This window comes from Rosa chinensis, chromosome 4 (assembly GCF_002994745.2).
Source record: "Rosa chinensis cultivar Old Blush chromosome 4, RchiOBHm-V2, whole genome shotgun sequence".
Taxonomy (NCBI): domain Eukaryota; kingdom Viridiplantae; phylum Streptophyta; class Magnoliopsida; order Rosales; family Rosaceae; genus Rosa; species Rosa chinensis.
Window position 1 is genome coordinate 17,736,515 of NC_037091.1, and position 71,475 is coordinate 17,807,989.

At 36.5% G+C, this 71,475-nt stretch overlaps 4 protein-coding genes, 2 long non-coding RNA genes and 1 pseudogene across 16 annotated transcripts; 3 read left to right on the forward strand and 4 right to left on the reverse strand.

The window, feature by feature from the left end:
- Positions 1-14,386: 14,386 nt before the first annotated feature.
- LOC112196013 lies at positions 14,387-15,383 on the forward strand. The gene is made up of 2 exons (XR_002934880.2): positions 14,387-14,538; positions 14,646-15,383. It is a non-coding gene; the product is annotated as an uncharacterized LOC112196013 (long non-coding RNA).
- Positions 15,384-15,654: 271 nt separating this feature from the next.
- Positions 15,655-18,079, reverse strand: LOC112198512. Of its 6 annotated transcripts, XR_005809036.1 has the most exons (6): positions 17,161-18,079; positions 16,997-17,052; positions 16,749-16,897; positions 16,531-16,625; positions 16,067-16,135; positions 15,655-15,944 (listed from the first exon to the last, which is right to left on the reverse strand). It is a non-coding gene; the product is annotated as an uncharacterized LOC112198512 (long non-coding RNA). The 6 variants fall into 6 exon arrangements; XR_005809037.1 differs by having other exon boundaries at positions 16,749-17,052; positions 17,867-18,079; XR_005809035.1 differs by having other exon boundaries at positions 16,749-17,052.
- Positions 18,080-19,198: 1,119 nt separating this feature from the next.
- Positions 19,199-27,566, forward strand: LOC112196235 (pumilio homolog 6, chloroplastic). 4 transcript variants are annotated; one of them, XM_024336549.2, is made up of 10 exons: positions 19,199-19,417; positions 20,444-21,114; positions 21,383-22,659; positions 22,744-22,885; positions 22,975-23,082; positions 24,085-24,297; positions 24,404-24,514; positions 25,795-25,989; positions 26,166-26,337; positions 26,776-27,566. In XM_024336549.2, the coding sequence occupies exons 2-10, from the start codon at positions 20,506-20,508 to the stop codon at positions 26,781-26,783; spliced, it is 2,835 nt and encodes a 944-aa protein (XP_024192317.1). In that variant the 5' UTR covers positions 19,199-19,417; positions 20,444-20,505; the 3' UTR covers positions 26,784-27,566. The 4 variants fall into 4 exon arrangements, with proteins under 4 accessions (XP_024192317.1, XP_024192318.1, XP_024192314.1 ...); XM_024336546.2 differs by having other exon boundaries at positions 19,200-19,473; positions 26,817-27,566; XM_024336545.2 differs by having other exon boundaries at positions 19,200-19,417; positions 26,817-27,566.
- Positions 27,567-28,174: 608 nt separating this feature from the next.
- Positions 28,175-31,132, reverse strand: LOC112196236 (18S rRNA (guanine-N(7))-methyltransferase RID2). Its single transcript, XM_024336551.2, has 8 exons — positions 30,906-31,132; positions 30,730-30,813; positions 30,589-30,644; positions 30,325-30,381; positions 30,081-30,130; positions 29,757-29,909; positions 28,789-28,924; positions 28,175-28,646 (listed from the first exon to the last, which is right to left on the reverse strand). The coding sequence occupies exons 1-8, from the start codon at positions 31,075-31,077 to the stop codon at positions 28,482-28,484; spliced, it is 873 nt and encodes a 290-aa protein (XP_024192319.1). The 5' UTR covers positions 31,078-31,132; the 3' UTR covers positions 28,175-28,481.
- A 2,531-nt stretch (positions 31,133-33,663) lies between these two features.
- LOC112195877 (60S acidic ribosomal protein P3) lies at positions 33,664-34,839 on the reverse strand. The gene is made up of 2 exons (XM_024336105.2): positions 34,556-34,839; positions 33,664-34,018 (listed from the first exon to the last, which is right to left on the reverse strand). Exons 1-2 carry the CDS (start codon positions 34,751-34,753, stop codon positions 33,854-33,856), a joined length of 363 nt encoding a protein of 120 aa, XP_024191873.1. The 5' UTR covers positions 34,754-34,839; the 3' UTR covers positions 33,664-33,853.
- A 9,470-nt stretch (positions 34,840-44,309) lies between these two features.
- LOC112197238 (U3 small nucleolar RNA-associated protein 25) lies at positions 44,310-59,998 on the reverse strand. 3 transcript variants are annotated; one of them, XM_024337857.2, is made up of 26 exons: positions 58,788-59,708; positions 58,412-58,676; positions 57,917-58,021; positions 57,529-57,664; positions 56,900-57,018; positions 55,537-55,738; positions 54,157-54,301; positions 53,424-53,547; positions 53,193-53,293; positions 52,960-53,091; positions 52,055-52,135; positions 51,334-51,536; positions 50,587-50,659; positions 50,240-50,299; positions 50,066-50,104; positions 49,677-49,765; positions 49,352-49,416; positions 48,627-48,673; positions 47,820-47,879; positions 46,537-46,608; positions 45,980-46,009; positions 45,794-45,888; positions 45,548-45,653; positions 45,374-45,436; positions 45,150-45,221; positions 44,310-44,808 (listed from the first exon to the last, which is right to left on the reverse strand). In XM_024337857.2, exons 2-26 carry the CDS (start codon positions 58,437-58,439, stop codon positions 44,734-44,736), a joined length of 2,322 nt encoding a protein of 773 aa, XP_024193625.1. In that variant the 5' UTR covers positions 58,440-58,676; positions 58,788-59,708; the 3' UTR covers positions 44,310-44,733. The 3 variants fall into 3 exon arrangements, with proteins under 3 accessions (XP_024193625.1, XP_040373923.1, XP_024193624.1); XM_040517989.1 differs by lacking the exons at positions 58,412-58,676; positions 58,788-59,708 and adding an exon at positions 59,739-59,998; XM_024337856.2 differs by having other exon boundaries at positions 58,412-59,708.
- Positions 59,999-68,113: 8,115 nt separating this feature from the next.
- On the forward strand, positions 68,114-70,885 carry LOC112198912 (annotated as a pseudogene).
- The last annotated feature ends 590 nt before the right edge of the window (positions 70,886-71,475 follow it).

Genomic DNA, 71,475 nt, shown 5'->3' on the forward strand with positions numbered 1-71,475 from the left:
TTAGGGGGACAGAAAAAGCAAAAGACAATAGATGCATATTTCGATAAATTGTGGAATTAAGAAAATAAGTTGTCAAATTTTTTCTTTTTTCAAGAATAAATTTTTTCTTTTAATCAAATGCTTCTTAAAAACTCTTTATTCAGGTGTAGGAATGGCAATGGGTCTGGTTGGGGATGGGGATCACAATATCATCCCCATCTCCGGATTCATTATCCACCTCCATCCTCAATAAAAATATATTGGAGATTCTCCGTCCCCATCCCCACTGGGAACTAAGCATCCAAACCCGTCTCAAATCCCCAATAAGAATTTAATAGATCAAATAAATTTTGTTCTCAAATTGTCTTTTTAAAATCAAAATCTACAACAAATAAAATTAAAACATGATTAAATTCATAAATTATAATTTAGTGAGTGCAACAGTCAAAACACCGCCAATGAGTTTTGGCTCAGTTGGTAAGGGCGGACTAGTGTTGTAACCTCCACCCGAGTTCTATCCCAGCTGCCAACAAGCCTCGTTGGTTCGCGATCTATAAGTCTACTGTGGAAATCCATACTTGTGGGCTGTGCGACACTCATACGTAAGTCCTTCAGGGTTGAGGTTGCAGGCTTGCCCTGGTGATGGTGGTGTAGCGTAATCAAGCTTTCACCTAAACTTTTTGTAACCAAGAAGAAAAGAAGTCAAAACACCATTAAAGTAAAAGTGTAGCCATTAAAGTAAGGGAAAATGATCATTTACCCAATTTTAGCTTAAAAATTGTCCACTTACCCAAACACTCTAAGAGTTCATTTCCCTAATACCCAATTATGTATTTATTTTTGGGACAATTTTGCCCTCTCCTTCTTTGTCACTTAGAGAGAGAAGTGATCTGAGACCTTGCCGAACTCCTGTGACCAATGGCCTACTCCGGCGACCGGTGACTGACTGATGGGACTCCGGTGTCAGATTTTATTACCCCCCAATAATACCCAGTAATCATATTATTGCCCCCCAACAAACATATTATTGCTCCCCAATAAACTTGTTATTGGGGATCAATAATTAGTGAAAAATGAAGATGTTTTGAATTTTGAAAACTTTCGGAGGTTTATCCAAATAAATAATCTTATTATTGCCCCTCAATAATCTTATTATTGCCCCAATAAACATTTTATTGCCCCTCAGTAATCTTATTATTGTCTTCTAATAATCTTATTATTGCCAACCAAATCATAATGCAATCACTACTAGCAAAATTTCATTCCTTTCTTAGAGTTCACAGTTTACCACAAAAAATAAAATCACTATTGGTAACCTTTACTATCTCCTCACTCAACTCTGTGAAAGCCTGATTGCATTGTCACCGACACCTCCATCCGGAAAAACAGACCTGCCACAGCCCGCAAGACCGTAATCTTTAATTCCCAAGAAAAATCCATCCATGGCCGGCGCCACCACAAGCTTAATCGACAGATTCTCCACCGAAACCATGATTTTATCCCTCTAGGCCCAGATGGCCACCCATGCCCAACTTCATCTCTACACCCGTTTCATGCACACCAATCCCATAACTTTCACCAAGCCCAATCTGGCTCTCAAGCCCACTCAGTCCCTCTTCCCCTATTCCCACATTCTCAAACTCAGAATCAAATCGAAACGACAAATCTAGAGCTGCCGCCGGAACTCGTACCCTATCACCGCTCCTCATCCTCCTATTAGCGTTCTTAAGAGCTGTCGCTGATGAAGATTCCCGGTTAGCCTACGACGTCATCTAAAAGCGTCACCGACTACGAGCTCGACCGGAGCAACGATAATTGGCCGCAGCTTCTCTCTCTAAGGCTCCTCAAGGTTGACGGCGACGGCCACTGAGGCAGCACACCGCCGATCAGAGAGAGAGAGAGAGATAGAGAGAGAGAGAGAGAGAGTCTGAGGAAGAATGCTCACCCCTACAACAGTGTGGTTGCAGGTTTTGTGCACTAGTAAGGGGATTGTAGCGAACGGAGCTGGGTGTGCGGAAGTTGATAACTCTTTGTAACGGAAATCAGGTTCCGGATGTTACTCTGAACCTTTATTCTTGACACTTGTTATTCCGGAAGTTGTTGTTGAATGTTCATTGTGTTGTTAAGTCTATTATTTCTCGACTATTTGAAAATGACAAGTCCTCGATGAACAAAGTGAATTTGTAATTTCAAGAAGTTTTCACCTTAAAAGTATTTCAAATCTCCGCTGTGCGTTTACGAAAATTTTTATCAAACAAAAACATCTTGCAGTTCTCAGAATGTAAATCGAGTATTCGGTTTATGTTTTAGAGACTCACGGCACTGTGACGTGCTCAAGTTGGTGAGGTTCAGTTTAGGGCGTTACATTAAATATATGTATATAGTATTGGGGCGATTTGGAGATGGTGATCACAATACCATCCCCGCCCCATCCCCTATCTTAGATAGCGGGGATTGGGGATTCCCATCCACATTCCCCATTTGTCCCCAAATTCTCCTCCTATTAGGAGCGGGTATCCAACGGAGCTCCTCCCCACTGGGGATTTTTGCCATCCCTATTTAGGTGGGTAGGTTTGGGGAAACTGGGTTTTGGGATCTGTGTGAAACAGTGAGATATAGAAGAGTGAGTGATGGCATGGGATGGTGTCGATGTTACTGGCTCCAAAGCCAATGCCAAGGAAGGAAAACTGAGGAGAGGAAAGATGGTCAGGCATTAGAAGATGCTTGAAGACGAGGAAGCAGCAGCGAAGCCTGTGGGTCTAGGAGCTCCCAACAGGAAGAAGAAGGCAGCTAAAAAGAAGAAGAAGGCCGGGCTGCAGCAAAAAAGAAGAAGAAAGAGAAAGATGAAACTGCTGACAAGGACAAGAAAGACAAGAAAAAGAACGAGAAATCTACCCCAAAGCCCAAGGTCAAAAGATATCGAGGGAGGCGCCTCCTCTCGAGAAACGGGGGTGCATGTGTTGGTAAGAAACTGACTTTCTATTTGAGATGTCAAGTGTTCGAGCCCCATCATAGGTAGAGAGGGGTGGGGTTGGTTTAAAAATAAAAAATAAAAAAATAAAAAAAAAAACCTCTTTGTGTAAGTTCTTGTGTATTGTCACTTTGTAATTATTTTCTCAATAAATTTGAAAGAAAAAAAAGGCAAGAGAACCTATCTATGGATGATGGGATGAAAACTTAAATTTTCTTTTGAGAACGTCAATGGAAGATTTTCATTGCATCTTTAGTGAAGTCAGCCCGTTCCTCCTCATTAAGCAAAAAATAATGGAAGTACAAACTCCCAAATTGTCTCCTCCTCATTAAGCAAAAAATAATAGACTTACAAACTCTCAAATTGTCTTATGTAAATAGTTAAACCAACCCGCAAGTCATCTTAATCATTAAACATATGTGGCGGGTCCCGACCCCGAAGTGATATGTACGTAAGGTGCAAAATTGAGTGAAAATGTGTATTTGTGATACACGTTTGATACAGTTTTGATACATGTTTCTCTACTTAGAAATACGAGGCGACCCTCGCTATTCTGAACGAATGGGTGGAAAGCGAGTTCATCAAACTCCACGCTGATTAGAAAAAATTATATTAGTAAATAACATGCTGCTTTTCACTAAAAAAATTTAATAGTAAAAACTTTGTAATAAAAAGAGAAAAGAGGTATGTTTGTTCAAGATTCAATTCATTCTCATCATTTATCATTCCTTAGTCTTTCTATTTAAATTTGAGGTTTTAATGTTTGTTCAAGATTCAATTCATTCTCATCATTTATCATCCCCTAATCTTTCTCTTCTCTATGGAGAATTGCTCGATGATCACGTACTTCAAGATTCGTTAGCAAGAGGAAACCGATCGGTTTTTCCTCTTGCCAATGCGTAATGGCGCCGTCAACCACATCTATGCAAAAAATAAATAAATAAAAACTTTTAGATCAATTGTAATCATTAATCAAACAACTTAAGATTTCAAAGAACCAATGATTACCTTGACAATCGCTAAATATCATTGAGAGGGATCTCAAACAGTTTGACATTTTTGGTGTCTTTCACCTCATAAAACAAGTTTCCATCATGGAAATCGATGTAGATGCTGACAAAAGTATTGTCATTCTCCGGTAAATTTTTTGGACATTGTTTTCTTTTGGTCAAGGTGAACGAGGAATTGCACTTCTGTATTTCGGATGGTATTTAGGATGAACCTTAGAATTTGGAAATCAAATACGCCACAATATTTGTTTTAAAACCCCTTTATGTTTTAACAGACCCGACCTTACCTAAGGGTAACCTTGGCAGTAGTCCAGAGCCTAACAAAGAGAGAGGCACAAATTTTTTAAGATAAGGTTTTTAATATATATATATATATATATATATATATATATATATTTAATATGTATAAATATCAGCAGAGTAGAAAATGTAAGAAATAAAATAGAAAATTTATTTGCAGATTTTCAAACGCAATTATCTACGTCTTTTCTTCATCTTCTTCGAACTGCAAAACCATTATTCTAGCGTCTCTTACTCTCTCCAAACCTTGAAATCAAAGCAAATTTTCTATTTAAATTTGAGGTTTCAATGGTTGTTCAAGATTTAATTCATTCTCATCATTTATCATCCCCTAATCTTTCTCTTTCTATGTTTTTGTTTTTCTACTGTGATATGACAAATTTTTTCATCGATGTAGGCTGAATCATAGATCATAAAAGGTATTGGGTGTTCTTCAATTTTGATATTGAATGAAAAATTTGGATATTAAAAGTCTTGTTGCTTGGGCACGGATTTTTTTTTTTGCTGTGGGCACCAAAAAGCTCAGGACCAAGGCCATTTTAAAACTCTCACATCTTTCTTGTTTCTTTTAAAACCCCTTTTCTTATTTCCTTAATGCATTTTTACTCTTTTAGCCTTTATGATCGGAGTTATTGATTTCTAAAATAGGGTTTGATACAGTTTTTTTGTTATACATGTTTGATATAGCAGCATGACGTGGCGGACCCGAGCCTGAAAGGTGATTTGGCACAAGGTGGAAATATGTTTTGCTGATATAGGTTTGATACATGTGTGATATAACTTTAATACAATATGACGTGGCGAGCCCGAGTTTTGAGGGTAATTTGCTGCAAAAGTGAGCAAAAATTCATTTTTGTGCTACAAGTTTATCACAACAGTGTGATACATGAGTTTTATACAACATGACGTGGCTTTGGTCACTTTAGGGGATAGCTTGTGGGATCCATTTTTGATCACTTAAAGGCATTTTCACCTTTCAGTTTTTAGGTCCCTATGAATAGATCAATTCTTTAAATTTTCAATCAAATTGATAATTGTTAAGGCATCGTAAGTGTGATTTACAAAGATAAACATGAACAATTCATGTTGGATACATTTGGTTCATCAATTGATTCAATCTAGTTTCATATATTAATGGTCATCAATTTGGTTGAAAATTTGCATAAATGATCTATTCATGGAGTTCTGTGAATTGAACGGCCGAAATGTTGATATGTGATTACAAAATGTAGGTCCGACAAAAGATTCCTTAAAATTACCAAATTACCACTACAACATTTGACTCAACAATTTTCATCAGCAATACTATTGTCTAACAGTAATATTTACGATCTTACTATATCGCATTAGCTTTTTCAATGTTCACTTGATTGACATCCCAAAAACACCTTCAACTTTAATACCAATGTAGGATGAATATTCCAAAATATCTTATTCATCTCTCTTCAAAGTAATATATACTAGTTTACAGATACACAATCTAAGTAAGTAATATAATCCTAATTACAATAAATAATATACTCGTTGACTCACACCAACAATATGTTATAAGACATACATCTACTCTTTCACATTTTAAAGCTTAATGATTATGGCAAGCAACCCTTTTTCAAGAGAATTTGAACCAAGAATGGATATCTGTTTTGTTTGTTCTGACCTTAGCCCTAGTTGATCACTAAAGTTATTTCGTATGTGTTTGCCTATAGATGTACCTATTAAAATCCAAATTTCAAATCCTGTAATTCTAATTCAAATAGAAGCTTCTCCAAATTACAACACAACCATGTGAGACACAAATTTTAAATGTTGTCTGGATTCTAATATCACTTATTATGCGAAAACAATGAACAAGTCTCACATACATATATAATGCGAAAGCGACGAACAAGTCCTTAAACCTTAAACCCTATATATATAATGCCAATATTATCACAATTTTAGCCACTTTGGGAGAAACATATATGGAGTTTAATACCAAAAAGGCTCAACATAAATATGTGTGGTCCATTCCTTATAACCGAAAGATGAATCTTCATTTTCTTGATGTGAGATTCCAAATTTTCTACTCTACACCATTAATTCTAACGTTCTACATCTAACTTGTTATTTGTGTTCATTCCTCATTCTTCTCATCTATTATAATTGTGACATTTTTTCTCTTTGTAGAACAATTGTTAAAATTTTTTTGAGTTTTGATAAAACCTATATAGTTAGACCTAAAGTAGATATCATTTTGTTTGATCACAAAATTGAAATAAGAATATACCCACAATGACATTGTCAATACTGTTCATTTTTTGAAAGGTAGTATATTGTTTTTTTGAATCGATGTTGTGGTCTATTGAACCTTCTTCTTTTTTATAATCAAAGTAAAATTCATTCAATAAACTAATATGAGCTAACAACAATCATCACAACACCCATTACTCCATTAGGGATTATAACAACATCAATTAGCATCAATAAACTAAAAGTAATTATTCTCACTTGAAAGAGAAGAGACTAACATGTCAAACGATCTAACGATTGGGCTAAAATTAATTAAGCAACTTACCAAGCCAAAATGACCACAAATAGCAATAGTTGAGATAAGTGGCCACAATAGTGAACTATTAGGTGAGCCATCTTAGAATCTCTGAATTACATCAGTACAGGTTGATACCAAACGTACAGCCTTAAACCAACACGAAACTGGATCTCATTGACAATGGACAGCTACCGACTCTAGACACGTATCGAAATCTATGACAACAACCTTGATAAAAAAAGTATGGGCTTATGTGAGATCTGAATACGTATCCATAGCCCAAAAACAACCAAAATTCTGCAAGCAAAAAAGTAACTATAAATTGAATGCAGACCTTCATAACCCGACAACTACCATCTACCAACTCAACTATCTCATCACCAGGTCTGAACACCTTGCTAAAGAGTTGCAGTTTCCAAACCCAATTTTTCACTCCACCGAACAACCAACTCGATTGTGAACAAAACTTGTTGATTTAATGATAAAAAAATAGTCACATAATTGCTTTAAACGGATCGCGACTTGCACTTGCAAGTCAGTGCATGTCTAACTATCGCACCTCCTCTCTCACCAATGGGAAAATTTTAAATTATAGGTGAAATGAAAATTGAACATGAGCAAGCCATGCCCACACTTATCTCATCATTCGAGTCATCACCAACTCACAACCATTGCTGCAATACCAATATCGATTGTCCGCTTATGTCTTCAACCTCCTTCAGTTGCACCATCCACGCAGATCACGATCCACCAACTCGGCTCCACCTAGACCTAGTATATAGATTTGGGAAGTCCCCGCCACCAACAGTCACACCTAATCTCAATACCAAAAGTTTAATCCTATCTGATTCAATCTTGACCTCTACTACCCAAGATAAATTCTGATTCCACTGCTCTATCTCCAGATTAGGTCGTTTACCACTAGTGATTACCTCTTTGATTAGTTTTGACATGAATCCACCATCATCCACCTTCGACACCAGACCCATTTGTCAATCCAAGCAACCGAAATCGATGTACCCTTTATTAATAATCGTGGAGATTTGGTCAAGATGTCGACAAATCTTACAACCTTCATAATTGACAAACTTGTTTGACAATTGTATCCGTAGGACGCGTCACCGAACAGAGGATGTGGAGCACATTTTGTGAAAAGAAAGGGTTTCAAAGGCTCAAGCCCCATAGTTCCTTTAGAGGGAGAATTTTATGAGGTTTTCTCTTGAATTAATAAAATTTGTCTTGATTAAATGTGCAATTTTAGTCTTTTGAGAACTTTTGATTATACATGTTTCTATTTGTCATATGTACATACACAAATGAGTTAATATCTCTTTTCTTCTTCAGTTCCTAAGGCAAGGAAGAAATTTTGTCATTTTTTATTTGGTTTTAAATGGGGTAAGAAAGTTATAGTTTTTTTATTAAATAAATGGGCAAATTACTGTTTAGTCCCTGAAGTATGGCTTCATCCTCGTTTCAGTCTCTGCCTTTCTGATTTAATCCCAAAAGTCCCTGAACTCACAATTTTTAGTCCAACCAGTCCATATCCTCCATTTCCTCTGGTTGCTCGATGATGTGTCAGTCATTCCTTGCCAGCTCAGCGCCGCGTAAGACACAGATTGTGTAAAGTGACGAGAATGTCCCTGCTTCAGTTTTTTTCCAAAATTTGACTACAAACCCTCAAAGCAAATCAAACCTGAGAGGGATTTCTTCAATTCAAACGAGACCAGCCAAATCAACACCAAAATTTCCATATTTTCTCCTCTTTATTCCCTCTATGTAGTTCTCAAACCAAAATTGTGAGATTTAGCCATCCAATCATCCAAAAACCCTAGAACTCGAAATCAATTTGGGGGTTTTTGTGATTTCTGCATTCTAAGTCCAAATCAAGGTAATCTCCCTACTAATGTAACCTCTATTCATCCGATCTATACTTATTTTTTATCAAATTCGAGTTTTTGATTTCCATTTGTGATTTTCCCTTAAACCATGAGGCTAGGCTACGGGTTTGGCAATGATTTGTGGTAAGGATCTATCCCATGCAACCTTATTTCGAGTTTTTGGTTATGACGTTAATTTTTGGATGGATTTGTAGATGAAGAAGGCTAAGGAGGAGGAGAGGCTGTGAGTTTTTGGAGAAGAAAGGGTAAGGATTGGGTTTTGGACAAACCCTTGAATTTTTGGAGTTGTTTTGTTGATTTTAAATTTTGTTGAGTTATTTTGGTGGTGGAAAATTGTGAAACGTGGGATCTTTGAGGAGGATTTAAGTAGTAGGATTTATTTGTTAAGTTTTCAAAGTGTTGAGAATTTGTGTTGAAGATTTTGGTGGTTTTTTTGTTGTGTAATTTTGACCAAAAGAAAAAGAAAGGGAAAAAGAAAAAAAATAGTCTTTATTTTGGAAGAAAAAAAATAAAGAAATGAGTAAAAGTTGAATTAAAGGGGTTTTACCGTGGTAAAGTAGTAAAAGTGAAAAGGGTAAAAGTAAAGGTGAAAACCACAGTAAAAGTAAAAAGGTGAAAAAGGAGGAGCAAAAGAGTAAAAGTAGAAGTAAAACTTTATTTATAATTATTTACTTATTTATTTTTAAAATAAATAAGAGATAATGGTAAATAAAGGGGTACTTGGTCAAAAGTCAGAAGTCAAAGTCAAAGGTCAAAAGTCAGCTCCAAGGGTTGACCAAGGTTGACCAACCTCGTAAAACGCGATGATCGACTCGACTTTCGTCGCTCGAATTGACGATAGTTTAATGGATCAGTAAGGATGTTTTCTTTTTTAAGAAAGAAGTTAGTTTTCCAAATTGGTAAAAGTTGAAAGAAATAATAAATAACCTCATTAAAATAAAAATGATTTAGTATGCGCAATTACTTAGAGTTAGTCACGATGTTTATCCGGATAATTACTTACAAACTAAGTAATGGTTTAGGAAACACGATCTTTAAGGAAGCTCAAGCAGAAAGCACTGTGGAATACGCCCGCATTTCCAGGTAGGGTGAGTTGTCATTTCCTTGTTAGAGGCTTTTCTATATACATGGAATGCTCTAGTATAATAGTATGTTACCTATAAGTACGTTTTTGGTTATTCATTAGTCGATACCTCGTGAAAACTGTGTTTTCATAACTGATAATTGTTGGTTGCGAAAATCGAGGCTAGACTTGCATGTTGAGATATTGTACCCCACTGTATGTTTGTACTTGTGACCTGAAAGTGAATGGCACCTAGACGCGTTGATTCCTAGTCATCCCACGGTGTCGATAACCGTGAACCTCTGGAGGGGGCTGTGCTCCTATGTGCGTCGAGAAAAGGTAAGTACAGACGGTGAACCAGTCATAAGACACTCAAGGCCAAGAAATGGACACTTTCGCTACTCGTAGTCACAAGGACTACAGAGTAGTTGGCCGGTTCTCAAAGAATGACGAATCGGTCCGTCACCGATTGTTTTAGATTAGCCGGCAGGTAAGTATCTCGGAGCTCTAAGTGGTGTGAAGCATGCTGCATATAATTTTCTAAAAAAGACAACGATAATTGTTTTTGTTTGCATTTGTTTTATTTGATTTTACAAATGCGCACAATCTATATTCTAGTAGCTATGTTTTACTTATTAGTTTTCAAACCTAACTAAGGTTGGGTCGGCCCCTATTGGGCTAGCGAGGATGAAATGCTCACCCCTACATTTCATGTTACAACGAGGTCACTCCGGACGATCTGGACTAGAAGTGGGTCATTGACCGAGTTCGTGTGTTGCTGTCCCTGTTGCTTGAAGTCCTCCCCTTTGGTATTCTATCAATTTACCCGCTATCCTTTTAATGTTGAACTCAGTTGAATTCTGCGAGGTCTACCTACCTGGGAGCGTGCCTCACTCTATGTTTTATTGTTGCTGTTGAACTCCTTTTATTTCTGTTATGATGTAAGCCCTAAGACGTCATAGTGCACTTGCCTACTTTATTTTGAAGTATTTCCAGACTTGTTAATTTGAATATTGGGTTGTTGATCAAAAGTCATTTCTGAAAAGTTTTAATTGTTTTCTTACTTTCTAAAAATCGTATTTCAAAAGGCCTTATAGTATTAAGTTGGTAGGTCTACGAAAATTATTCTACGCACCGACGGTGCAAGTGACCCGACAGTCAATATATAATCTCAGCCATTCATTTGATCCAGCCATTCATTTGACACTAACACTATACTAACGCCGTTAAGGAATTGAAACTCAAAAACAATCTGGTCAACATAGTAGAAACCCATGAGATGAGTAAAATATTTATCTAATTTAATCAGGGTAAAATCTGGGAGTCAGAAGCTGGAGAAGTCGGGCACATGGAGGTTGTCTGATTATGAGCCGCCGACGATGACAAAGAAGAGATTGAGGATGCTCCTAAAGTTCCTCGTGGCTAGGCCTTTGATTGTTCTGTCTCCGATTGCTTCATCTAAAGTTGCCCAAAAGTGTTTGATGAAAAGCCAGCGATCCAGACCACCAGCAACCGAAGAAGACGAGGTGATTATCAAGGCTGTGGTGGCCAACTGAATCAAATCTAGCTGTTGGGTATATAACCATTCTTGTTGGGATTGCTTGAACCTGATCATTGTACTTGACGGAAGAGATTTCTCAGTCCCTATGGCCACAACTGAAGGTTGATAGGTGCTCAGTACCAACGGTTGCTGCAAAGCTTCAAGATAAGGGGGTCGAAGATGAACGGGCGAATAAGGAAATCTGGATTCTGGATCTGGGTATGATAAATATCAAGATGGAAGAATGTTGCACACCACCAATTGTTGGAACAGTGGCTTCGAACCATGCTGTTGTTTGTTTTCTCCTTCTTTTTTTGTTTTTTTTCCCTCCCTCTGGTTGTCTTTTCCTTTCTTTAATTAGACTACAACATAAATAAATAAACAAAATATGTTAGTTACAGAAAGTTGAAATAAAAATATTTTCATGAACATTATATTTATATCATTTTCGCTGTGTGGATTCGACCCACCTCAATTTCGTCCTATAGTTATTTTTTTCTTTAATAAATTACATTAATATTTTACTTATTAAAAAAATATAAGCTGGACCACATTTTTTTTTCCTTAAAAAACCTACATATTATAAAACTTTGGTTACGAGCATTATAGAACACAATTTTATTTTTTTTTTTGTGAATTTTTTTTATAGTTAACGGTTGATCATGTGGATCGTGACCTAAACGAATACCAAATAGGATAATTTATATATTGTAGATTTATAACCATTTTACACCATAATGATCACATCCAACAGTCCGATTAGCAAATTTCTTTTTTCTTCCACATTGTTGGTCTTGGAAGATATATATTTGTTGGTTATCTATGAAAAAATTTGACCACACTAGAATATTCAACATTGGCTATATATAATTTGCATAGTAATATGAACCGTGTGAAAATAGTCCTATTTGTCATCATTTACGCCTTTATTAAGAAGGCCAACTGTTAATAACAGCCATCTATAAATATTTTTTTTTTAAATGATAATAACAAATCATTCAAACTCCGATTTTCAAAAAATGTGCAATCATGGGATTTAATAGCCGAGTTTCAACTATTATTGTACAAATTTTCAACCTAGAAGCTCCTCTAAATTAAATTGCTTTTGGATAAATTTAATGAGTAAATAGGAAGGTATAAATATATATTTGGTTGACTACATAAATCTGGTCAAATCAATAACGAATATGGCTAAATTTTCTAGCATATGCATATAATATCTCAATCATCACATCTAACTGTCAGTTTGAACAATTTCTTTTTTGTCGATCATGTTGATACTGAAAAATGGTATACATTTTTATATAACCAATGAAGAAGGAAGACAATCTTAGTAGGCATCTTAAAATTTGTTTCGATCAGAGAAACAAAAATGAAAAATAGTACGGAAATACTATAAAAACCAAACTAATTGGAAAGAGTACGGAATTAAACCACAATTCAACGACTGATTTATTATATCATCGCATCCAAAAGTCGGTTTTTCTAGTTTATTAAGAGTTGATGAGGAGTACTCTTGTTGAAGACTAATTGAAAATTATATGATCATAAATGTAACTTCGGTTGACCAAGCGGATCGAAATTGAAACAAAGATGAAATTCATTGTATTTTTTACTACAGGGAAGAAATATTCGAATCATCTTATCCAATGGTTGATTTCTCCAATTTCATTAATCTCGATGGGGTTGCCATTTGAGGAATCTAATATATAAACATAGGGTTGTAAAGTTAACAATGATTGATCAAGTGGATCGAAGTTAAAACGAAGACGAAATTGACTAAATTTTTTTACAACAACCACAAAACGTTCCAATCTTCTCATCTGACCGTTGGTTTTGCCAGATTCATTTTTCTATGCGTCGTCACTTTTTGAAGGTCAACATCACTTTATATGCAATATGCAAATTAGACAACACTAGTAGACACATCGGTATTTCTTGTGATTTGCCAACTCGGACTTGAAAATTTTTGTTTTCAACCCTTAATAGGTATCCACCATGCAATTATATACACCATATGAAAAAACTAGCATGGTTCGTGGTCGATATGACATCAGTCAACCAAATGGTTATAAATGCTACTTCGGTTGACCAAGTGGGTCGACGTTGAAATTATGATGAAATTGGCTAATTTTTTTTTTACAAAAAGCATAGAATATTCAAATAATCTCATCAAATGGTTGATTTCTCAAGTTTCATATCTCATGAAGGTATTGTCCTTTGAAGATTTTAATAAATAAATATTGGATTATAAAGAAAACATAGGCTGACCAAGTGGATCGAAGTCGACCCGTAAACAAATTTTGCGATAATTGTAAAATATTCTAATGATCATATCCAAAGGTCAATTTTTCAAATTTCGTATGTGTTGATGGGGTTGACCCTTGAGGTATAAATGTATATTCAGTTGACCACGCGGATCAAGATTGAAAAGATGACGACAATGGCTAGAAATTTTACCATGTACCTATAACATCCCGATCATCATATCCAACGGTTGATTTGACCAATTTCTTTTTCCATGATCATGTTGATTTTGAAATATATATATTTCTATACAACTAATGAACAAGTTACACAATTTTAGTAGGCACATAAGAATTTCGTGCAATTTAAGAAATCAAAAAATGAAAAATGATAGATTCAATCTTGTCCATATATTTTTCTGGTAGAAATATGCACAATGTGAAAAAAAATTGGCTTTGTATGTCGTAATTCCGGCCTCAATTTCTAATTTTATCTTTACCAAAATATCTTGTCACTAAAACAACAAAAAAATCGATATTTGAGCTATCGTGACCGTACACTATTATGAGTAATGATTCTTTTGAAAGCTTTCATTGTATGTAAATGTATCACACTACAAGAAATTTGACACAATTTTAATGTTGTAATTGAAATTTTTTTTTTTTTTGTTGAAGAAATGAAAATATTGTTTTGTGAACACAAAAAAGAAAAAAGAAAAAAGAAAAAAGAAAAAAGAAAAAAGAAAAAAAAGGGATATTTCTCAATTACGGGGAATTTTAGCAGTACGTTGTTGAATATTTTATTCTATTACCGCTTTGCTCTCATCCTCTTCGTTCTGAGGGCGCGAAAGAATTGAATTAGAACTCAAAAACTCCCGCCACGAATTTGTTCTCCCGCTCCCTAAATTTGAGTTGATAAAAACCAAAGTGGTGGAGAAAAGAAACAGATAGTCGGTCTCAGAGGTCTCCCCCATCTCTATCACTCTTGACGCATCCCATTTCTGGTTCGCTCTCTTTTTCTATAGTCTATCCCAATCTCTTCTCAATTAGGTTTGAAATTGTCAAATTCCAGTCCTATTTCGTCTCTTTAACTCTTCGATTTTGTTTTTAGATTCCAGATCTTAGAGATTCAAGCAACCAGTGCACTGATGTCTGGGCGTGGAAATGGATGCAAGGGTTTGGGTAAGGGAGGAGCAAAACAACATCGTAAGGTCTTCCATGATAGCATCAAGGGCACCAAGCCATCCATGGCGAGGAGAAGGAGATCGGAAAGCAGGGATTGAAGAAGAAACTCCTCAAGGAAGGTGAAGGCTGGTTCAACAAAACGTGTTCGACAAAATGATTCTAAATTGCTTTCTTTTGAGGTTACGAATTTGGGTTTAACCTACAACAGGTTTTGGTCTTTTTTTCTGTTATGCCACTAGTGATTGATCTTAATTACCACTGACTAAAGTATTTGGGTAACTAGACATCACGGGAATGAGTGAGGCTAGAGTGTTCAGGTGGTGACTTCCACCAAGGAGGCATATTACGTGTAAAGCTGCGGTTGAAATGGGGTTGTTTCCAGTTTATCAGATGGAGACCAAAGAAGCTAGTTCCGGGTACAAAGGGAGTCATGAAATGTACCGACTTGTGAGAATAGTCTAGACCGTGAAGTAGGGCCTTTAAGTATATTGTAAAGGTTTCTGTAAATCCCAGAGGATAAGTGCAAATAGGAATTCAATAGTTTTTTGTTTGTATAATCACCATATGGCTTCCAGTTAAGCAAAGAGACCATTTTTCTATTTCTTTCGACTTACCCAAAACATTATGTATGGCATATATGCTCTACTTTCCCTCTCTGAGGAAACTTACCACTGTTATGGCATACTTCTTTCACGTTAGATTATGCGGAAAGCAAAATTATGGTCACTCTTCATAGAGGGAGTCATGAAAGGTATTTTCCGTTACCAGAGTCATGAAAGGTACTGACTGACAGATAGGGACTCTTCAAGTGTTCAGATCCGGTTGTTTATAATTAAAAAGGTATAACTTCTCATCTCAACAGACGGTGCAAATAGGCACACTCTTTTCTACGTGGAATGAACTGCAAAAATAATAACTGGAGTTTACAAGAGCTCTATCAAAGACGAAATACTTTTGAATTGCAACTTCTACACTAAAAACACATTGGATCTTGATTGGCTGGTTACATATCTTAAACCCATAACATGAGTTCACTTTATTATACTATACAACTGACATCGCATCTATTTTTTGAAAGGAATGAGATTGTTTTAACAAATAGAATGATTAAACTAAGACTTCTGCAAAAACAAATTCAGGAAGGGAGTGGGGTCTTCCAGCAATCAAGATGCATACGCAAACTACCACCTTTTAACCTCCAGGCTCCAGCAGTCTTCTCCTTTCCCTGCACAAGTCCTCTGCATCTTTGTCAACCAGGATTATGTAACCATTTGAAAAATCAATGAGCAATGAAAATGCTTGCACTATATTACTTGACGAACAGTTAGCTTGTAATTTGTTTCTCACCTCTTTCTCCAATCTTTTTAAGTTGTCCTTCAGGTAGCATGAATACAACATTTAAACTTTATCCATTGCCTGTAAAGAAACTAATAATCTATTCAAACGAAGATTAGAACATAACGATGTTACTAACATATCAGTAAAAACGTTTATTAAAAGCTCAATACTAGACGAATAAAGATACAGTTCTTCATGAGACTGCCACGAATAGAGACCAAGAAACTGGAGATTTTAACATATTGTCTAATAGTACCAGATATTGGGACGCATTGCAATCACTAAATATTAGGACATAAATACGCATAAGAATAGGATTGATACATGTTCATATTTAAAGAAACATTTAATTATATAAAAAACAGTGTGACTAAAGATTTATCAAGCTCCAATTACATAACTTAAAAACAAGATCACATGCTCATGGAGAAGAAAACAAAAACCAGCAAAAGAATTGAGCACAGTTACATTACATTTGGATCAAACGGATTAGTTGACAATCCATGACTGATATCTCTTCAAGGGCAACTTCAAACACTTGTTTTCACAATAATGTGGTCTAGCTTTCCTGCATAGACATATTTCAAAATATAAAGAAGCAGGCAAGCCAATTAGTACATGAATGAAAAATCTGCAACTTGGAATGAATAAAAAGAGAGAGAATTAGGCAAATGAGAAATTGACCATCTACCTGAAGATTCTCTTCAGCTGCGGTTTGCTTAACCCCTTGATAATGCTGAAATTACAGCCTCTATATATAAGGTTGTATTCAATTTAATGGTTGGTCACATATCAGCAAAACCTCCATTGTACTTCAGCCAGATTTATCTATTACAATTGCTAAATGTGAAGCAAGCAAAATGAAAAAAATCCTCAAAATCAAACATGCTCATATACATGTATCCAATCAAACCAGGTCAGTAAGTTGTTAGCACATACCAGATTATCTGGCAACAACCTTCTATGTTTACATTGCCTTGGTAGTAACCATTTTTCTGAGTTAAAATTAGGATAAACTTTTAGCCAGAAATTTAAAACTGATAAAAAAAATTCAGATCTACGAGGAAATTCAAGACTATAGATACTAGATATGTAATATTTACACGCACTCAGCAGAGCCCCAATCCCTTGCGCTGGTTGGATTTTGTCTGAAATTTCTTCTCTTAATACAGTTAGAATAGTCGACCCTACAACCCTATTCAACACCATTGCGTGACCGGACATATAGTAAAAATGGCCGTACATCTGGTCCTCTAAACACCTATGCAAGTATCATTGTGCGTGTTGATATAGCAAACTCAACTAAATAATGATTTTCTTTGTCTTCATTTCACTATTTTACCATATTTGATATTGCAGTCAACCCATTACAGTTTGTTGGAACCAAAAGAAAACGGAAAAAAAAAACTCAACCCATTACAATTATTCGCAATGAACTACTAAGGATCAACCATAATCTTTGATATTGTTTTCAATTTTTGGGCTGCTGCCAACAGTGATCTACCTACGCTTTAGCTCAATTAATACAAAAAGAAATATGAGTCAGAGTAAAGCTTTTGCTTAACTAATCGTTACCCTCAAACTGCAACGGCGGCGATGAAGGGGTGACCCAATGTCTGAGTCACAACCACCAAAACATTCACTTAATCCAAGTTCATTATAGCACAATCATGTAAAACTAAAATCTCAAAAGCATGTCAAAATGTCAAATTCTACACAAACAGAGAAGCATCAACGATGAGGATAAGCTTATTACAATGCTCGGTTTTGGACGGTCAAATCTGTCGGGTAATTGAAGCAAGTTAATACCTTTATGAAGCTGCCTAACCACAGCCTTGCTTCCACCGGCGTCTGAAAGTTCCTCAGCGTCGTGCCCTCAACCTTTCCCTCACTGTGAACAAGCCGAACCCAAATCTCGTATATTTGAATACCACGACCACTGGGCTGTGCTGTGTAGCTATCCTACAAATTTCTGCAATTTTTTTTTTTTGAAAGGAATTTCTGCAATTCTTTGCGGCATAGAAATTGAAAGATCGGGGGGGGGGGGGGGGGGTGTTGTGAATTAGGTTTCAGGTCGATCTCAACAACCACGTGCTTGCCAACTGCTCGTGGTAAATTTTGTTTTTACAACACTTTATTTTTTCGGTCTTCGTTTCAGTTTTCATCGCTAACCATGAATACCAACGTCTGTTAGCACACGTGACTTGCACACTGCTGGTGCAAGTGACCCGACGGTGCATGGAATCCTCTCCGGTAGGTCTACGCTACGGCTACGACGTATCGAGCTCATAGTGGCTTAATATTATGGCGCTATGGTATCCCATTCAGGTCGCCATAAAGTCCATCCCTTCCGACCACCATACACAGTCGCAACCCATGCACCAACACTGAAACATTGAGGTAAATCTAAACTCCCCTATCATTCTCCTAAATATGAGAGATCTACCTGCCTTGAAACCATAATGCCCCAAAACAGAATCCAAAGCACAGAATACAAGGATCACAAGTACCACATGTAAAATACCACGCGTCGATTGGGTACCAAAACAAGACACAACTGACAGTGCTAGGGAAGCGTGTTGGTTCCAAAATTACAAAAGAAAGAGTTTGAAAACACAGCCCAACAGCTCGCCATTATTACTACTCCACCTAATTAGAGCACCATGTAAGGACATAACTTCAAACATCATCTCTGAACCAGTACGACACATAATATAGGAACCGAACCTAATCCAGTCAAAAATTGAAATACCGATCTTCCAAACAACTCCCCCACGTTTGGTTTCAAAAATCAGGGAAGAACTACTCTCAGTTTAGTGTAAAAACCTGAGATTGGGTTCTGGCACCCAACACTAGCAAAACTATCAAAGATTTTTTGGATAAGACAATTATAAAATTTAGTACATATCATACTTTTAATAAACAAAAGCCATACGTGGATAGTGACGCATATAACAACTAGATTTAAAGTCTATGACTAGAATTAGAAAAGAGCAAAAAGAGGTATAGAGAAGTAGAACCTATCCCCCCTGCATATTAAATAAAACCCATCACGTTTCAAAATGAAAAGCGAACAAAAAAATGTAAAATCCATTTCTTTGGATATTTGAAGTGAAACAAGACTCAAACAACACAACCTTATCGGGAGTTGGCTCTTTTCTTCGGTTTAAAGAAACAAAAGAGCTTTAAATAGTACATACCCGCTGAATTGAGCCAAAGACATCATTTTTGGTAGACCCATCTCTCTCTCTCACTCTGTCTCTCTCTCTCCTCTCTCTAAAGAGAATCTAGGGTTTGTTTGGTACAGTGAATCTTTAGCATCAGCTGCTGCTGGTGAGAGGGAATCTGCTTCAATTTTGGGTGAGCCTATTCAAGACTCAAACTTTCTGTCTCTCTCTAATGCAACTATGGCTTCAGTGTTCCTTCTTTGACCCTGTTTTTTATGTGTGTGTGTATGTGAGTGCTTGGCTGCTAATGGGTTTTCTCTTCTCCTTTCATTTCTGTGTGTTTTAATTTTGAATGGTTTTGGGTTCTCAAAAAGATTGTGTTTTTCATGGTTTTTGGTTTTTGAAATGTTGAAAAGTTTTAAGCTTGGGGTGGCTGGCCTTGAAGTGGGTCCTCTCTGGTTTCTGTTGAGCCTCTTTGCTTGCATTTGATTTGGTTGGGTTAGGAAATTGGGGAGAAAAGAGTGTTGAATTCGATGATATGTTGTTCTTATCGAAAAGTCAAAACTGTGAACTCTTATTAGTTCTGTTGTGTTCAAGTGTTTGAGGGTTCAAAAGTGGATGCTTTTCCCCTGCCTATATTGTTCTCAGCATAGGGTTAAGTTTTATGTAATCTGCTGGTGCATATTGATACAACTCAATTTGTGTTGGAAGTTCTGCAATTGCATTCTGTTAAATAGTAAGTGTGTTTCACTTCCTTTATTCAAGCTGTTGGGTAGCCATGGATAAGTAATTTTTGAGTGCATCCTAGTTCTTTAGTACATTTTAGCAAAGGTAGCAATAAAGAAGCAGTGGTTATTGTTACAAATTAGTTTCAATATCTCTGCTTTTCTAGAACCATGTATATTCTTCGACATTTTGGATTTCATATTCCAGCAATTATGAATAGTTTAGTAAAAAAAAAGGTACTTTTTGGAATAAAGCAATGTTTATGACTTTAGGAAAGTCACTTCTTGGCATGGAAAAACTAACCAAGGGAGCATTTTTAGCAGACTTTAATTTCAAACCATAGCTTGTTCCATGATTATGTCTCCTTGTCACATTTCTAGTGTTTTTTCAATTTGCTAAATACTTCACTCTAGTATTTTTTTCTTTCTTGCTTCTTCTTACCATGTTCTCCCACATATTAATTAATATGTCCATCATTTCTTGGTGTTGCTAGGGGAGCATGTGAGATCCTCCTATTATCATAGAAAAGTGGGGGCATAGTAATCTTCCAGTAGCATGGCGACTGAGAGTCCAATTAGAATGTCAGAAACTGGTGGAAACTGGGGTTCCCATAAGAAGCCGGCAAAACTTGCATCATCATCTGCTAATATGACAGCAGAGGAGTTGAAATTGCTTCTGAGAGACCATAGGTTTCATAGCAGCAGAAAGGATGTTGCCCCCAATCGAAGTGGAAGTGCACCCCCAAGTATGGAGGGCTCATTTTTGGCCATTAATAATCTAATATCCCAGCAGGACTCTGGCATGACTGGAAGCTTGGCTAGTTTAACTAGTGTTATTGAAAGGTGCGAGTCTGAGGAGCAACTGCGTTCAGATCCAGCTTATCTGGCTTATTACTGTGCCAATGTCAATCTGAATCCAAGACTTCCTTCTCCCCTTATCTCATGGGAGAATCGACGTCTGGCACGCCATATCGGTAGTTTCAGTCCAAACTTGGGACCCGTTGATGACGGTGGTAATGGTTCATTGCATATGTCTCCAGGACCACTGCCTACACACGAGGAAGAGTCAGAGGATGATCAGACCCTTCAACAGACTTCTAATGATTGGGTAGATCAGACAAGTTCTGGAGAGGAAGCAGCTCAATTGATAGGACAACAGAAAAATGTGGGTGAATAAAAACAGGTTTAAAATCAGTATTTTGACATTTTATTCACTACTGTGCACAAATTTCTGATTTCTTTTCATGATCTTTTTTCTTGTTGGGTTGTTCAGTTCATAGCCCTACCATTTTTTCTTATAAAATAGCTTTTATTGATAAATGAAATTACTCCTTTACCATACAGTGGATTGTAGAAAATATAACTGCTGGTAGCTTTTAGCCTCCTTTCATTAAAATGCCATGGTTGTAAATGAAAATCATATTTATTTCCAGGAAGATTCTTGTGGGTCTACTTCACCTGTAGATAATCATTCACATACCTCAAGCAATGGGGTACCTGAGGAGTTTACTCAGAGTGCTGTTTCCAATTCCTTGCATGATCTCCCTAGGCCCAATGTAGATGAAGAACGTGCAGCTGATACAGTGCTTTCACTAAATGATGAAGCCTCATCCAGTCCTGTTGCAATTTCGTCGTCTCATGTTTATACCAGGAGCACAGGTGTTAATGATGCAGGTGTCTCCCTTGTTGAATCTGGAATGAAGTCTCTTAATGTATCGAACATGCCAGAAAATCAAAAGAATCAAGTACAGTGGCCGCCCAGCTACCAGAATAATTTCCTGCAATACCAGATACAGCAACAGCAAATCAATTTATGCCAAGTTCAAAATGCCACATCTCAGATAACTCCTCAAGGAGCTCACTGCACATATATTGGCATGGATCACTATCACCCTAATACCTCCAAATTTGCAGCGGATGCACAGCCGGTACTCCAGACATCAGGGTTTGCACATCCACTTTATGCAAACGCAGCAGCCTACACGAGTGCAACACATCCGTATTATTCAAATTTTCAGGCACAGAGCTTTGTTTCTCCACAATATGTAGGTGGGTATGCTTTAAACCCCCCTGGTTTTTCTCCATATGTTGGTGGATATCATCCTCCAGGGGCTGTTCCTGTTGTTGTTGAGGGAACTGTGGGTTCAAGCTTTAATACTCGAACATCTGCGGGAAGCATTTCACCTGGGGCTGATGTGCAACATATAAGCAAGTCATATGGGCAGCCTGGCTTTCCTCTGCAAACTTCTTATTCCGATCCTATGTATATGCAATACTATCAACAGCCGTTTGTGGAGTCATATGGTGTTTCTGGCCAGTATGCTCCATTGGCATCTAGAGGTGGTCTTGACTTAAACAAAGCGTCCAATCATGCCACTAGTTTGGATGACCACAAAATCCAACATCCGAGGAATGGAGGGCCGGGGAATTTGAACTCACAAAGAGGACCAGTAAGTGCCAGCTATTATGGAAGTGCACCAAATGTTGGTGTTTTGATGCAGTATCCTACCTCACCCCTAAATAGTCCTGTTCTGCCAACATCATCCATAAGTTCAGGAAGAAATACTGGCTTATATCATGGATGGCCAGGGCACCGAGGCTTTGAGAGTCTTCATGACCCCAAAATTTATAATTTTCTCGAGGAGTTGAAATCTGGCAAAGGCCGCAGATTTGAGCTATCTGATATCACAGGACATATTGTTGAATTTAGGTAAGTTCTATTTTCTGGTCAATTTTTATTTATTTATTAATTTGCTCCGGACAAGTTAAGTCATCATGAATTTTTCAACTCCAGTGCTGATCAACATGGGAGTCGATTTATCCAGCAGAAGTTGGAAAACTGTAGTATTGAAGAGAAGGCTTCTGTATTCAGAGAAGTTCTCCCACATGCTTGTCAATTAATGACTGATGTTTTTGGTAACTATGTGATTCAAAAGGTATGTTTCTGGATTATTTTTTTTTCTCTATATTCTTAAAGGCATAGATTATTGACATGATATTTTGATTTCTTTTTCCTCTGTCTCAGTTTTTTGAGTATGGAAGCCCTCAGCAAAGGAAGGATCTTGCCAATCAACTTTCAGGCCAAATTTTGCCTCTAAGTCTGCAGATGTATGGCTGTCGTGTAATCCAAAAGGTATTTAAATGTGATAAGTGCTGCTACTATTTTACTTATGTCTGGGTAATTAACTTCAAGTTGCACATACATTTTCTGATGATTTGCATTTGTAATACACAAGTACTCAACAGTTTTAAAAGGTTTCATGAGTTGAATTGCCTGATTCCTACCTGTTTATAAGTTTGCTAAATTTTCTCATTGTTCTGGTTTACATCATTCATATATTAAAGGGATTTGAAGGCGCTGAAGAGGCCTTTGATATCAAGTGTCCCAGTGACGTTTGTGTCAAAACTGAATGCAGATTCCTGTGGTTGTAAACTTGTAATTGCTTAAATTTTTTGAACTTTTTTTTTGGGTTGTTTTTTACATTCATAAACTTTCATCATCCACTCTTTGGTTCTTAGTGACTGCAGGTGGTATGGATACTTGGATAGTACTTCTATTGTTTATTTTTGAAAATATTAGAACTTCTCTCTTAAGAATTAACCCATGCATGAGTTGCAAGTTGCTTCTTTATTTTTACATCAGGAATGAATTGCTATCTCTATGTTCATTTCTTTTGTGACCATGTTTTTTTTGAAAAGCAATAGGTGAGTTACTATACTTGCTTGAGTATCCTCTTTCTTGGGTAATTTGCTCGAACTCGTAAGTTAAAAGAGCCAACTATGAACTGTTCGGGCTAGAATTAGAAGCGTATTTGTACGCATTGATAAGCTGCCAACAGTATTTGCCTATCTCTTTGTTTCTTTCTTTTGTGATCATCTTTTGGAAAGGGATAGTTGATTAACTGTAGTTCCTTAGGTATCCTTTCTCATGGGTGTTTTTCTCAATATAGTTTAATGAGCCAACTATGAATTGTTTAGGCTAGAATTAATAGCATATTTGCACACATTGACAAGCTGCCAACAGTATTTGGGTTGTGTAATTGGAATTTGAAGCTATGTGCATAACATAATTGTCTTCTCAGAATAGTGTTCTTTTTGGGTCCAATAATAAAACTCTAAATTCTTTGTGGGGCAGGCACTTGATGTGATTGAGCTTGAACAGAAAGCAAGGCTTGTACATGAGTTGGACGGAAATGTTATGAGATGTGTTCGTGACCAAAATGGAAACCATGTCATACAAAAGTGTATTGAGAGCATCCCAACAGAAAAGATTGGGTTTATAATATCTGCTTTCCATGATCAAGTTGCAACACTTTCAATGCATCCCTATGGTTGCCGAGTTATACAGGTATGCTAAACTCGATGGGTTGGACTACTTCTCTTCCCCTTTGCTTCTCTTCCTCCGATTACCGTGAAATAAGTTGAGCTTGTTTCCTGTTTTTGTTCTATTGTAGAGAGTTCTGGAGCATTGTACAAATGAGTTGCAATGCCAGTTTATAGTTGATGAGATCTTGGACTCTGTGCGTGCTCTTGCTCAGGACCAGTATGGCAATTATGTCTCCCAGGTTGGTATTGGGTTATTGTGATTCCTATTCTATGACTCTAGAGTCTCTCTTTCTGTTGGAAAATGTAATAAAGTCTGCATAATGGAAATTCAGTCTACAGTGGTAGTTTCCTACTATATGGCATGTTTCATGTGGAGTGTTGATTTCAATATAGGAAGAAGATAGCCATAAAGCTATTGCACGCAATTTTCTCATGTGTAGACTACTTGTCCACACGTAATTTTCTCATATGTCCTTCTAAGTTTGTTCTAATAAAGTTTCTCTCTTCTAAAAAATGAAAAAAGAGAGAAGAGAGCTCTTAGGTGTTTGACTCAGGCAGTAAATGAGATGATTGGTTAGGTTCAAATCCAATTGATTGAGGAAGGATATTAGTATGCTGGAAGTAATACCCTTTGTTACACACAAATAATTGTATTGAGAAATTGCGAGGCACAGGAATGAATGTAGTGGGGAAACTGGCTTCAAATAGTGAGAATTACTTTGATTGCATTAATATTTTGAAACGGGATGCCTACTCTAAAGATTATGTGGTCAGTGTTTTGTCACAGGGAGACTATTTATAGCTCAGTGTGAGTCTACTCCTGAAATTGTGTGACACACTCATAGATATACTCAAAGATATGCTTATTTTTATGTATACATAGATGCATACATATCTATGTGGGAATGGTATGATTGGTTGGTTTGGTGTTGTTAGGTTTAAATCCAACTTGTTGAGTCAAGTATATTGTTGAGCTGGAATCAGATGATGCCCTATGCTACATAAATTATTGGTTGAAGTTGTGTGACAAGATGCATGAATGCGTGGGGATACTGGCTTCATATAGTTAGAATTTAATAAATCTATTGAAAAGGCATGGTCACTCCAGAGATATAGTAGTCACTGTTTTGCAACATAGACCTGTATAGCTGTGTGTGAATCTACTCCAGAAGTTCTTTAGCAGACTCGTAATAAATTATTCGGACACATGCTTATATGCATACATCCATAGATGCATACATATTTCTGTGGGAATAGGGTTTATATAATGTATGCGTACAAAGAGGCATATATATCTGTCTAAAGAGGGCTGTAGACACTTCTATTAAAAACGTGAGATATTCGTTGTCCCTATGTATCACTTCGTCGCAATTAAGTTAGTGGGATGTGCTTTGTGCCTCCAACGGTGTATCTGTTATATATGTATATTATATATGTCTATTTTTCGTGATTGAATTTTGTCAACTGTTGGATGCTAATATATATATTTTGTTCTAATATATATTTTAATGGTTGGCAGCATGTATTGGAGAGGGGGAAACCTCATGAAAGAAGCCGAATTATTAGCAAGTTGTCGGGTCATATTGTACAGCTGAGCCAGCACAAATTTGCATCCAATGTTGTTGAGAAATGTTTGGAGTATGGTGACGCTGCAGAACGAGAACTGTTGATAAGGGAGATTGTTGGCCCTAATGATGGAAATGATAACTTATTGGTAAGAATTCTTGATTGATCCTCCAGTCCTGGATATCAAGATTTTTACATTTACTGGACCAAAGTAAACTTGTTAAGTGCTGTTATTTACATAGTTGTTGACATTTGTTCCATATTTTGTGATGCTTTGAAGCTCCCATTCTACTGCCTAACAACCATGTTTGATTTCTGTTGTAGATAATGATGAAGGACCAATTTGCTAATTATGTGGTGCAGAAGGCTCTTGAAATCTGTACAGACAGTCAGCGAACGATATTGATTAATCGCATAAGGGCTCATACTCATGCGTTGAAGAAATACACTTATGGGAAACACATTGTTGCTCGATTTGAGCAGCTATTTGGAGAAGGTGTGTATTCTTAAATTTTAAATCACTCATGGTGTGATAAATAAGGCATCAACTATTAAGTATGAAGTGGCATTGGACTTGACTGAAAAATATATGAATTAGCCTCAGCTGCATCTGGTTTTCTATTTTCTTTTCTTTAAGTTGGAAGCCGACTTCATTGACCGGGAAAGTATTCGGTACTCTAGTTTACATAGCTTCTGGGTCCAAGATAACTTGTTTGTCTTGCCAGTAAAGTTATATTTATAGCTTAATAATTTAGGATTTCTCAACTTTGACAGGTTTCTTGTTTTGTATTGCGTTATGCAACTATTTCATTTAACTCTTGATCATATGGAAGAAATAGATTTTAATGAAACCGTAAAGAACTGGGAAATCACTTTAGAGTCTCCTAGTCTTATACAAGTTCATACTTTATATGACACATTTGATGGTCAACAGTCTTCTAGGCAATGATCATAAAGTTTGTTTCGTGCCTACAGAAAATCAATCTGGATCCTGAAGCTGAGAATTATCCCAAGAATTTCTGTTCAGTGAAGCTGTGGTTTGTTAGGATCAGTATCCCCCAGCAATTGAAGATAATATCATGACATTGATTACCGAGGCATCCTATTTATGATCGCTGCTGCTTGGCCAGGCTGCTTCAGTATTTTCAAGTTGTCGTGTGCTTCATATGTAAATATATGGTTATTGTAAAGTAGCACTTAGGATGATTTGTTTGCAATGCAACTAATTGGAGTAATTGAAAAATTCCTTCCATGTTGTAGCATTTGTGTGGTAATGTTGATATCATAACAAATCACAAGGCTTCATGCGTATCACCCCAGAAAAGTGCTACATAATCTCCTGTTATTTCACATGGAGGCTTACCATGCGCAGAATCTAAAGGAAAAGCAAGCAGTAAGTGCAGATGGGGGCGTTATTGAACCTGAGACATAGACAATGTCACATTGTCACCCACAAAATCAGTCATAATCGTCATCACAAGTAGCCACATTGCATTGCTAGTGTCAAATCTGTTTTAGAGTGCCACCCCTTGCGAGCAAACGACAGAAGATGGCTTTAGAGAATAGATCACCTTGGTCGGGCTGGTCTAAATCTTGAAAATTGTAGCACATCCTTTTCAGAAATATGTCTCATTCTTGTCAAATCCTCTTTACTGGAATAATGTAATGACCTCTAGCACATTTTATTGCCATTTTCTGAAAGAGGGCTTCTATTCATACCTCCAAGTTTAGCATTTAGACCCCTCACTCCCAAATTTCTCATAAAACTGTCAGTTTTGCCCCCCCCTGTTTTTGGTTTTTTTTTGGCTTTTTTCACAATCTCGTCTCTCTTTCACTCCCAGATTGCAAAGTAGCACACCCTCCTCCTGAGTCCTCAGACACCTCTCTCCAGGTTGCAAGAGAAAAACAATAATTGGAAAAGCAAAGAAACAAAAAGGAAAGAACATAACATTGAGCAACCCCTCTTGTATTCCTGAGAATTTGAATTAGTAATAATCAATTCGACCTAAATTAGTAAAATGGACCGGTCATTAAACAACCATCCTAACCTCTTTTGTTTAGTTTGTTTTTCCCCTTGCCACCCAAATTGTTTTGCCATTTTCTAATCACAATAATCGTCCTTAGTCCCAGATTTGATAATCAAACTCATACATGATGTCATAAAGAGACAGAGGAAGTATAGAGTCGACCTTGGTGCTATAATCCTTAATTTTATCTTCTTCTTTTTTCAGTTTTCTTTATGGACAAAATTGGAATTAAAAATTTTCAAAAAACATGGGAGGTTCACATACCAATTTTGGAGGTATGAATAAAATTTCCCTTTCCGAAATAGATTACAAAAGTAATGCATTGCTATTTGCTAGAGTCCAAAGTCCGAACATGCACAGATTTTGAGATGCTGATTAGTAAGCATCCCAGGATCTCATTAATACCTTGGAACAGAACAAGGTACTTTTCTAATGTTTTCTCCAACTAATTAAGGTTACCAATGAAACAACCAAATTACAACAGGATTGCTTACAGAAGATCCCTCAACAGGGTGCTTATATAAACTTTAAACTGTAAGTAATAGAAACCACTAGTGACAAGGCCGCAAAACCTGTAAACTTCCAACTGATACCATTTAGGCCTGGTGCAAGATCAAAAGCGAGCCTTTCGTTTCCGAGCAGTGTACTTTGTGTCTGGAGGAACAACATTTCCTTTTCTTCTCATCTGTTCCTTCTTCTTCAGTATCCAATCTCTCCCCTTACCTTTCTTTGTTATTCTCTGCTTTTTCCTGGGCCTGTGCCTGTCTGAAATGGAAACCTGCTCATCACATTAAGAATTCATTAAGAAATAAATTATTGTTGTTTTGCCTTTAAATTTATATGAGCCTCGTTGAACAATTTGGGCTAAACCAGGAAATGATAGGGTATTAATACATTCACTCCAGATAGCGGAAACTTACTGTCTGATTTTCTTCATCTCCACTACTATCGTCATCAAAGGAACTATCTCCATCCTCACTTTTACCCTCAGGAACCGATGTGTTGACAGATGGTGGACCACACGTGAGGACTAGGTATTCTTTTCTTTTCTTGGAACTGTTACAAAATATTGATAGGTTAATGGTGTACGAAATAGATTGGGCAGGAAATGGTTCTAGAATGAATTTCAGATGTTTCAGTTTCCATGACATTTCAACAATTGACAATTTTCATAGAATTTCTGTTCAGTTAATACTTTCTAAAAAAAATGCAGAATTTTCAGCAACAAATGCCATTCACCTTTCACTAATTGGTAGTAAGTGTTGCAACAAAACAGGATTAGTGAAAGGTAACGCAATGAATTAACATTAAAACCTAAAAAAATCTACATGCTGGGACTCTAGCAATATGGAAGTCAACAGTGATGAATGAGAATTCAGCAATCGCTGGTTTAAATCTTTATTATTGGTTGAACACCAGCCATTATAACTTTTCATATTTCCACTTATTTTGAGAATTTCTACTTCATCAAAATCTCTTGGGAGAGTCATTCCATGTCCTATCATGAGAACTAGGGACCTGTCCTTACAGAAAAACCTTACTAATTGCAATTACAGCATGCCATAAGAGCTAGTTCAGGAACATGCCAAAAAAGAAAAAGAAAAAGAAAAGAGAGAGAGCTAGTCAATGATGTATAGTTTCCATGCTGCATAAAAGTCTGAAGTTCATGCTCATATGTAATTGCACTGTTTAGATCATTTTGAGTATTAGAAGGATCTAGGTGAGAGCTGATGCAGAAAAGGTTCATAATCAAATACGAGCAGTTAAAAGGCTTTTGTTGTTCATTAATGGGATCATGCATGATCAAAGAACCAAGTAATGAGAGTAATTTTATATCCACTTTGTAGGATCCCCTTTTCAGACAAGCTCTCATTGATTCGTTGCATACCTGTTGGGATAATCAACGACGATACCACCAGAAAATCCAGCACGCATTGCAGAACTCACAATCAATTCCCGCTGGTCTAGATTTTCTGGATACATTTGAAATGCAGCTTTTGCTCCCCTAGCTAAGCATCTGTACAATGACCCAAAGAAAGCCCTGCAAAGATTTTAAGCCAAAACCATTCAAATCCACACCAAAAAGAAATCAAAATTTCAGCCTATGCTTAATCTGGTAAAAGAACAAGAGGAACCCAGAAAGTGATAAATTACATTTCAAGGATATCAATTAATGATGAAACATAATAAATCAAAAGTAACCGCAACATACTTCAATCTTAATCGTGGATTATGTGAGGATTTGTCAGCATTGCACAACCACTGCATTGCAAAACATTTAAATTTAAAATTTGGCCCCGATTCCAAGTTATCAATAATCAATATAATAATAAAGCAAGTGCTCTAAATTCCAGGCAAGGGACACATGCTAACATAGAGCGTGTCTGATAAAAGAACCTAGCTAGAATATTCACTCCTTATCATCATCAAAACTGGCAACTGAGAGTAAAAGTAACCTGAACAGCTGAGATACTTATGGCTCCATCCATAACTCCGGAACGAAGTCCTAACCCCTGAAACAAAATCCAAACATAGTATTACACTAAAAATTGATTTCGGGTCGAATCATATTCATCTCTTTTCTTTACTAATTTGCACCATTAATCTAAACTGGTGCTCTTAGTCTCTGTTTTTTGCCTACCTAAAATGACAATACATGAACAGGAAAAAAAAAACCATATACTGAAAATGTTGATCAATGAAGCTACGGAGTATGATACCTGGCCCATGTCCGCAAGCAAAAGGTCACCCTTAACCTCATTTTCCAGTGCAACATCTACAATTGTTGAACAACAATAATAAAAATTGAAATGCCCAATTATAATCAACAAGACCCAAAAAAAAAAAAAAAAAAAACCCACCAAGCATTGATTGGGAAATATCCAAACCAATCCACTGATGCCCACTTTCGGACAAGGTCTCACCGCTAAGCCCAGAGCCACAACCTACAGAGCAAAACCCTCAAAGAACTCAGCTTTTTCTTTTGATTATTCACTAAAGTGTGAAAGGCGAGATTTTTAGGGTTTAGGAAACGCACCGATGTCGAGAAGCAACCTGGGGACGTCATCTTCCGGCAGAGCGAGAAGCTCGAGGGCGCGCTCGGAGAGCTCGGACTGAATCTCCATGATGCGGGAGTTGCGAGTGTACTTGCGTGCTTCGTCGTCATTGTAGAATATCTCCGGCGGGTTTTGAAGCTCCGGCCGAGACATGGTTTAAGGGTTTTTCTTACTTCGCAAACACAAAGAAGGGGATGGTGGGGAGGAAAGGAGCTTAAACCCTAGTAGATTTTATTGGGCTGCAATTAAAGACCAGGCCCAAACACAAATATCACAAGGTCCGCCAAAATGTTGAAAAAGTAGTTAATTGAATATCTTCGTATTAGAAATTTCATTAATGCTTGTGGATATTACATCTTAAAAGGCTAAATGTATGATCTTATGGATATTTGAGTGATATACAAAATATCTCTAAAATGAACTTTTGAGTAATAATATTGATCGAAATATAATGAATTATCCACACCTGAAAGTACCAAAATTTAATCAAAAATTGAAATTTTGAGCCTACCCTGTTCCTATGCTAGTGTTATTTTTTGGGTACAATCGTAGTAAGAGGCCTAGAAAGGAAAACAAAAACAAAACAAACTAAGAAATAGCTGTGGGAACAGGTGTAGGACTTACAAGGCCATCAAGATCAGCAAGGACAGTCTGAACTTCGAACAATGAAGCTTGGCATATAAGGAAGGTTGCATTACCCCCAGTCCTGCTCAATGCTTCTCTTCGCCAACTCATGACTCATCTGCAAGCATAATCCTCTCACGGTAAATGTGACCGACTAAACAGCTAGAGAAGGATTCCGGCCATGAATTTTCTGCAATATGTGAGCAACATACCAAGAGGATGTAACTCTGTCTCAGCACTCTTTAGAAGGTTGCTGATTAGGATGGTTGAATCCGATTCGACTTCAGGCATACTGAAGTGAAGTTCAATAGGAATACGAAGCAGTAATTAAATCCCATGCTTCTGCCGGCAAGGACATCACGATGACCAACATTAAGCATAAAACCATAATGCCACTGACCGTTGCAATCTCTAATTACTCCACCAGGTTTAATCCGGCTCAACATTAATGATTGTCAAGTATGAACTTATTGCGCCTCTTCCAGGCATGAGAGCAATCAATGTGCATAAATTACTGCTTTTCTGAAGAATATTATCTAAATCCGCAATCAAGAATGAAAGGTTCATTTTGTAGAGTTAGGAATCGTGGTTTCTTGTATTCCAGGGTAATGCTTCATATGAATCAGAAGTGAGTCTTCTTCAAGCTCTGTTGTAGTACATGACTTTTTTTTAAGATTAATTAAGATCAAACTATCCCAAAAAAAAGAAAGACAAAAAAGTAATGTACAAAAAAATCAAACTAAACTTATCAACGCACAAAAAATATGATCAGTAGTTTCGAATGGGAAAGTAGCATTAGCAGTATGAGTCAGTATTCTAGCCCTCAATGTTGAGCAGTTTCCATAAACAAGGACAAAAAAAAAAACGACTCAAAAGAAGACATGGGTTAAAATCTGATCAAAGCAGGCATGAGTTCCCATTGGCATGTTGTACCAAGACTACTTGGATTCCAGGAGACTGAAGTTTTCAGATAGGTTCTGTCACAGCTTCCTTAAAGTCCTTCTCAATATATCAACTCTACATTTCTTAGGCATAGTAGGCAACTTCATTCCTTGCGTTTCCTTGACATTATCATCGATTGAGTAAAACAGAGGCCAAGACGAGTTGACTGATTAAAACAGTCTGGGAGTTTAATTAGTCCAAAAACCAAGTACTTCAGCAAACCGCGGTCCATGATATTTTCCAATGAGCATTTTACATATCGATAAGGACAACCTATCTCCCGAACAAGAGATTTACAACAGTTCCAGACAGTAAACCATTGTGGTAATCAAGTATGCGTTTATGTTTGCATTTGGATTTTCTTTATACACTGACAAATGTAAGAGCACCATATGGTGGGATCAACTCCTTGTATAACAGACCTCGTCTGGAAGTAAGGCTTTCCGCTAAAGAAAGCAAATGTTGAATGGTAATTAAGCTTCCTACCCAGACCCGGATTATTGATTGATGCAGGGTTTTTGAGAACATTTACAGTTCGTTCAATTTTGACCCACGAAGAAAATAAACATCCATCTTGCACGTTGCGCTCAAAATGGCAGCAATGACGAAATCAAAACACAAATTCGAACCCATACTATTACATTTATGTAAATTAGATAGCAATAATCAAATCCTGCAACTACGTAACACAATCTGTTTTTAATCATATCACTAATGCTTCATTCATCACTTGTCAATTCAGATACAAAAGAAAGTCAAATTTCATAGAACAACCACAATCTTTGAGGCTTTTACAGAGCTTACTGCAATTCGATAATAGTTTCTTTTCCATATAAGAAAAGACCTAGTACATAAGCAACAAGGTCTTAAGTTATTTTGTATATATCAGTCAAATGCAGAACCACACATCCCACAAGGTTATAAAAAGAGGGAAGTGCCTTTCACTTGGTTCCACTTCCACCAAATAGAAGGACAAGGTGGAAACTGGCTATAACATTTAATTGACAAGCATCCAAATGGCCATATACACTTCCCTCCATGGAAGGAAGGACCTGTGATCCTTGTCATAATCTTTAACAGCAGGAGTAAAGACATGCCCTGTTCGGCACAAGATAAGCAGAACTAAGGAATCATAGTTGAAGCTACAAATAAAACATGAGGTTGAGAAATTCAGAAACTAGGCAACAACACTTTCAATACTGTCATTTAAAATAGTGCGCATCCAATTGTCTAACAAAAGATCTCAAACAAAACTCGTCGTGTCTCATACTCTCATCCAAGCAATTCACAATGATCCAACAATAGATGCAAATTGAACAGGGGGGAGACTAGAAAAACTAAAGGACACATTATATGACTAGACTTAATCAAAGAGAGAGAATCCCATGTCATCATCACTCTCCTCCTTCTCTTCCTCCTTCTTCTCAGCTGCGGGAGCCTCCGCAGCTGCTGCTGCACCGCCTGCTGGAGCTGCTGCGGCACCTCCACCAATGAAGGCACCACCACCTCCTCCACCACCAATAATCACCTGTACGAAAGAACGTTAAAAGTTAAAAATTCCACACTACATCACCTGATCAGAAAAGCACAAAAAGCACCAGCATAACCTATCGATTGTCTTCTAACTAATCGGTTTCAATGTTTAGCCAACAGGTCGGCACTACCCACGAGAAACATATAATACAATAGCACTTAACTACAACAGACACAGCCGAATACATCTAATCACCATGGTTGCAGGTACCAACAATTTGAGTAAATCAAACATGCACATATCCATGTCAAATATACATTCTTCAATAATTGGCAAATGCCTCTAAAAATTTAGTTACAGAACCAAATTTACAACTTGAGCCAAATCAAAGCTTATTTCAATATGAATAATGCATTAAATCATGAATCTTTTTTTTCTATTTTGAACCAGATCGATAAACTAAGCGAAAAAAAAGTGGAAGCAAATCCGAGAATTTTAGTTTCAGAAATTCAATATAACATTGTGACAAAATAGATCGAAGAAATCAAAGCCATAGAGGACAGGAAATAAAAGTCGGAATAGATGGAAGACCTGGAAGACTGCAGAGGAAGGAGTGACGGGAGAGTAGGAGCTCTGAACGCCACCGGAGCTGTCAGAAGAGAGAGCGGCCTGGACGAGCATCCTCTGGAGCGCGTAGGAAGAAGGAGCACAGGCCTCAAGGTCGCCCTCGTATTGCTTCCCGCTCCATTCTCCTCCTGAGCTCTTGACGACGAAGGTGAAAACTCCCATGGCGAATCAAAAACCCTGACGCTAACCTCGTTTCAGTCTTGGAAATATGGGGAACTTGGGAGACGACACGGCTCGACCCCCTGCTGTGTTTGCCTTTTTATGCAGAGAGTTTGGGTCGAAAACCCTAGCTCTAACACTTCGAGAAAGACACATTTGCCCCCATTGTCTCTCTGTAATTACAATTCGAATTTTTATTTTTTTTTAAATGTGGTTGAACTTGATGTCTTCAAAGCAAATTGCAAGCTTCCATATGTCACCAATGACTGACTTGAGCCTCCACGACATGGAATAATGACCAGTGATGCACTTGATAAGAGTTTTGGAGTCACATTTTCCACTTGAACTTTCAGCAAGCAAGACATTAGTAGTCCCTAATTTTTTGAGCCCGCCGCTAAGGAAGCACTATTAGAATCTCTTGTGAAAAAACTAGCAGTAGCTTTTGTTGTTACGAATAACAAAACCATCAAAGCTTGACCTTTTGAGAGCTTGGTGGATCCCATTTAGAGCAAGTTTACCTGTAGTCAAGAAATGTTAAGGTCGAAAAGTCAAGGCGTCGACCAATCAAGTAATTGTTTACCGCCACTGGACATAGGTTTCCACCCGTTTTTTTTCTTGACCAGTCAAGACTGTTTATTTTCACTGTTCATCAATTTTTAGTCATCGAAACGAACGTTATCTAGGGGGTCTCGAAAATTGACTTTTTATACATACATAATTTGGGAAAACTTCCTTCATGAAAGTTATAGAGATCGTCGATACGAGTTCGTGCATGTGTGGAACGCAAAAATCGGAGTTCGTATGAATTAGTTATGAATTTTTGAAAATTTGAAAATTTTCTATAAATTGCAAAAATTTCTGGTCCTTTTTCTTAAGGACAGATTTTTCCTCTTTTCTTCACTTTCACCCCTGAAACTCTCTCTTCTCTCTCCTCTGCTTCTCCTTAGATCCGCCAGGTCCCGGCCGACCCAACCCGAGTTTTCCGGCGCCGTCGTGCGTCCTCCAGCCGAGGACCCAGGCCATACGAGCTCGCCTCGGTTCGCTCGTCCTCCCCACAGTGGTGCCTCACCTCACCACGCAGCCCAGAAGGAGATTGAAGGCCTCCCACAGCCGTGTGACATGACCAGGCTGGAATTCCAGTTTTCCGGCATCCTCTAGGGGACTGGGGCAGACGCGGTCTGCGTCTTGTCCTCCATTGCCTTCCTTCCATTCCTGTAGATAACGTGGGTGACGTCATCAGGCCGAGCTAGCAGATGGTTTGGCTGGGTCAAGAAAAATGTCAGCCCGTTGCCTTTTTTCTTGGCTTCGGTCAAGAAAGGCAGATTCTTGCCTGGTCATAAACCCACCGCTGCAAACTTGTTTTTCTCCTCCATGGTCACCACATCAACTTTTCCTAGCTTGTGACCAGTCAAGAAGCAACCGCTGCACTTGCTCTTAATGCACTAAGTGTGTTTAGAAGAGCTCTTCATAGCTATAGGATTTTCCTTCCAGAAATTGAAATCAATAGCAGTAGCTGCCACAAGAACTTGGGTAGGATGAGGAATGATCTGGTGAAAAACAATATTATTTCTTGCTTCCCAGATTTGCCAAAAGCATAGCTTTGCTCATTGCTTCTTGGTCACAAGGTTAATCAATGAAGTTTTCTTTGAACCAAGCGACTATCATAATTTCCATTTGGCTTGAGAGTAGAGTCGATGCAGCTCTATACCTCCTTAGCAAAAGAACAAGAATGGTCCATAGTATGATTATAATTTTCAATAGAGTTTTTATCACCACTAGGGTCAAAACTTTCTTGCACCGGACAAAATAATACCCAACTTTCAAAATTCACATGATACCTAAATTTTTAAAAACAAATCAACTTGATACTCAACTTTCATAAGTAATCAAAATGATATCTAAAGTTTTAAAAACAAATCAACTTGATACTTCGGTTTATTTTTTCTAACTTCTTTGTTAAAATTGATCACGTGTGATGCGGTGTTTTGTGGGGTTATAATAATATTTTATACAAAAACTATTATTTTTTATTTTACTTTGTTAATTCTCTTCTTCTTCTCTCTCTCTCTCTCTCTCTCTCTCTCTCTCTCTCTCTCTCTCTCTCTCTCTCTCTCTCTTCCCATTTTTCTTTGTTTCTTTATAAGTTGGGAAACATCATAATTTTATTTGTTTCTACGATTGATGGTAGAAATTGAAATTGAAATTGAATGGAAGATTTTTTTAATTCTATAGAAGAAGAAGATTGGGTTATAGATGGTTGATGGCCCTCTGACCACAAATTACTTCAATTTTTAGGCTTGATTTTGCATTTGTTTAACACAGAATTTAGAAAAAAAAAACCGAGGTATCAAGTTGATTTGTTTTTAAAACTTTAGGTATCATTTTGATCACTTATGAAAGTTGGGTATCAAGTTGATTTGTTTTTAAAAATTTAGGTATCATTTTGATCACTTTTGAAAGTTGGGTATCATTTTGTCTAGTGCAATAAAGTTTTGACCCTAGTGGTGATAAAACTATTTTCAATAACAATATGACAAAAAGCACAAGAATAGTCCATAGTGGGATTGAATCTGTTGATTATCTCCCTAGTTTTCAATCGCTTTCTAATCAAAAGCCAAGCAAAAACTTTTTCTTCTGGGGGAATGTTAAGTTTCCGGACCTTGTTCATAATATATATGCATCATTGAAAGGTTCCAAATTCTGGCTGTGAAGCCAAGTAGCCGATTTAATGGAAATTTTTTTCACTAGGGCCGGATCCCAAATGAATTCATCATTTGTATCATATAAAGGAATGATGATACCTTTAATCTGGCTAACAGACTGTTTGCCACCATTAGTAACAGTAGAGTGGTCCAGCATTTAGAGCGGCTTTTGAACATCTCATTCCTTGTTAGCGATATACTTTTCTTGCATATCAACTAAAGCTTTTTGTGATGCATATCAACTAAGCCAATTTGCCCTTGCTTTAAATTTCAATAAATTGGGTAATTTGGGATGTAAATTTCCTCATCTCAACTACTTTCTCTTCAATCTCTTTGTTTAAATTATTATTTTGGTATCAAGTTTCTAATGGATACCACCAACTGGAGAAGCGCAGACGATAAATGATCGAAGATGATGAAGACGATGATGCGTGGAGGCAAGCAACTACTCAAATGGTGATGGCCGGAGCAAGCTGGTGGGCTTAAAAAAAAAATTCTCCAACAACCACAATGGGGTGGCTCAGTTGAAAGTTGAGCCTACAAAGATCGACAACGAGAGCTAGTGAATGAAAGATTGTTAGCAAATTATTTCGTCCAAAATTTTGTATTCATGGATGAAGAATTCAGATGCTGATTACACATGAGACGCCACGTATTCCTCTGAATACAACATAATGTCCAAATACCCAACCCATACTTCAAGCAAAGATATGATAGGGCTGGTTGAACCAGCTTCTCACCACATCAAAGGCTTATTTGTGTGTTTCGAATGCTAGCATACGGGTGCCCAGCAGATTACTTGGTGAGACTTTTAGAATGCCTGAGTCCACAGCTATCGAGAATTAAGGTAAATTTTGTCATACCATTGTTTCCATCTACAAGAGCACCTAGCTACGAGCACTAATTCCATTGGATCTTGATAAACTTTCACAAAAAGCTGAGAGGTGAGGCTTTCCTGGAATTATAGGATCTCTTGACTATATGTATTATACATGGAAAAATTATCCAATGGATTGGCAGGGAAGTTTTAGCAGCAGATAAAAAAAGCTAACAATTGTACTGGAAGCAGCGACCTCGTTTGACACATGGATTTGACATGCTTGTTTTTTGAATTCCAGGGGCTCATAACAACATCACTGTACTCAGTCTTTTGTCTTTGTTCGCTGCTCTGACAGTAGGTGATTCACAATTTCGACTATCAGATCAATGGTAAACCTTACTACATCAGTTACTATCTCACTGATGGCATATACCCAAAGTGAGCAACACTTTTTCAAGAAATCAAGAGGCCTCAAAATGATGCAGATGAGTATTTTACCACCAAAAAATGATCGTACATTAAAGACGTTGAGAGAGCGTTCAGGGTGCTCCAGACACGATTTGCAATAATTAGAAATTCGGCTAGAGGTTGGAGCTTGGAGAAACTTAATTTAGTCATGTTGACATGCATAATATTGCATAACATGATTGTTAAGGATGAACGAGATGACTATTACGATAGAGAGATGATGAAGAAACTAACCCTAATAGGTCAAAGAGGGCAAGGGCAAAAATATATGATGATCCAAATTTGCCGCTAGATCTAAGAATCGGACTGAGTGCATGTCTCGTTATAGGATGATACGTTCTTGCAACGCGAACAATGATATGAAATTAGACCTTGTCAAACATCTTTGGTCAGCACAAGTAGGATTTCGCAATTAAGGAACTTAGTTATGATATCTTGCTTTTTTAACTTTATGTTAATGTTTGTAATAATTGGCATATCATTGCCTCGTGAGAGAGTCAGTATGTGTCTTTGAGTCCTTAATATTCTTGTAAATGTTTGTTTCTCTCGTTTGTTATTTTTTTTCTCAATGAATAAAAATTTGAATTTCATGATGTGACATACATGTCAATTTTTGTAGTTATACCACTTTATATTAAATTAAAAAATTAGATAAATAACATATCAAAAGTATAATACTACTACTACAACAATAACATTAATTATTTAGTCTAACATCGACCTTAAGCTAGTCCTTGAAATAAACTAATTTAGTCATCTTCGCCTGATGGTAGAGTACGTTGGTCGATATACATCGGATGTTGAAGCGGAATTTGGAAATAAATCTTGGGTGGCGTAAAGATATTTAACTTCTCTCTTCTTTCGATCCCAAAATGACTTACTGATCTCAGTCATTCCACAGTTTATTATCAGTGAAGGAAACCAGTAATGAGAAACGACATGGAATTTGGAGAAAGTTTTCCCATGGCTTCATATATTGCATCGCTACTCATGGAACTATTGAATTTCTAGAACCAAGTCAATGCCCTTTTTTTGGTCCCATTGTCCACTTCACTGTGAAATGAGATATGAAGCAAACATTCATACAAGCCCTCAATCAACTGTCTGATTCCCTTGACATCTACAAAGAAAAGCACATTTGGCTCTTCAATGACCAGACGCCTGAGGAAGCAAAGAGGCAAATTCAAGTGTTTGTTTACTTTGCCCTCATTACATCTTTCGCAGATTTTGAATCAAGTTTTTTATAATTTTTTTCGATTATCAGTTTCCGATTGTCACAGACTTAAAATGTTCTAGAAGGATTTCCAAGTTAGTGACCTCAATTAGTATCTAGCAACCTAGAGCTGCAATACAGGACACAAAAACAGTGGTATACCGTATTGGGTCAACAACTTTCCATAAACAGTCTCATGGAAGCAACACAAAAGTCTCAACCCCAACTCAACATTTTGAAGCACCAACTCTCCTAGCTGTCATGGAATGCCAATAATCTCTCCATAAGTACTGAAATTGTTGCTGCCAGAAACTGTTGTAGGTGGTGGCTTCGGGATGGTGAGTTTGAGCTTTAAATAAGCTCAGTAGCGGTGGCTTGAGATCTATTAGTCTCAAGCAAGATAAAATCCCCGCCTCCGACGAGAAGCTCGTGGAGGGTCTCAACAATGCTTTGAGATCATGACAAGATTTTGGGAGAGGAATTGAGAAATCTTAAGGCATATTTGATTTGGATTGAAGAGTTTCAAGGCTTAAGCCTTCTGCCTCGGTAGGGTTCCATTACACAAATGGATGACCAGTGTTTTCAGGTCATCCATGGTGGCCGAAGGTGGAAGGCTGGAGATGAACAATGAGATAGTGTTTGTGCGGTTTTCTTTTCTTTTCTCTCCAAGTCGTTCCTAATAAACAAAGCTTCATCTTCCATTTACTTTCGTAGACTGTAGTTAAGTATAATTAGTAAGTTATAATTGGTCAACTTACTTAAGCTTAAGCATAAAGTAGTGCTTAGTAACTATTTAGGAGTTCACGACATCATTTTCAACAAAGATCCTACTAATACTAAATATTTTTTGCTAAGAGTTTCCAGTAAGTTAGAGGATTTTGCCGACGCTGTTTCGTTCTAAACTTTTTTTTTTTTATGGCTCCAGGTTAAAAAAAATAAACTTTCATCAATCTTCTATCCAACATTGGGCATTATTTCGAAAGATGGAACATGGAGGATATGTTTCTTATTAACCTACTAAAATCCTGTTGTTTGACTGCTTAGGATTGGGTTGTTCCAGAGGCTTTTACAATTAACTCGTTCTAGTTTGTTTCTCATTAAAAAAAAAAGCTTGTTAGAAAGAAAAAAAAATTGTTTAGCATGCCAAATTCATACTTTAAATATCCAACTAAGCTTACTAAAACTAGCAAATAGAGTGAGGGAATTTTTTTTTTTTGGGATTCAAAAGCTTGTGCTCCTCCTATAGCCTGAAATCATGTTTGTGCTCCTAAAAATGTTGAAGGGCTCAAAATTAGACCTACTACTAATTTTATTTTGATAGCTACTGAGATTTGAGAAGTTTAGCTAAAAAACTATAAATACCATTTTTAAGTTAGAGAATATGAGTAAGTGTTTTTTAACAGAAAAAGAAAAGGATTGTGTTGAGGTTATAAGCCTTTCGTGTTTGAAAACAATATCTCTCATTAGTGTACTACTAAATAATATACTCCTTCTAGGTCGTATTAGTATTTGTCTTGATAAGGCTTTCAACGCAATTGCGAGATCCGGAATTTTGAAGTTGCTCTAATTTTATTTTTGAGGTTATAAGTGGAAAGTAGAGGTCACCGCGAGTTTGCAGCATTTTTCCGATTCCCGAGCTTTTTTAAAGCAATTTTTGAAGTTTGTTTGGAAGAAAATAGAAATACTGACGTGGCGACCTCTAATTGGTTGTTGGGTGACATGTGGCACTTGGAGGAGAAGGCAACTGATGCTGACATCATCCATGTGGATGCTAATGATGTCATCATCAACCTTAGTCATTGGATAGATGACGATATATGGTTTTGTTTATGTGGTGCTGACACGTGGTACCAAGGCCACCTGTAATTGGTTGACCTAACTGACATAAATGAAACTGAATATCCCTAATTGAGTATGGAGCAAAAGGCTCAAATCAAGACAATAAGGGAGATTTGTGGGTTTTAAAAGAAGAAGAAGAAGAAAGGGTATCTTGAGTGGAACACGCTAGTGAACATCAAATTTCTAGCATCATCTTGTGGAGATTCTAGTTCAACAAAGGCTTGTGTGGATGGTGTTGGAAAGAAAGAGCCATCTTGAAGAAGCAAAGTTCTATGGACCGGCAATGAAGTCCTTAAACAAAGCGCTAGCTAGGGATGTAACCCTAGCATTACTTGTGATGTTCACTTTCTTAGTTGGTAGCCGTTGTGGTAGTTGTAGTTCTTTCTCGTTCATTTTGCATCAATAAGGTTGTCTAGTCATTTTTTTGGGAGGTGGTTGGAATTCGGAGAATGAGGAGATATTTTGAGCTACAATTCTTGTATGGAGTTTATGGATGACGATTTTGGGTTGTGAATTGATGGAATTGAGCTACAATCCTTGTCCTTATTCTTTGAAGTGAGCTTATCGTGTGATGCATTGCTCTAGGACATTTCTATGTTCTAATGGAGTTGATATTTTCATTAGCACCTTTAGCTATTATGGAACATACGTAAAGGAAGTCAAGGTCTTGTGCCTTGAGGTTAGTGTCTCATATTAGTCTTCTTCGAAGGTCGTGAGCAATGGAGGGTCGCCTAAAGGGGGTTTCCTCATCTTTTCTCCACATTTAGACCAGTATGTTTATGCCTATGTTTTTATTGGGCCTATGCCCGGACCTTACTCTCATACCTAAATCCAACACGGATTTTAGCTTTCGAGCTCACTTAACAACATTGAGGACACTATTGGTTTTATTTTTTAAGTGTGGGGGTGAGAGCTCAGGTGCACTATTTAAAAAAGAAAAAAATTGAAAGAGAAAAAAACATTTCTTTTTATTATTAGCTTTTTGTAGTTAGATTTTAGTGATTAATGTCTTTTTCTAACCCCAATGACGAGACATGAACTTAACTTGTTATGATTGTGAATAGATTGAGCATAATATAGGACTTTGATTATATGTGTGCACATAACCTATGTTAGGTAGGTTCATTGTAGTTGGAGAAGCATGTTGAGGATTTGATTAACTTGCAAAACCTTATCTGTGAGGTTTTGTGCCTATATTTATAGTTGGGAAGGGATACGTCAATAATGAATCATCCCCATACGTTTTCAACTTTTCATTGAGAAGACAAGTTTCGGGTGTGGGATTGATGCAGTATATGTTGATGACATGAACCTAATTGGAACTCTAGAAGAGTTCAAGGAAACCACAAAGCACCTAAAATTCAAATTCAAGATGAAAAATCTTGAGAAAAACGGTTTTGTCTCAATTTGGAACTTGAGCACCGTGCCGATGAAATATTAATTCATCAATCGGCTTAAACACAAAAAATGCTTAGGCGATTTAATGAAGATAAAGTTAAGCTTGTTAACACCAATAATTGTCCGAAGTCTTGATCATCAAAAATATCCATTTCGTCCTAAAGATGATGACGAAGATGTGCTAGAGGTTGAAGTGCTCAATCTAAGTGCAAAAGGCGTATTAACAATGCACTAAAAGAGTAACTTAATAGACTTGCCTAATAACTTGTTCACAAAAATAATTGCATTAAGTCTACAAATTAGTTCACTAAACCTGATTTTTTTTTTCTCTTCTTTTGGTAAAAGTTGACACTCACTCTACTATCTCAAATACACAAAAAATGCTTAGGCACTTTAATGAAGATAAAGTTAAGCTTGTTAACACTCCAATAATTGTCTGAAGTCTTGATTCTCAAAAAGATCCATTTTGTCCTAAAGATGATGACGAAGATGTGCTAGAGGTTGAAGTGCTCAATCTAAGTGCAAAAGGCTTATTAACAATGCACTAAAAGAGTAACTTAATAGACTTGCCTAATAACTAGTCACAAAAATAATTGCATTAAGTCTACAAATTAGTTCACTAAACCTGATTTTTTTTTCTTCTCTTCTTTTGGCAAAAGTTGACACTCACTCTACTATCTCAAATACACCACCAATCGCTACTTTTGGCCGGAACCCTAGCTAAGCTGGCTTGTGTGCTCGTGATGTGCATGGTGGTCACCAAAGCGGCTATGAAATGCAACCAGATCCAGGGCGGGATGGCACCGTGCCTGGGCTACCTCACCAAAGGCAGGGCCCCCGGGGTGCTACACCAACTTGAGAAACATAGTTAACTCGATGAGGACCACCGTTGACCCGCCAGAATGCTTGCAAGTGATTGAAAGCAGCTGCTGCTAAATTCCAAGGGATCAACCGAACCAACGCTACTAGGCTCCCTTCCAACTGCAATGTCAACATTCCTTACACCACCAACTGCAGAATATGAAGATCAGCATCTCCACCAACTGTGGCAGCATGAAATGAAGATAGAGTCGGATGATGGAGCAGAGCAGAATATGAAGCTAGCAATTTAGTATACTGTTTTTTACTTTCATGTTACCAGTTTCAGATGTATGTCTATTATTTTCAGGGAATTTATATACAGATACTTTTGGGTCAGAAAAAAAATGCTGTAGTTAATTTGGGCTGGACAATTAAACCAAAAACAAAATTCCGAAAGGTCAAATATGGAACCTTGTACTAGTGTGCAACTTAAACCATGGCCACTTAAAATAGCCGAGTAAAGAATTTAAATCTGAATAACAAATGGATATTTTCTTTGAACATCCATAATAAACCTCAAATCTGTATATCAAGACCTCCCTCCTTTCTCAATTAATCTTATGCAGGAATCTTGGCAGGCAAAGCAGGTCTCAGTTGTTTGTCGGCAAAACAGTTGGCTATTGGGGGGTTTAAGACGTGTTTCATTCTGCATTTTGAAAGGTTTTGCAACTTCACCGGGTCTTCAAGCGAAAGAAAATAAATTCATTTTCGATGACACCATTCTCTTTGCTGGAGCAGTTCCCACAATTCTCTCAAGCTAAAAGGCAGCAAAATCAAAATTATACTTAGTATTCACCATATCAGGGAAGGGAAGTTCGCAAGAGAAAAAAAGAAAAATAGAATATCCACATAAGTTGCATGAAGAAGAACAATAACCAATGCTCTGATACATATTTTATTCAAGTACCAGCTGCAGATCTCAATCAAATTAGCACTATTCTAATGTTGGAGACTTCTTCATCTAATTGAAGAGAACTACACTAGATTTTAATTTAATGGATTAATCATTAAGTTCTTAAATATTCACATCTCCTAAGAAGTTCAACCACCCAATAACAGAAGTATCGTGCGCTTGAAAAAGAGGTTAACAAGTATTACCCGGAGGAGATCAAAAGGAGAAAAGAGCACCGTGCATGCCATGTCATGGGATCCATCAACCATATTAACAACCTGCAATTTAATAACAAGAATATTTGTTCAAAACTTAACCGAAATATGAAAAATCACAGATCAACAGAAATTTGTTTACTCATGTTTTCTTTGATTTGGCGGGAATTAAATTGAGCTGCTTAAACAGAAGGGACAAAAATTATAGTGCTGACCTCAGGGTAAAATTCCTTTCTCTCCGGCAACGAATAGACGATTAAATTCTGAATTCCGCGGATCTACCCACCACCACCAAAAGAACAAAAATTGATTATAGTTTCCGATCACTCTTATTAGGATATACGTATACATCAGCATTTTGACAAGAAAAACAAAGTACTCTGAAGTACCTTATATCTGTGGTAAAAATGTGCTCTCTCTGTGTAGAGCATGATCTTCCGCTTTCCTTCAAAGAACCAAACCCGTGCACGGGAAATATCTTTTTGCTCCGCATATCTAAAGAGAAAAGCAATCCTTGTTGCATTAGTATATTTGCAAACACAAGAAACTGATCGCTGTAAAATTTAATATTTCAGAGGAAACATAAAATGATCAACTAGCAGAAATGATTAACAGTAAAGAGAACAGATTCTCACTCATGAAGCAGACAGAAGGATGCATTCTGTGACTTCAAAAAATTACGAACTCGAACATATTCAAAGTAAGAGCTGATAAATATCATAATCCCACCCTGAGTTAAAAAGTAGATATTACTGACCAAGAAAAGCGAAAGAATGAAACACAAAAATAACAACAGTTAATCCTGGAATTAAAATAATTACCTCAACAGAGTTTTTTATCTTGGGGAAGACCTGAAATAGATCATCAAATATTTCAATATGAGGCACAAACTGGAAAGAATCTACTTGTATGCAAAACACAAAGTGAATGCTTACAAAAGCTCAGCTCTTAATAAAAGGTACTTTTCTTTTAATAATCCCACAATACTTCAAGTCCAAGATTTTTAGACTAGGTCCTTTATTGAAAAATGTAATTAATTGATCTTCTTGGGCTCTAAATTTCTTCAGATGTTTCCCTAGTATACTTCTGTTCTGTTTTACCTTCTTTCAACAAATTTCACATTAGCCAAAGAACTTGAAAGTATCAAGGTGAATTTTAATAAGTTACTTGATTTCACATAATTTTATGATTATCCAAATCACTACTTCTAGTCTAACCAGAGGTTGAACATATTATCAAGACTAGCAATTAATTTAAAATCCTTTTTTGATAAGTTATATTAAACTTCAGAATGAAGTTATACTTCAAAATTAAAATTAATAAAAACAAACTATAATTCACACAGTCTCATGCCATTGAGAAACTTTTCCCAGGATACCTTAGTAGCAAAATGTTCAAAACGAGCATCATCAATATTCACTATTTCATCTCCCTCAAACCGCTGAAAAATCTGCAAAAGTTGAAGAGCAATAGAATGCATTATCCGATGAAGTCTAGATCCAAAAAGAGTACAACTGAAACAGAATAAAAAGAATAAAATCCTACTACCTTACAGTTCAAAAAGCAACTGAATATTCTGATATACGTTTCTTTTTCTAGGTATACAGTTATACACTTAACCTAATGGATAAGCATTCAAAATACACCAAAGGATAGAAAAATATATAGCACTTTCTGCACGCTGTTTTGAGATTCAATGAAACCTCAGAAAGAGCTATCTAGCATAACACATAATGTCCTTTGGCATCATGTCAGGGACTTGGGATCAAATTCCGCCTTCCCCATTTCTGTGTTTATGGAAAGTCAACTTTGTGTGAGCCTCACTCCTAAGTCCCCAACAGGAACAAAATATCCATTTAAGAATATTTTTTTTATAAAAAATAAAAAATAAAATAAATTCAACAACTTAATTTAATCAAGGAATGACAAACCTTTAACTCAATGTATTCATTTAAAATCACACCGAACCACTCATAAATCGAAAGATTGAAGCTAGTTTTAGATCTGCTAACGGCAAAAATTAACAGGTTGAAAAAGGAAAGGAAAAAAAAGAAGTATAGCGGAGTACCTTCAATTTAGTTAAGTAATGATGTTGAAATTATAATATAAAAGACAGATCTGACTCACTCTATACTATTTTAGTTATTCAACCGCCGGACGTTCAGTCAGAAAGCATAGTTGATGCAACATAATTACATCCCTCACTATGTTAGCAAAACTGATTATAGCATCAAAATTCAAAACACAAATATCATAATTGTACTTGTAAGACAGTTCAGGACAGGTTATCTATTTTTCATTTGTTGAGTGAAAACAGTCATTCGAAAGTGTTTGTAACATGTAAACTGGAATCTAGAAAGTTCCAATTATCAGTCGCAACATGAAAAATAAGAGAATTCGAAACACTACACATAAGAAATGGACACATAAAAGTCACTGATGGACAAGACATTTGGGAGGATGCGCAAGGGATCATATGCATCCATCATCCATTCACATTGCTTTTGGATCCAAGCAAGATCAATCTTGACCAAAATATGTTGACCAAAACAAAGTTTCATACTTGATATTTGGCAAGACAATATGAATTAATAGAAGCATTAAAACAAATGTCACAAAACCATCAGCAAACAAGGGACAAGCAAATTTCTTGAGGCATACCTGGCGAACTTGAAGTACCACTTTAGGAAGAACTCCTTTATACTCATGCACCAACTTCACCTGTACATAACAGAAAGTGTTTTTAACTTGCAACGACCATGTAGAAGTATGAGCATGCAACCCTAAACCAACTGGCAATGGGTTAAGAAGTCCAACACCTTATAGATTATTATGCATGGCTTTATATTCTCCATATGAGAAAGATTCACACATAAACATATACACACAGAGATTACCAGTTGATGCATAAGGATGCAAAACTATGATCTGTTGACATAAAAAGGCACATGGTATCCATGGTCAAAAACAAAAACACAATATACAATTCCTTTGTGATAGTAGCATAAGCAGGAATTAAACCATTCCATATTAGCAATTTAAAAAACTGTCCTTCTCCCAGACAACAACAATGATATCTGGACAAGCTTTCAAGAGACAAACAGTCGCTGCCTTTGATACGTTCTTTTCTATGAAGGATCTAACCTTTTGTGTTTTAAATATTGAACATACTTTAACTTTAAATGATCCATATTATGACAAGCATCTAAGTTTCTATTATTGAAAATGCTTACAAGGTCTGTGAGACTTTGACTGTTCTAGAACAATTTTTGATTATGAAGAGATGGGGAAAAGTTAAGAATCTGAATTGAAAGATAAAATAAAAAATAAAAAAACTTACAAAAGAAGCAATGAAATAAATTGTGGGAAAACATTGTTGGGCACGAAAAGTGATATAGAAGACAAAGTACAAATATGAAGAAACTTTCAATCAAAAATTTGTGCCTCAATGCTTATTTCTAAACACACCTTCCCACGGTAATTTGTGCAGTGCTTGTTAAACAAATTGTTTATATCTGCAATAAAAAAGCATCAAGATTAAAGGAGGATAAAGACTTCATGCTAAGAAGTCACACGGGATTCAGTTTGAATTATTAAGCTGCCCCTTTCTTGAGATTGGAACTGAACAGCAGTTTCGATCAACTACAATTCTTTCATTACTGGGTATTTGGCTACCTTTTAACTTTTCTTTGGTAAATGGCAACCTTTACCTTTTATGCATACATTGTTGATATTATCTTTTTATACAAGTTCAAATCTTGTCAGAAGTATACAAGACTCCATGGAAAAGTACACGATAGAAAAGTGGCATAAATTACCTGTCAACTACAGCAGGGTTGATAACCATTTCATGTTAGGTTTCTAGTCTTTCGTTTTTAGATAAAGTAGAGGGAAAATGTACAGGAAGAGGGATGGAGAAGGGATGAATGGAAGGAGAGAGGAAAGGAGAGGAAAGGCATATGACAGGGTACTTAAAATGAAATTTAAAGAACAAAAAAAATATATATATAGCATTTTAAATAGTTATCTTTCTGAAGTTTTTGTTCATCTCCTCTATTCAGTCCTATTTTCTTTCTTTCCACCTCACTTTTGCTATATATGTTCCTCTATTTTTAAGTACGAAAATCAAAACTAGAAACCAACAACAAAATGGTAAATGAGACCTACTTTTCTTTTAAAAGCAGAAACATTACCTGGGTTTGAATAATAACTCAAAAGTATAGTTTGCCTATAAAAAGATGCATGTCCATCCAGGTACCTGATCATAAAAACATTGTTAATAAGCCAATATAATGACATGTCATATAAGTCAGTAGATTCAGTACTTTCCCAACTAACTTTCCAATCCTGGAAACAATATTTTTGTAAAGTATTGCAATATCTGAATATTCACAAAAGTGTAAGCTGTATATAAAGCAGTTCAAGGGAGGAGACAACTAGGAAGAAACATTTCTATGCCTACCACATACCAGAAAACAATATTTGTATCAGTTGGAAAAGATTGACAAGAAAACATACCATGGCCTTATACGCATGATATCAGTTCCATGCTGCTTAGATGGTTGATGGTTTAACTGCTCAACAACTGACTTCAAAAAGTCCCAGTTCTGGACATTTATCAAGAGAAAAGAGAAAAATATAAAATTTGACAAGTAATATAGAATTTAAGTATGTTAAACCACCATAATTCTCCATAGTCAACTATAGCTGTACATTCATCTAGATGTTTACATTCACTATCTAATCCTAGTTTTGCTAATAGCCTAATCATAGGACTGTAACTGCTGAATTGTTATTGCTGTAGATTGCATAGACACGATCTAAATACCTTAAGCATAGTCTTAGTATTGTTATATAATCTGCATCCCCCAATGAGAAGATAATTAATCAGACTATACAGTATTTACCTGCATTGTTATAACATCTGCATGATCAATGATCAGAACCTGGTAGATCAAAGAAATATACGTCCATTAATGGGAATAGAACCAGAGACCATTGAGAGAGAGAGAGAGAGAGAGACTGATAAAGCATAAGAAATGCATACTACCCGATACTGGCAGGTTACAACAAGAAGTTACCTCTATAGAAGAAAGATAGTCGACATCCTTTTCCTTATTTATTTTAGCCTCATCAATTTTCTGGAAAAAATCAAATGCCCACTCATAAGTCATATAAAAAAGAGTTGGACAATAATAATGTCTCCTACGGATAATAGACTCTAATTTTCTAAATTGGCTTCTGTAAGTGCATCTTTTCTCTGGCACTTGGCAGGGAATGCCTTTACATTACATATAGCAATTACTTATTTACACAATTATATTATATACTAGATAGGAACGAAGAAGAAAATAAATTGATTTCGCAAAATACAATTGTAAGCAAACTGATTAGGAACTTTTAAAGATGAGAGAAGTAAATTACGTACTTTCAACAAACCAACAGCAGAAGCAACTATCATATCTGAGGAATAAAAATCACTGTACAACTTTATGCTCCTCCTACAAAAAACAAGAATGACAAATGAGCCTAATATATGTAGTCTCTGTAGTCAAGAAGGCCAACTGGAACATAGCATAAGACTGTAAAGGGAAAAAGGGAGACAAAAGCTTGAGGTTGGGAAACATGACCAAACTACCCAAGTTCACTAAATCACCTCCCACCAAAAGAAAAAAGAAAAGAAGTTCACTAAATCGGCAAATAAATATACAAGCTCTATCAGGTATGGCCCAGTTGGCTAACATGCCTATGTAAAGAAGAAAGTGGATGAGAGGTTCACAAAGGGGGGACATATAAGAAATAAAGCCCATGAAACAACAGCAGCAAGAGGACTAGAAAGCACATAACACTGCTGCCTTCTATTCAAACAGAATGCAAAAAAGGCTGTGGTCCATAAGCAGTCTAAACAGGCACCCGAAGAGCTTTCTAAGTATCAAGGAGTAGTCCTATGACATAGCATAACATTGAAGTACTGGGCAAATACATATATCTTGCCTACTCCTAGAGCAACGTCATCAAAATCATTCAACTCCAATTATGCCTTCCTAGCTGCTACTGTTGCACCAATAACTCAGGAAAGGTCTCATATCGATATTGGATTCCAGTTAAAGCAACAACAACCGCAACAGTTTATCTAATGGAAAAAGGTCGACATGATTATAAGTTAGTAATTTACTTTGTGAACTTGATGCCAACCATGAAATCATCCTTGCTATTACCACCAAAAAGTACTTGGAAGTCACTAGGTTTCGATGACTTGTGAGGTTTTACATTTCCAGAGTTCTGGTCACCTGTTGGTATATCTCTTACATCTTCATTGTCAAGAACCTCTTCACTTCCGAACTCTTTAGAAAATCGGTCCATGTGGTCCACATTAACCTGTAAACACCAACAAATGATATTATAAGAAAATAATCTATCAACTTTATTCCCTCATCAATTATTTCCTTCAGTTAACTCTGACAGAAAAGAAGATACTTTTTTAGGGAATGCAAGGATGTCAAACTCACAAGCATAAGAATTTATATATTTTATGTAATGACAAAAGTGAAGCAGAAAGTTGAGACTAATTCTTAATCTAGTGGGCCTGACAATTATTCCTCTAATTCTACAGGATAACAGATCCACATAATTTACTAGTGATTGCATGCTTGTGGGGTTTACAGTCATTTGTGGTAAGAACACCATATGGGCATCAAAGCCATTGTAGCCAAAAATTTACCATATCTAGCACATAATTTACAGCCTCTCTTGCAGCACTGTAAATCCCTCTGTTTGGTGCAAAGCAAGCAAATAATAACAGCAAATCATCCAAGTAAATTAAATTATGCATGCCACTGTCAAGAGACTACTTTTAAGATACTGTTTAACCATTAAAAACAAAAGCAATGGAATACCTTGTGAGCTGAAGGGGTAAGTTGTATTATCCTCTTAACAACACGAAGTGCAATGCTTGCCATTGGCAGTAGGATCAACACCTGGTGGAACAGAATTACAATAAATCCTCATCACTTAAGCATGTGAACTACATACCACAAGTTGTACATATATGCTCTTTCTACATACCAGAGATATGTATATTATCACAACAAAAAGCAAAAATAATTCCAAGCACAAATTCCAAATATGATCACAACTAAGTGCAAAAGATTACATTAACAACAAATGTGATATAAATATAGCTTTCTCTCTACATTAATGACAGCTATAGCAAAAGATGCTTTTTTATATAAGAACAAAAACATCACTCTTGACAAGCAGTTTAGTTAAATTGTAAAAGGATGTCACATATGTAACTAGTAAAAATGCCCCACTTTTTGACTGTCCCCCAGGGACTAGAAATTAATACGACAAAACTCCAGGTTCAGCGAGGTAATTGTATTAAATAGGGACAAATTTTAGCAGATGGTGCTCTCAACAAGTATCTGGTACATTGCACAACGATATTCATAGATCAAGCTTTCACAGGAATTTACAATTAAATATCAACTAATATAACAGGAGAAACAGAGCAAAATTTATCTGTTACTCTATCATGTATTAGTAGGGGAATCTACAAGACAATATGATTCCACAGAACCAAATATTTTCACACTGATTCTTATCGTCTCAAAAAAAAAAAAAATTATACTCATTATACTATAATTACGTTCTGCAATAAGAAGTGGCATGTGCCCAAACATATGAACCATATCCAGAGATATGGGAAATTATGAAACTCATACTACATCCAAGTCTGGAGACCCAATTAAAAGAGACGTCCAGTTTATATTAAGCACAAGAGAAGAAAGCATGTGTTTACCTTAGGACGAGTAAAGCCATGATCACGGAGACTGTCATCAGTAAGAATTACATTCTTAGCATTTTCCTGATGTTTGGCCACTTGTGAATCATTCTTCATTACAAGATCTCTAGTTCTGAAGATATGGTTCAGCTGCATGGTATTACATCCATCAATCATTATAAGAGGACAAAAATATAAAAACCTTAACTGAAGAAGTTGATTTCTTTCAAGGAATAGGGACAAGCACGTACACAATGCATAATATATGCATCCATGACACTTGAGTCTTCTTCTGATCCTCTGTGATAAAAGGGTTTCTTGTTGCAATGCAGTATATCCCGATAACTATTGACTGAAGAAGGTAGAGGCCCATAACCACAAAACAGATCCAAACTAAGTCAACTTGGTGAACATATGTCCTTTAGAACTGGGATTATATAACTGCCAAAGTGACTAGGCATTTACGGAAATTGATTACTCACAGAGGGAGAAGAATAATCTTTGTTTGGACGAATGAAAATCCTTGCGTCCAGATGTGTTATATACATCCAACCAGTGCTTATACAACTTTTGCTTCAGATCATAACTAGAATCAGGATTAACATCCTGAAAATAAATAAATAAATAGACATTTTAAAGATATGATTCAGCAAATGAAGTAAAGGATGTGATGGAAAAGGCATCCATCACCTAAGAATGATGTAGAAAACTGCAAGAGAGCAGGGATTAAGACCCAAAAAGAAAATCAGGAGATTTTTTTATGAAAGGGGAATATTGATTCCTCTCACAAATTAAAAATAAAAATCTGAACCTTTCTTACAGAAATCCAATGATTCCATCTATGATCTATTCGTCATCAGATTTTAAGAATACATTTGGCTCAATGAATGATCTCTCACTCATTTGTATTGGGTACCTGAGTCAAAATTCATTTAACAAAAGATCAAAGTTGCCAATCGTATGCTAATGTCATTTAATTAGGAGTGATGGGATTGATCAATGTCTGTTTTCTACTGTTTTTTTTTTTGCTTCCCAGTATGTACCAAGTCTCGTACTTGGTGTGGATTCCTTGTCCAATATCTGTAATAGGTGCCAGCAACAAAGATGGCATCCTCTAGAAAAGCTGGGGTCTGTATGGGCGAGGGATACCACCATTTGGTATCCCAAGCCCTACAAAGGACATTAAAAAATCTAGTGTTTACAGTAGAGACATACTTTTATGCAACACTCTCCTGTTCCTGCCCATTTGCCCTTTGACATTCCAGCAGCAGGCACATCCCATTTATATCTCCATTTCTTTTTTGCCAGATTTTCAACCTCTGCTTCTGTTAACTTGTGCTCCAACTGTACACCAAAGGAACTGCAAAATGAAATATATAATAGGGGCATGAAATGCATACAGTCTGGGATGTTTTGTTTTAAAAAAAAAAAAAAAATACTGACATGAAAAGCATAAGAAACAAAAGTTCAGTCTATAAAAGTCCATAATCTTATAGCACCAAAGAAAGAAAAGTTCAGTCAATAAGACTTAGTTATGGAAGAACTCGTTAGGGAAGAAGAGTTCATTTATTTGTGGGTCAGAAAATAAAATCCATGCTTCCCTGTGCACGTCAATGTCTAAGCACTTTGCAAAGTTTTAGTGTGTTTCTTTTTTATTGGCTTGTACTTACTAGGGCATCTATTTTCTTTTCCTCTTTTCCTTACCTTGTTGACGTGAGTGCAACTTTACCTATATAAAATAAGTGGCTTGGTTTGGATGGTCTAAGCCAGCTCTCTAGGTATGGATTCTAGCCAGTCAATATATGATTTCATCTAATCAGCTGACAGAACACCTTTTTCTCATGCATTCACAACCAACTCAATTGTCTTCCTCCATTATGTTGACGACAAAGGAAAACTTGCTGGCGGTCTTTACAGTCAATATCTTATACTTTAAATATTCCAAAAATAAATGTTCCTGTTTCCGTATGCCCCCAAGAAACATGACCTTGGTCAAATTGAGAAGCATTACGAGCGCCGAAATTTCTTCTTTCTTAGACAGAATTTCTGAGGACATAGAACTATTTATACATTTTAACCCATTATATGTTCATTCAAAGGTCTAATGAGACAACAAGTAACCAAAGACCTTTTCCTGAGCAACTATGAACATATTGATCCAAATAAACTCGTCTACATAAATGAACAAGAGTCAGCCATACTTCCAACTAGAGGGGTTTCTTGGCCATTCAATCCTATCTAATGTCATGCTCTTCTAATCAGGTCATGGGTTTTCACCCGAGAAAAAAGTTAAAAAAGGGTTCCTGGGTTAGTATGTTATCATATCTCAAGCTTCATCTCCGATCATTCAACCACACCATCTAAAGAGATTCTCCCTCACCCTAAATTGTCAGTTAGGGCATACTAACGAAACATTACCACTATACCAGCATAATTTAATTATTTTATATTCGTAGAATACTCAAGATTGTTGGCCCTTTCCCTCTGTTTAAGTTTTAAGATACTAGCAATTTAGATCAAGCTTCGCTAAGCAATATATCAATGCATGACAAAAATGAAAAAGCTAAATGAACAAGACATTTCATATAACTGCACCTCAAGCATATTGATGCATCAATTGCAGATTGCGAATGGATTCCCAGGTCCTGTTCTGCATCTGAGTCAGAGGTCTCGCGGTCATCCGAGTCAGAGGTCTCGCGGTCATCCATGTCAGAGGTGTCCTGATCATCCTCGGTTTTTGCATCTTCACTTGCCGGATCTTTCAGTTTTCCTTTCATTGGAAATTCATTGTCACCCCCTATGCAAATACAGTAGAAGAAGAATTAACTGCAGTTTGGCACATGAAAAATAAAATAATAACTAGACAAAAGAGTGATGCTAGGAAGATGATCTAAGAGACTTGCACTAATATAGATGAAGCATGATGTTACCTGACAATAAAGTAAAATAAACTCAATTATGGAGAGTAAAATGATAATGAAAGATTGGCTTTCTTCAGCCTCAAAACCCAAAAGATATAAACAAGTTTTCTTGAGCTTGAATAAAAGCTGTTTCTTTCGGAAAAAAAATAGTGTAGTTTAACGGTGGATATGAATTGTGCTTCAATTGCTCTTCTATGAGGGGTCAACCAGCAGCTTTAACGCATCACCAATCAGTAGTTTCTTTCTTTTCTCAAACATAGAACTGCAATTACTCTTGTTACTCTTGTCACAGTAGTTTGATCCTTATGAGGAAACTAAGTTCACCAAACCTTGGCTCACCATGAGTCAGTCCGTGAACCTATTTATCCAAGAAATGGAGATCTAACAGGGAAAAGCATTGTTAAGTCTTAACAATTCTCTACTCCCACACATATAGGGGTGACCACTAAAAGAAAGAGGTTAGGAAGTAATCCTAATTACGAAGACCAGACTAAATTACATAAAGATATATTAGAGTGGACCACCAATAAGAACCAAACATATATATATATATATATATATATATATATATATATATATATTAATGACATATGGGCTTCTGGAGACCAAATATTATAACTAAAAGAAAATACACTAGGAAATAGTAACTATTCAAGGTCTAAGAAAACTATTTGGAATCCAAAGAGGCTGATCACGAGGGCAAGAAAACACAAAGAAGGTATGCACTGAAATTAGTTCAGTTAAGGCACTAGCCACAACAGGAGCAAAGCTCAAGTCCCACAACTCCAGTCTAAATATCAATAGTTTAAAGTTGTTCCACTTCAGTCGTAAATATTAAAACTCAAAATTAACCATGTTTAACTTAGTACTGTTTACAGTATAAGTCATTTCTTTTATAAAATCAGACATATTAGTTATAAATTCCTTAAATCTATGCACACAAAAATACCATAAGGAAATTTATGAAACAATGAACTGAATGAATTTTGTAAACAAAAAGTTCAGTAACATTTTTATGAAAATCAGATAAGTTCTACCTTCTACACCATCATCTACTTCTTCCAAGTCACTAGAAGATTCAGTTCCGTCGTCGTCATCGTCATCATCCTCCTCCTCTTCTGAGTCCGAGTCACTTTTACCTTCTTCTTGTCTTTTTCTATATGCAAAAGAAGCACAGTAACTATTAGTTATAAATTCCTTAAATCAACTATTCTATAAAATAACACTAATAAATGAGGTTAATTATCTATAACTTCCCACTACTGAATCCAAATTGACTGAAATTTATATTCTTCTCAGATCCCAAGTTCTATAAGATACCAAGAATGATGAAATACTTCACCAAACAAGCATCCAAAACCACAAAAGGTAATTCAACATAGCTTTTTTGTCCTTTGTCCGTTTTACCTTGTAAACTCAGCAACATATGAAGGAATTAGCAGCATCAAACATGAGAAACCCAAAGTACAACTGATAAAGGACCGCCTCACTCCTTGAGCAAACTTTTATAAACTACAATTCATATCCTAGCCCGCGGAGCACAACTAGAAACTAAGACTGCCCAATAGCCCAAACAACCCAAACAACTTTCTATCAGTTAGCTATACAGCCTATACTCAATAGGTCCAAGCTAAGAGCCTGAACAAATCCAGAACATTTAGATTACCTCTGCTTATAGGCAGCTGCAACAGCTTTACTAGATGACCCTAGTGCCATCAACAATTTGTCATACATTGATGGCTCTTTATAAACTATTTCTTCTTCGGAAGCCACACCATTGGATTCTTCCTCTAGCAGCTCCCCTGCACAAGAAAAATTACACAGATGTTGAATTTCAATACAAAGACCATGGCCATTTTTCTAACCATCCCCAATTTCAACAGAAGAAGCATTACCAAATATCAAAACTTCCTTATTGTAGTAATCAAGACTAAATTTAAACAAACTCGGAGGATAAAATGAACACCTCAATTACTAAGTTTACAGAACCAGGTCCACTCCCCAGTTACTAACAAACAATTACATATATTTTTCAAACTGTAAATATAACATGCCTGATGAAGTAGATGAGGGGCTAGCCGCCGCAACCTTTTCTTCTTCAACCCGACGACTTTTCCCACCTTTCTGGAACTTGTTGGGCATTTTGCGTTTTCTCCATCCTACCAAGCAAACCGAAAAAAAAAAAAAAAAAAAAAAAAAAAAAACATACAGAACAGCAAAATTAGAATGAAGATAGTGAGAGATGGAACCTTGCATGATAAAACATAATCATAGCACTACTAAATCATGAGGAGCTTAAAGAAAAGCTAAAACCCTCAATTGGGTTGAACCCTAAATCAAGGGGCAATGCAAATGAGTAGGCATTAGGCAAAAGCAGCACACTTTTTACCAATAATTAAGCAATTCATCAAATAGCAGAGAGCAAAGCAGCTACACCATGATTGACTAGACCAGAAAAACCAAAGTGGACCTTCATCAATACTATAAACCCTTTTACAATGTCTACATGAAATCAATCCAAAAGCCCTGATTTCCTTCAAAAAAATTACCTGGGTTCTGGCCTGATTGCTTCCCCATGTTCGGAAACTTCAAAGCAAAGAGGTTTAGCGGCTGAATTTAACCTACCCAAGTTCGAGTTAGGACCTCTAAATGTTGGGTTTCTTCAAGTTACTGGAATTTCCGACTTTTCTGTTTTCCCTCTTCTGCCTGGGGTTTAAGGAAACAACGAATTTGTTAGGGTTTAAGATTTGGGTGCGTCTGGGCTACTCCGGGTGTACGCTACGCTGAAGAGGGGCCCAGTTGTTTGGGTCGTTCCTGTCCACAAGTTTTGAAAGAGAAGGGCAGTGATGTAATTCTCCAGATAACGACTGTTATCAGTAAAATTACTCCGTTACTCTCTATGGATAAGATCGGCTTCAATACTACCTTTTTGGAAAGCATCAGGTTTCTTTACAGACGTTGCTGTCAAGTTTCGAACTCCAAGGCTGTACTTCCATGGAACCGATTTCTTCACTCACCATCTGATTAACAACTTTTTGCCATTCCTAATCTGAACCCTGATGTGATCAAGATGAACAGAGAAGCCAATTACCAATTTTTCCCAATCAAGATGGTCAAGAAATCCGAACCCGAGCCTGAGAAGCCCGGGAACTACACACCCAGATGCATGCTGGTGCAGTTCTTCTGGGAATGCGAGAATCTCCGACCCGATTATGGAGAAGAAAGATAACCCGACTGAGGAGGAGATTAGTGGGTGGTGGCCCAGCCACGTGAGCAACACGTGGCAATTTGATAGAGCAAATGTTGTGTGGGAAGGGCCTCATTGTCATCATCTCTTCTTCTTTCATCTCTGCTCTCTCTCTCTCTCTCTGAACCTTTCTGTTTCCTCCGAAAACTATCATAAAGTAAATAACAAATTGATGAGATAGACTATATGATAGGTTTCTCATCTTTTGGTGTTGCCTTAGCGACTCGCTTGGTACTCCGGTACGCCATCAGGTGACGCTAGCCAGCCATCAACTCAATTCCGAACAACATCCCCATCAGAATCCCCGAGATCAACCCCATTTCCGCAAATTCCAATCACAGCCTCCCAGTGCAGAGCCGCGGATTAGGGATCGGAAACCGAAGAAGAAGAATAACGAAGCGAAATGAACAAATGAGGTAAAAGACGAAGAGTTGCAAATACGAAACTAAAAAAACTGAAGCTCCGAGGCTGATTGTCAGGTTCTAGAACACGAATTATGAACTAGCAGAGACCATAACCATCTCCTTGAGCAGTAACGCGCGGTAGTCATAAAACCCAGAAATACCAAATGTTCCAAAAGACCAAAACTAAATTCGTTTATAGTATGATGAGTAGAAGAAGTTACTTGCCTCATGCATTCCTAGCAGTCGCCGGATTCGTCGAAAATAGCTGAAGAAACCACCGGAGATGCCGAAGCTTTCGGCCATCAATTCTCCTCCTCGGGACAAACCAGTACCAGAGGAAGGTCGGCGACAATGAGATGAATCGAACGGCACCGGTGCGACACTGTGAAGTGGCCGGACGGAGGATTTCCAGTCAGGTGGCAGGGACCGGGTCGGGAGTCCGATGCATTGATCTGATCTTTTTTTTTATTTTTTTTTATTAGAAGATGCATTGATCTGATATGAGCCATATATATAATCTTCATTTATTTTAATTTGGGGTCTGATTAAGTAGTGGACAAACATACGGGTGATACGGCTTAGATGGCACCGCATGGATTTCCTTTTTCTTTAAAATAATTTTGAAAATTTTGAAATATTTAAAAAATTGTAATAAATAGTTCGGGTGTCTGAAAAATTCTCCAAACATCCTGAGGGACTCTGTGCATCGAGTAGTTTATCATTAAAATCACAAATTGAAGGCATATATGCATATATAGGGTTGGCCATCTTGACCTCTATCAAGACGACGACAAACTGGGTTAATTTTTATATAGTATCTAAGACTACGTAATAAATATATTGGTAATGTTAAATTTATCGATTTTCAATTTCAATTTTTTGGATCACACATAATCCTTATATGCCTACTAATATGGTTTAACTTGTTTATTAGTTATATGAAAAAATATTTTTTCTTTAACCAACAAGGTGGAGGAAATAGAATTTATCAAAATCGACCATTGGATGTTATCATGCCAAGAAAAATTGGTTATGGTCAAAATTTCAGTTATTTTTGTTGTCTTTTGGGTCGTGATCTTACTAGGTCAATCTTAAACCCTAAATACCATATAAAACTAATATGTTCACAACTGCTTATTCACAACTTCTTTTTTCAATCAGTCAGCTCTCACACTATCGTGGATATAAGGTATATCAACCAATATAAAATTTTTGGGAAGTTTATCTTTTCGTGATTCAGCTCCCCTTAGGGAAATATATAAGCGTATAAATTGTTGACCACTTTTTTTATGTCGAAATAATGGCAAATCGGGTTAATTTTTTTACATAATACCTATTAATATGCTATAAATAGATGGGTAATGCCAAATTTATCGATTTTCAATTTCAATTTTTGGATCACACAAAAATCCTTATATACCTACTAAGAGCATCTTTAGCAATGCTAGCCATTTTTGAGTCAAATTTGAGCTAAAGTAGCTAAAAAGTCATTTTAGCTAGCCACTTTAGAATTGCGTCTGCATCAATGCTCTCTATTTTAGCTAGTTTTGAATTTATATTATTTTTTAAATGAATATTAAATAGTTTAAATATATTTATAAATTACATAAAATAATTTAAAAGGAATGTTTTAAATTATAGAGAGCCTCATCCCGCTCTCTATATTTAGGAGTGAGATAGCTAAAAGTTATAATAGAGAGCCACTTAGGAGTCTGGTGCAGTTGCTAAAATAGATAAAAAACTAAACATGCTCTCCAAAATAGCTAAGGAGCCACAATAGAGAGTCTGCTAAAGATGCTCTAATGTGGTTTAACTTGTTCACTAGTTGTTTAAAAAAATATCTCTTCCGTAAGGAACAAGGTGGAGGAAATAGATTTTATCAAAATCAACCGTTGGATATTATTATAATAAGAAGAAATGATTATGGTCAAAATTTTAGCTGTTTTTGTCGTCGTTTAGGTCTCAATCTATTAGGTCAACCCTAAATCTTAATTACCAAATAAAACTAATGTGCTCATAACCGCTCACTCGTAATTTTTTTTTTTTCCGATTTGTCAGCTCTCACAGTCTTGTGGGTATGAGCTATATCAACTAATGTAAAAATTTCGGAAAGTTTATTTTCTCGTGGTTTAGCTCCCCTTAGGGAAGTATAAGTGTATAAAGGGTTGACCGCTTTGTTTGATGTCGAAATGACGACAGATTGGGTTAATTTTTTTACACAGTACCTAGTATTACACTATAAATAGATGGGTACTGTCAAATCTATCGATTTTCAATTTCAATTTTTTGGATCACACAAAATCTTTATATGCTTACTAATATGGCCCAACTTATTTGATAGTTTATGAAAAAGTATATCTTCTTTAACCAACACGGTGGAAGAAATAAAAATTTCCAAAAATCGACCGTTGGATGTTATCATGACAAGAAAAAATGGTTATGGTCAAAATTTCAGCTATTTTTGTTGTCTTTTGGGTCTCAATCTACTAGGTCAACCATAAACCCTAAATACCATACAAAATTAATATGTTCATAACCGCTCATTCACAACTTCTTTTTTCGATCTGTCAGCTCTCACAGTCTCATAGGTATGAGTTGTATCAACTAATGTAAAAATTTCGGGAAGTTTAGGAAGTGTATAAAAGGTTGACCGCTTTGTTTAATGTTGAAATGATGGCAGATCAGGTTAATTTATTTATATAGTACCTATTAATATGCTATAAATAGATGGGTAATGTCAAATCTATCGATTTTCAATTTCAATTTTTTGGATCACACAAAATCTTTATATGCCTACTAATATGGTTTAACTTGTTTATTAGTTATATGAAAAAGTATATATTCTTTAACCAAAAAGGTGGAGGAAATAAAATTTTTCAAAATCGATTGTTGGATGTTATCATGATAAGAAGAAATGATTATGGTCAAAATTTTAGTTGTTTTCGTCGTCGTTTGGGTCTCAATCTACTAGATCAATCCTAAACCCTAAATATCATATAAAACTAATATGCTCATAACCGCTCATTCGCAATTTCGTTTTTCGATCTGTCAGCTTTCACACTATCGTGGGTATAAGCTATATCAACCAATGTAAAATTTTCAAGAAGTTTATTTTTTCGTGATTCGACTTCCCTTAGGGAAGTATAAGCGTATAAATGGTTGATTGTTTTGTTTGATGCCGAAATGACGACAAATCTGGTTTTTTTTTTTTACATAATACCTATTAATACACTATAAATAGATGGGTACTGACAAATTTATTGACTTTCAGTTTTGATTTTTTGGATCGCACAAAATCCTTATATGCCTACTAATGTGGTCTAACTTGTTCACTAGTTGTATAATTTTTTTTTTCTGTAAGCAACAAGGTGGAGGAAATAGGTTTTATCAAAATCAACCATTGGATATTATTAGGATAAGAAGAAATGGTTATGAACAAAATTTTAGCTGTTTTTGTCGTTGCTTGGGTAGAGGTCAACTCTAAACCCTAAATACCACATAAAACTAATGTGCTCATAACCGCTCACTCGCAATTTATTTTTTCAATCTGTCAGCTCTCACACTCTCGTGGGTATGAGTTATATCAACTAATGTAAAAATTTTGGGAAGTTTATTTCTTGTGGTTCAACTCCTCTTAGGGAAGTATAAGTATATAAAGGGTTGACCGCTTTGTTTGATGTCGAAATGACGGCGGATCGGGTTCATTTTTTTAAATAATACCTATTAATATGTTATAAATAGATGGATAATGTCAAATTTATCGATTTGTAGTTTTTATTTTTTGGATCACACAAAATTCTTATATACTTATTAATGTGGTCTAACTTATTTATTAGTTGTATAAAAAAATTATACCTTCTGTAAGCAACAAGGTGGAGGAAACATATTTTATCAAAATCGACCATTGGATATTATCATGATAAGAAGAAATAGTTATGGTCAAAATTTTAGTTGTTTTCGTCATCGCTTGGGTCTCAATCTCGTAGGTCAATCGAATAAGCCTTTATAACCCCTATTTTTATTATCTCCATCGTTCAGAGGGCAATACCATCAATATAAATAAAACTCAGGACACCAACTATTGGATGTGAGAATTACATTATTTCAAACTTCCGGTTCAAAATTGATCCACTTTCGTTTATATTTTGACCCCGATCTTCTAGGTTAAACAAGCGTAATTTTTTTTTTTTTTTATGTAAAGGGTTTGGAACCCAGCCTAGCTGGGAGGCTCAGCCCCACGCCCGGTTCCATTAATTTTATTAAAAGTAGAATTTTGCATCGGGGGGGACATAAAACCTGAACCCCGAGCTACAGAAAAACAGTGACAATAATCCTCGTAGAGAATATCCTGAATAATAGCAGGAGTCTCATCTAACCAAACATCATCAATAGTAACAACACTAGCAAGGTGTGCAAGTCTATCTGCAACACCATTTACTTCCCGGTAGGTATGTAGAATTCTAACTGATTGAAAAGAAGAAAAGTACTCTTTACAATCATCTAAAATTCTACTTACCTCCGATAGATTCTCCTCCTCACTTTTAAGCGCAGCAATCAGAGTGGTCGAATCGCTCTCAATATCTATGTCTACCCAACCTTGGTGAATACCAAGTAGAAGACCAGCTCTACACTTTAATTAACACATGTTACAAACCATTACTTTTTTCCCCACCCTTTTGCCAGGGACAAGGATCCTCTCTCTTCATAAATTAGTGCCTCATGTTTCCTAATGTTGCAAACCTGGGCGTCCATTTTAAGTTTGTGGTCGGGATTCATTTACTTTTTTTTTTTTTTTTTTCCATTTCTCTTCCCCCTAGATCCAAAGGCTGCAGTCAGCTTCACTAGTAGGATTTAATTACCTATTTCTATCTTGCCTTGGATTCGATGGATCATGGAACTCTATTTCATGATCAAACTAACAAAGAATTCTCAAATTGATTAAACTTAAAACTGTAATTTGTATTAGATATTTTTATATTTGAGAGGCATAGAAAGAGAAGCACAAGGGAAGAACTGAAGAAGACAATGTACAGAAAGAAATAAAGGGACCTTGAAAAGCTAACTGTGGGACCAAGACTTCTTTGTCTAACTTTAACAACAGGTCACCCGGTAGGCCGGTATACCTTAATGAGCGGCTAGTATTGAAGCATAGATTTGTGCGGCCAGGATTGTACTGATGTGGCCGAGCACTCCATCCTCAGAGCATGATAGAATTTTCAGGAAAAAATCAATTGTTTCAAGTTTGTCTTTGGATACGTACACGAGCCACAATCATTCATGTTCTGTCTCTTTGCATGCACGTTAATTAGCGTTCAATCTTGAAGGTAAAGAGAGGTTATAGGTTATAATTAACCGACTCTTAGCTTGAAAGCAATTCACCCAACAGTACTACTATGAGTTTGTGAGCTATCGTCTTATAAATTTATAATGGCAAGCAGAGCCGTCTCAAACTTTTCGGAGATCCTGTGCGAAAGCTTAAATGCGGCCCTCTACATTGTAGTCTTATATAAAAATATTAGGAAGACAAAATCATCAAAATCTCATCAAATTCATAACTGAAATTTATACTTGAACTAACTAACAATATCTAATTTAATAAAATCAAATCAAATAACCAACAATGTGTGATCAATGATACCTCACTAAGATGAGCTGCAAAAGAGGCCAAATAAAGACAAATGAAAAGTCTACAGCAAAAGAAAAAATTACAAAAATATTTCACATAAAACCCTCAAAATAACACATTCTTCCAGCAAAGTGTTGAAGTGAGATTACTGATGAGCTTATAAATTTCTAATTGAAGAATGAAGACTTGAAGTGGCACTGTGGGAGAGAATTGGGGCCACTCTAACTTAAGATTTTTAATTTTTTAGCGCAACCAGAGAATGGAGAAGTACAAACTCACAAAAAATTTCGATGGGAAGAGTGAAAGAGGTCAATGAGAATTTTGGGGGGGGGGGAGTAAACGCATGAAAAATAGAGGAGAGAGGTCTGGGTAGAGGAGAGAGGTCTGGGGCCCTATTTCATATTACTTTTAGTTTTAATATGTTATTATATAAATATAAGGCCTTTACAAAAATTTGGGCCCTCTCAATCTGGACTCTGGAGAGAGACAGAAAGTGAATGCAGAAAAAGAGACGAGTGAACGCAGAAAAAATAGAGGAGAGAGGTCTGGGGCCCTATTTAGGGATGGTAATGGGGCGGGTTGGGGATGAGGATCACAATACCATCCCCATCCTCGAGGTCATTCTTTATCCTCATCCCCGCCCCAATCCCCAATAAAAATATATTGGGGATTCCCCGTTCCCATCCCCACTGGGGACTAAGCCTCCAAACCCACCCCAAATCCCCAATAAGAATTTAATAAATAAAATAATTTTTTCTCATATTGCCTTTTTGAAAATCAAAATCTACAACAAATAAATTTAAAATATGATTAAATTCATAAATCATAATTCAGTGAGTGCAAAAGTCAAAACATCATTAAAATAAAAGTGTAGATATTAAAGTAAAGTAATAAATGTATATATTTATAATTTATATTATAAACAATATATTTGTGATTTATATATAAGTTAAATATATGTATATATTATTGGGGCGGGTTTGGGGATGAGATCACAATACCATCTCCGCCCCATCCCCAATCTTAGATAGCGGGGATTGGGGATCCCCATCCCCATTCCCCATTTGCCCCGAATTCTCCTCCCATTAGGGGCAGATATTCAATGGAGCTCATCCCTGCTGGAGATTTTTGCCATCCCTAGCCCTATTTCATATTACTTTTCGTTTTAATATGTTATTATATAAATATGGGGCAGATCTGTAGCATCACAAATTATAGTTAAAATTATACTTCAATTACCAACCATTAGATTAAAAGACTATCAATGGATGATATTAAATTTGAATTTTTCATTTTGTAATTTTTTTTCTCTTTGAATTAATATAAAGGGAAATGATGGAAAATGTCACATTAGAGTGTGAAATGATAAAAAAGTCACTTAGTTTCCCACTTGATAAAAAGGTCCATTATAAATTTTTAGCAATATTAATTTAGTCCTTATTAATAATGAAGTGATGTTAAAAAAGGTCAGTTTGTCATATTTTCGTTTCCCATTTTACCCTTAGTATTAGTATACCCGATTTATGTTTCAATTTCAAAACCAAATCGGTTCTCTCTCGCCCTACACCACTCCCCTTCAGCACTCTCCGCCTCTGCATCGACCCACTCGCCGTCTCTGAAGTCGATGTCGTTTTGCACTGATCTTTATCCGGCTGGAGCTGAGTCGCCGGTGATCACTGGACCTCTATCTACGATTGGAAAGCTACCTAGAGATGAAATGGAAGGCGATGACAATCATGAAGACGGTTGGAGCTGCGGCCAAGATTCGGTGCTCGAGACTCGATCTGTGCCTACAGCTTCTTCTTTCTCATCGCGGATTTCGTTCTCATTTCCGGCTCCCAAAACCCTAACCCGAACGCCGCATCGGCTTTTTTTATTGTCGGTGAGTCCTCTCAATTTTCAATTTCAGACATATTTTTCCTTCAATTTCTTGAACCATTTTTATGCATTCCACTGGTTAATTTTATTTCTGTTGCTGTTTCTTTGTTTCGATGCTGATTGTTGATATTTTGTGTTCGTTTTCATGGATTTGGGAGCAAATGGTGGAGTGGAGGCCAAAGATTGCATCAAGATCAAGGATATGGCATTCAAGGCCTCGGGAGCCTACAAAAACTGCAAGCCGTGTTCGAGGCTGTGTGGCGACCACCGAAACGGGAACTGTTAGGGCAACTCCAACCATGGGCACCATTTGGGGGTGCTATTCTCATTTTAGCACCCCCTTGTTGCACTATTCATATAGGACTCAATTCTCATCTCCAACCATGAGGTGCTATATGGGGGTGCTATTTTCACTATTCTTGACTAAAATATAATATGAATATAATTTTGATGAATATTATATTAAAAATATGTTAATTTAATTAAATAAGGTAAAAAAAAATAATTTAACATTTTATCATAATATTTAAAAATTATTCTTATTATTTAATGAATTAAAAAAAAGTTTTAAATTTTTTCCCTCAATTTTCTGGTTATTATTTTCCCTCAATTTTCTGGTTATTTTTTTTAAGAACAAAATGGAATTAATAACCCTTGATTTAATAAGAGCCATTGATTGGTTTTTTTTACCTCAAATCTCAGCCCTCAGATTGGAAATAGATCAGTTTCAGTGAAATTTTTTTTAAAAATAAACTCCACATCTCACCGTCCATATTCAAACCTGACCGATCCCAGCCGTTGATTTCATGACCGTTGGGGGTTCCAACGGTCGGCAGGGGACAGAATGCAGCCACGGGCCCCACAGCAGTAGACAAAAAAGGACCTGAAATTCTCTCTCCATCGCCACATCGCGCGTGCACGTTCCTCCCTTCAGCTGGCACGCGCGTCTCCTTCATTTTCGCCTCCCAGCGCGTTAACTCCTCATTTGGGCTGGGTCAGCCGAGCTTGTGGTCCCAGACCACTGTAGATTAGTCCTGGTCTTGGAAAAGTCTTAAATTTGAGACTTCATATGAGCCCAAGTCCCATTTTTATAGGACCAGCCCCCTCTAAAAACCTTGGTTGGAGATGAAAAGTCTCATAATTGTTCAAATTCTGATTTTGAACCCCAAGGTTGGAGTTGCCCTTAGGACTTTGATATGTCGGCAAAGTGAGTTTGTGATGTGAACTGAATTAATTTGTATACTGATGCATTTGATTGCAGGATATTCATGGAAATGATGTAAAGCTGAGTGAGAACAGCGGCAAGGTTCTTCTGATTGTGAATGTTACTTCAAAATGGTAATTAACTTGCTCTATTGTGTGGATGAGCTTCTTAGATATTTTCGTCTTTCTTCCATGTAGATCATTACCAGTTTCTTGTTTGTTTAAATTCAATGCTGACAAATTAGAGTTAAATGGATACAAGTGTTGAAATCTATGACACAAATCTTGCGTCTCAAACACTTTTGTGGATCTGATGTCCTGGGTGTTTGGTGAGTCTACCCCATAGTTTCTAATGAACAAACCTCCTTTCTGGTTTCTGGACACAAATATGGAGAGTATTTAAGAGGGTCTTAAATATTCATAATTTTTCTGTACTTTTGACCTATAGTTTTGCAATACAAGGAAGAGACTTGGTACTTGCAAAAGTCTGATCTTAGCGATGATATGTATGCTTACTAAGATTTTTGTAGTTTTAAAGTACTTCATGGATGTGTATTAAAAATGTCTTTGGAAACGCCTGGCATTTCTTTCTGTAGCTTGTTTTCTTTTGGTATAAATGATAGTGTTTAACTTGTTTACAAAATTTAGGTAGTGAGAATGTTAAAAAAAGACCTATAGAGGAACTGAGTTCCTTCTAAAGATTGTGGTACATGTCTTCTGGTTGTAGTACATGAGTTCCTTCTCATCAAGTCACAATGACCTTCCCCTAGTAGGTAAAAAATTTCATCTGGCATGGCATTTTATATTTATAGAAAAAGTTAAGTTGGAAATGATCTTTACAAAAGTGTAGGAAGTGATGGTATCTCAAAGTCATCACAAAAGAAAAAATAATCAATCTGAGATCATATGTTCGTCCTGCAAGCTTCAAAGGATTCGAGTGGTAACTGTACATGTTTTTTTTATGCGAAGATGATGAACTATACATTGTAGATGTTGCTAATCAATCTAAGTGTTCAACCTGTAATGGAACTCTATACCTATGTTCTTATCATATTGTGCTAGAACTCTATGAGCTCTATTGTTTCTTTGTTCATAATTTTTTTTTAATTGAAATTTTGCAGTGGTTTAACATAATCCAACTACAAGGAATTGAATATTTTGTATGAAAAGTACAAAAACAAAGGCCTGTGACTACTTGCAGAAATCTCATACATTATTTAATTCATGTGTTTCATTCTTATCCGTGAAGCTTTGGTTTTCTTTTTCTGGCAGGTTTTAAGATCATGGCATTTCCTTGCAACCAATTTGCAGGACAAGAAGTTTCCTGGAATGAGGAGATTCAGGAAGTTGCATGTACGAAGTTGAAAGCTGAATTTCCAATCTTTGACAAGGTAATCTTTACAATTGAACAGGAATTAAGCCAGGAAAGAAAAGCTCTCGGCAATGAAATATTAATTTATCATATGTTGCTCATATAGGGTGAGGCTCCCCTTTACAAGGTCTTAAAATTGGAGAAAGGTGGTCTCTTTGGAAATGGCATCAAATGGAACTTTACCAAGTTTTTGGTAAACAAAGAAGGGAAGGTTGTGGAGAGATATGCTCCCGTGACAGCACCTCTCAAAATTGAGGTCAATTGTTTTTTTTATTTTATTTTACCGTTTTGGTTTGAGCCAATATGGTTCTGATGATAATAGCTCACCTATATTTCTTTTGTATGTGCAGAAAGACATCCAGAATCTATTGGAATCTTCTTGAGTATCAAGGTTTGATAGGTTTCCTTAAGAAATGATTACTATTTAGTTGCATTAGTGTAGTTGCATTAGTGTGAACCTTTTACTTTCTCTTGAAACCAATTCCTAGGTACCGACATTTGGATCTTAAATCTTGTGTCCCCATTACTACAAATCATCATTGCCATGACAACATTTCGTTAATAGAATGGTTCAAATTATTTTAAATAGAAATATAATTGCACTGCTAGATAAGGGGTTGATTAGATGAAACTTGCAACTGCTGGACTTGTTTAGTTAAATTCTCTGCAACAGTAGTTGTGCACTTAGCTTTCACTTCAAAGTTCCCTTGTTGTTTCATATAGTATTGTGTGCACGATTAATCTTGGGTAGTCAGGGGCTCTATGGTCCAGTTTTTTGTTTAGACAAAGTACTCATTCGTGTTTTCAGTAATTGAGTATTTGAATGACCACACCTTCAAATAACCCTCTTTGCCGTAACCAGCCCCTATTTTGCATTTTTTTTCTTTATTGATGTACTGAGTAGACACTAAATATATACCAGGTTTGATGTTGAAATATGCATATAGGCTGAGATATTCATGTCAGTTACATCCAATTCAGGACACTGGTTAAGTCACTGGCCATGTCACAGTCATGAACATGTAACTGTCAAAGTCACTGACGAGTTTCTCATTTTCACAATTTTGTACAGGATCTACAGACAGAAGACATGGAGAGGGTTAAAGAAAACATAGGGAAGAAAGTGAAAAAGAAGATTATAAAGAAGAAGCAAAAATTCCAACGAGGAAGAAAAAGGATATGAAGAAGAGTAGCAAGGACATACGAAATTTTAGAAATTTGTTTAGGGCTTAGGATAGTGACTTGGCCAATTGTAAACTCTAGCTTACTAAATCAATTAGTTTTTTTTATATCTTTTTATGGTGTCACTATTATGTTTAGTAATGCAACATTATTTTTATATATCTTTTGTGTCAATTCAAGTTTTAGGCATCTTCTGAATTTACCAAGTCACCGTCATTGTTAATCACATGTCACTAACCAAGTAACTGTCAGTAGCCAAGTCATAAGTTAATAGCCAAGTCATTGTTAATCACATGTCACTAACCAAGTAACTGACCATGTCACTAACCAAGTAACTGTTAGTAGCCAAGTCACTGTTAATCATATGTCACTAACTAAGTAACTGACCATGTCACTAACCAAGTAACTGTCAGTAGCCAAGTCACAAGTTAATAGCCAAGTCACTGTTAATCACATGTCACTAACCAAGTAACTGACTATGTCACTAACCAAGTAACTGACTATGTCACTAACCAAGTAACTGTCAGTAGCCAAGTCACAAGTTAATAGCCAAGTCACTGTTAATCACATGTCACTAACCAAGTAACTGTCAGTAGCCAAGTCACTGTCAGTGACTTGAGGTTAACAATGATTTGGGCAGTGACCTCACTAACTAGGGATTTGGCTTAGCCAATGACTTTATTAGCCAGTGACTTGGTCAG

Coding starts and splice junctions, on each gene's coding strand:
- LOC112196235 (XM_024336546.2), top strand. CDS start 20,506: ATGGCGACTGAGAGTCCAATTAGAATGTCAGAAACTGGTGGAAACTGG. Junction 22,886..22,974: donor GTAACTATGTGATTCAAAAG/GTATGTTTCTGG, acceptor CCTCTGTCTCAG/TTTTTTGAGTATGGAAGCCC. Junction 23,083..24,084: donor GCTGTCGTGTAATCCAAAAG/GTATTTAAATGT, acceptor TTTGTGGGGCAG/GCACTTGATGTGATTGAGCT.
- LOC112195877 (XM_024336105.2), bottom strand. CDS start 34,753: ATGGGAGTTTTCACCTTCGTCGTCAAGAGCTCAGGAGGAGAATGGAGC. Junction 34,019..34,555: donor CTTCCTCTGCAGTCTTCCAG/GTCTTCCATCTA, acceptor TCTTTCGTACAG/GTGATTATTGGTGGTGGAGG.
- LOC112197238 (XM_024337857.2), bottom strand. CDS start 58,439: ATGGGGAAGCAATCAGGCCAGAACCCAG. Junction 48,674..49,351: donor GAGTTATTATTCAAACCCAG/GTAATGTTTCTG, acceptor TTTTTATTGCAG/ATATAAACAATTTGTTTAAC. Junction 45,437..45,547: donor ATTTTTACCACAGATATAAG/GTACTTCAGAGT, acceptor GGTGGTGGGTAG/ATCCGCGGAATTCAGAATTT.
- LOC112196236 (XM_024336551.2), bottom strand. CDS start 31,077: ATGTCTCGGCCGGAGCTTCAAAACCCGCCGGAGATATTCTACAATGAC. Junction 30,131..30,324: donor TAAGTATCTCAGCTGTTCAG/GTTACTTTTACT, acceptor TTTGCAATGCAG/TGGTTGTGCAATGCTGACAA. Junction 29,910..30,080: donor AATCCACGATTAAGATTGAA/GTATGTTGCGGT, acceptor AAATCTTTGCAG/GGCTTTCTTTGGGTCATTGT.